This window comes from Emys orbicularis, chromosome 3 (assembly GCF_028017835.1).
Source record: "Emys orbicularis isolate rEmyOrb1 chromosome 3, rEmyOrb1.hap1, whole genome shotgun sequence".
Taxonomy (NCBI): Eukaryota; Metazoa; Chordata; order Testudines; family Emydidae; genus Emys; species Emys orbicularis.
In genome coordinates this window covers 213,980,366-214,048,924 of record NC_088685.1, presented here as the reverse complement: position 1 = coordinate 214,048,924, position 68,559 = coordinate 213,980,366, and the positions used below count along the sequence as shown (strand labels likewise).

Here is a 68,559-nt window from a genome sequence, read left to right as displayed (position 1 = left end):
CTGCTGCAGGACAAAGCACGAGAGAATGTGCCATGTTCTTTTGCTTCTCTGTGACAATTTCAGAGCCTGGAAGCCAGTCTGCTTTCTAAAAAGCTTTTCTTTATCTTCTGCCTTTACTTTAAAACTGTCCAAAGTGTCAGGTCTTGTTTTTCTGGAGTGTCCCTGGGGGCAGGGGCTCAGCTGTAGTCAAGGAGCTCTCTCACCACTTAATTAGAGGTGTGGGGAATTTTGTACAAAGAGACCTTTTATCCCAAGTGTTTGTGTTTTGATCGGTACTAACAAAAAATAATTTGAAATGGCTGGGAAAAGAAAATCCCTGCTTTAGATCAGTCAGATTCTGCTTCCCTAGTGTTGGTGATGTCATAACCCTACTGTTTAACTAGGTGGCCCTCAGGTAAATGAGTCCTAAATTATTATTATGAAAATAAACCCTTAAAGCCTCAGTTTATGTCTTAAAAAGGGCCCAAGTCTCTCCCTAGGATGAACATCCTAGGCCCCTTGTCACTTATTCTCAGCAGAGAATCCATTATTTTTCTCTTACATGGGGTATACAACTAAATTGACTTTCCTTTCCCCCATCACCTAATCATCTCGTCGTGTTACTTGTTCACTAGAATCCATGGCCTCTTTTATGTATAAATACAGTCCCAGTCCCACCCCCTCTGCTACCTCATCAAGGGCAGTTACCATTACAAAATTTTGCTACTTGCAGAGGCAACACTGTTAACACCTCCTACATACTGGGTACCAGAATATCTGGGAAGGCAGTAAAGTGAATGATTTACAAAGGTATTTGTAAATATGTTAAAGGTGACCACCATCTCTCTCTACATACTGTTATGTCTCCCCTCACCATAACATCTGAGCACTCAGGGGTCCCTGTATCCCATTGCTTTATCTAGTCCCACAGCCTCTGATACCATGTCCTGGAAGTTAAGGATGGAACAAACTATTAGGGCCTATCAAGTAGGAGAAAGTGGTTATATAACCACTGTATTTGCAGGGTGGATTGATTTAAATCACCCATTTTAATAATTATTTAAATTTTCAAGCAGGAAATCTTGAGTTAATTCATCAATTTTTTTTAACTTTATCTTGCATTTGTACTCTTTAATTATCTTCCTAAAGAGATGTTGATTCTTATTGGTTGGTAACCATTAAAATATGAACTAAATATAGTCTTTACACTAAATTTCTTTTTGCTAAGCAGGAGGAGAAGTAAATGTGTATAAATCTAGTGTAAGCAATTGTATGCTTACTTTACATTTATCAGATTCTTTAATTTTTACATGTTTTACTATGGTGTATGATGTATTTCTTATTTACTAGATTAATGTCTCATTTTGTGAATTGTCTCATGCTCTATTAGATGAAAATGTGAATTAAATAAAAAATGGACAAAAACACTTAAACATTTATTTTAGTTAAGTAAAACTACCTTAGTGTGCTGGATATATATGAATTTTTTCAAAGTGTATCATAACGTATTTTGTTGAAAACTAAGGAGGTGTTATTCGTAGATGGTTCATTGAATTGATTGTTTCTGGTCAACACTGTAGTAAGAAAAGAGCCCCGAGAATGAATAAAGGATTGAAAGACATGCCTTCTAATGGTAGACTCAAGGAGCTGAATCTCTTTAGCGTAATGAAGAGAAAGTAAAGGGGTGACTCGATCAGTTTAGAAGTACCTGCATGAAGAACAAAAGATTGATAATGGGCTCTTCAGTCTAGCAGACAAAGGTCTAACAAGATCCAATAGCTGGAAGTTAAAGCTAGACAAACTCCAAGTGGAAATATGATGCAAAATTGTAAGTGAGGGTAATTAACCATTCGAACAACTTACCTATGGTTGTAATGGATTCTCCATCACTGGTAATTTTAAAATCAAGATTGGCTGTTTTTTCTAAAAGCTGTGCTCTAATTCAAACACAAAAGAATTCAGGGAAGTCCTATGACCTGTATTATGCAGGAGGTCAGACTAGTCACTAGATAGTCATAATGGTCCCTTCTGGCCTTAGAATCTATGGATGTCATCTGTCCACCCTGACTGGGTGCTTTCTAGTGCAGTGGCTACTCTGGTTTCAAATGTCCAAGCAATGGGTTTCCCAGCTCTTTCCCCTTAGAAACTCGTACACAGCCTGACATACCTCAGGGCAGGAAAGTGATAAGCACATCTTCCAGCTTTCTCATTTTGGATGCTAAGGGTATGTCTGTACTGCAATTAGATGCCTGCCTGCAGCTGGCCTGTGCCAGCTGACTTAGGGTTGGGCTAAGGGGATATTTAATTGTGGTGTAGATGTTTGGGCTCGGGCTGAAGCCTGGGATCTAGGACCCCCTCCCACCTTACAGACTGCAATAAACTCCCCCAAAAACTAAGGACCAGCACAAACCTCACCGATTTCTGCTCCAAGTACAAGGCATGTTTCTTTGACCTGTCTCTTCTAATTTAAAAACACACACATAAATATATCTATTGCTAACAACCCTCTTCCCCTCCCCTTCCCCCTACACACTCTTCTCCCTCTGGAGAGAGGATGAGAGAACAAACCACACGTGACATGTAGTCACACTGGTTAACGCGCTATTGGAAGCGACTCAGTGAGATGGTGATGAGTGTGGTATGGGAACCTGTACTGAATGGGGAGAAGAGAAAATGGGATGGATTAGTGATTCCCTAGGTCCTGATGGAGAAACCCAGAGCGTGTGTTGGACAGCTTATTGAGAAAGTATCTTTTCCTCTTTGCCCTTTCCCTAGGGTACCTCGCTGCTAGCGGTGTCTGCTCCAAGCTCAGTGGCAGTGCATTCACTCCACCTCACAATGGAAAGTTGTCAAGCTGAATGCCTGAACCATAGCCCCCTGCTACTGGATAAGGCAATATTTTTCTCATCAGTTCTTCCTTCCTGGGTCCTCGCAGGCTTTTTGCTTCTCAGTGTGTAATGTAACTAATGGGGATAGGGAGAGGGATTCCTAAAGACCACCAGCCTGACTCCCTTCTGGCAAAGGGGTGACTGCTCTTGTTGTGGTGAGGAATGTGGTATAAGTATTCTAGAGGGATCCCCCACTCATGTCTGCCTGTCCCCAAGAGATGTCCTGCTTGAAGGACTTGAACACTTCTTCTCTGTACCGCCACCTCAGGGAGACCCTATAGTGCCCCAGCCCAGCTGATCTTGTGAGTGGTGCCAGGAGTAATTCAGAGAAGGCTATTGAAGGCCCTGGACTTTCTGCTAATCTCCGTTCAGCTGGGAGGCCCCTCTTTCTTCTTGTGGAGTTAGTATCAACGTGCACCACCCCAGGAGTTCCTCAGGGGCTGAGCAGTAGCAGATTTCAACAGACTCCTTTGTATGAAAACCTCCACCAAAGCACCCCCTGCCCTTACCCAGGAAGCAAGCCCATGTTTCTCTTCCTAGCAGAAGGGAAGCTGAGTCTCTAACTCGACCTCCTCAGCACATACTACAGGCACTGTGCTTGTGTCTGCACTAGGCTTCCTAGTTAGCAAGTGTTGGCTAAATTCTAGTCTAGGCAAGCCGAGGATTGTTCTGGAATCTCACACCTTAAACGCACTCTTCCCTGTCCCTCCCTCAGCCACTGGGGTGCCTCTGGTCCAAAGCTGCTCAGCTGGGGCTCCCTCATCTTGAAGGGTGAGCTCAGATGTCTGCCCTCCTCTTGGAAGCTGCTTTGCCCTCCAAAGGAACCTTGGAAAAGCTTTGCCTGCCCAGACAAGGAGCACACAATGCCCTTATCAGCAGTGGGGGTGCAGGGAAGGTTTTCTCTTGAGCTTGCATACAGCAGCTGCTCACAGCGAGCTTGACATTAGCACCCGTTGCCATAGAGCTCCCTTACTGTCTGGAAGGCTGTGTACCACATGTGGACCTGCCAACATTGGGAAAGCTGTAAGTGGGGGCTCTCCTGTAACTCCAGGGAAACCCATGGGGGTCATCATTTTCAAAGGATAATAAATGTCTATTGATGTGTGTGGGGCTTCTTCGGAGACAGGCTGCTCCTGTGCCCATAAGAGAGGGCACTCCTTGACTGTGACCTCCCATTCCTTGGCCCTGCCTCTCCCTGCTACGTAACACAGCTGAACTCAACAGGGACTAAGAGGAGGCAGCCAGAATGCTGCTCCCAGTCCTTGGGACCATGATTCAGGCTGGAGGATTCCCTTTCTTCCCCCTGCTTGAATAGCCAAATGGGGAGTTTGAATCCCCTTCTTAAGCAAAAGCCTCTTCCTGTTAGGCTAGGTGCTGAGCAGATCTCTGGCTAGGCTGTGGCCCCCAGTGTTCAGCATTGGTCTCCACCATCGAGTAGCTAAATGTGGTGCTGCTGAGAGCTCTCCTCCCCTCCAGCTGAGCCCCAGCATGCCACTGGTGTTCCCTTTGTATGTGCAACTGGAGTTGCTCAGCTAGACAAGCATCAAAGCTTGGCATGGATAGACACTTCTAAATAACCAGCACAGCAGCAGAGGTCTGTGTCTGTGTGTAATGGAGTAGCAGAGCTGTATGGAAGGAGGCCAGGTCTGGAATAGCAGGGGCTGCTATGCAGCTCAGTTGAGGAATAGCAGGAGTTATTGCAAGCCAGGATTGAGGTGCCTATACAGAGCTGGGGAGCTCAGGACTGGAAAAGCTTGAAGTGTTGCAGAGCTCTGTATGTTCAGCTCAGGGCTAGAATGCCCAGGGCGTGCTCTGGGTCAGGATTCCTTGGCTCTCTTCCCAGCTGTGCCCATGAGACACTTGCCTTGGACAAGTCTCTTCCCCTTCTGTGTCTTCTTTTCCCTCTATAAAATGGGGTCTGACATGCATTAAGATCCTGTGATGAAAAGGACGGTAGAAGGGAGAAGTGCTGTTTATGGAGAGGTTGGTGGGGAGGGGGTGGGGGAGGGCTCCCTTTGTGGATTTGGAAGTCGCCAAGTTTGGCTTTAAACAGTGGCTAAGCCTGGAAATTGACTATTCAGCTCAAGGGCTGGGGTGGGAGCAGGGAGAAAATCTGAAGTCATTGAACAAAAAGTGCCTGAGACTGAAAACTTTAGGCTGCTCTAAGTTGCAAAAGTCTTGCGACTCTTTTTGCCCACACCTAGGGGAAAAGGAGGTGCATGTGTCTCTGGCCACCCCTCACCGACCGAGCACAGGGTGCCAAGCAGCAGGCTAACAACTAGAAACACAAAGTTTGATTTGCCTTTTAAAACTTCAGGGAGATGGCAAGCTGCTAGCCATCCTGGCAGAGCTTCAGCTCCAGCTCCTCATTGGAGCCCATAGAGCTAGTTTTAGCATTTCTTTTATTCAGCAGTAACGCAGGGAACCTACAGGCCTGCCTCCTGTAAGACATGGGCTTCAGCAGTTCGCATAAGGCTTGAGGTCAATGAACTTTGGCACAGATAAAGGCCTAACGGTCACCCCTAAGTTTTGGGGAACTAGGAATAGACTGTTTAAGGGGAAAGTTTGTCCATAATGACACCAGCCAACCACAGGAACATGAGCTAACACCAGCTTTTCAATATTTTAGGATGGGAACATCTGCGGATGTCTGACCACAAGAGTGCCCTGGCAATGATGCATATGACAAGTTGAGATCATTAATATACTAAACTGTAGGAGAAGGGCACCCCAACATTAGTAGGATGATTAAATACAAATAAGAAAGAGGGGAGAAACTCCTACTGAATATACATTAGACATAGCGGTGTCAGCGTAACATATTACACAAGTTGTATCTCAGCCTGTAAGCAGGAGGAGTAAGAGATGTAGCCCTTGGGAGGTGCCAGAATGATGGTCACTGGTGATGAGGAAGATAATGGTTAACATTTCAGAACATTTTGTGCCCTGCCAGGGATGGTGAGTGTATGGATGTTCAGATGTACATTCTGTATTATCACTATCTACCTTGCTGGGTTAGAGTGTTTGTGTTTGTGATTTTGCTAAATGTACTAATAAACTAGGACCGCTTCTGTATTTGTAATAAAGTGTGAAGGTTGCAGCGTACATCAGGGTTCCCAAATAAATAGTAACTTTAATAATACTGGGCCTGATCTTGGGACAAGAACCTGTCAAACCTCAGACAGAAAACTGGGGATTGTTTCTTGACAGGGATGTGACCTCCCCCAGGACCTCCAGCCCCATGGCGTGGGAGGCTCCACCACCTGAGTTAAAGGAGTAATGATTTTACCTCGTAGCAGTAGTAGGTTCTTATGTGGGCCAGCCCCGACAGTGAAACATACAACATACACTTACTTACCCCAAGTATCATTCAGCCTGTGCCACAAATGAGGACAGCAGAGGACAGCTCAGCTTCTGGCTGAGCCAGGACTAGCACCTGTATTGCAGAACAATCACTAAGGCTTGGTCTACACTTACCCCCCAATTCGAACTAAGGTACGCAACTTCAGCTACGTGAATAACGTAGCTGAAGTTCGAAGTACCTTAGTTCGAACTTACCTCGGTCCACACGCGGCAGGCAGGCTCCCCCGTCGACGCCGCGGTTCCCCCGTCGACGCCGCGGTACTCCTCTCGTCTAGCTGGAGTACCGCAGTCGACGGCGATCACTTCCTGGTTCGATATATCGCGTCCAGACCAGATGCGATAAATCGAACCCAGAACTTCGATTCCCAGCCACCGAACTAGCGGCTGGGTGTAGACAAGGCCTAAGACATGCTGCCTCTCAGAAAGAGTAGGCCAAATCTCTGTGCTTGGCTGTGCAATAGGGGTGCTCTGCCACACCACTTCTACCCAACTGGACTAGCCTAGCAATTAGTTTGCATGTGGTAGACTTCCTGGGTAGAGGAGGAGGAAGGAAGCTGCAGGAAGAGAAGCAATGATCCTGTAGTTAGGGCACTAAACTGGGACCCAGGGAAGATGGGGTGTCTCTTGCTGTGACACAGACTTCCCATGCTATGGTGGGCAATACTGGGAGGTGGTCACTAACTTTATCCTTAACCTCTCTCTGCCTAAATTCCTTCTCTGTAAACTGGGATAATTGTAATCACTGGAGCTGGATAAGAAAAGTGAGGGGTTTGGAGGGGCATGGGGGCATAGCTTTCCCAGGTCTGTGTGGGAGGGAGTGCAGGGAACCCCTAGAACTGAGTTGGGGGCCTGGGTTAGTTGGGAGGGTTGGAACTGTGCTGGGAGTCAGAGGCAGGAGTCTTGCAGAGCAGAGGACTGTGGACAAAGTGGTGTGGGGAGCCTGGAGATAAGAATGCTCTGCCCTTATTTATAAGGTCTCTGTGGAGAGGCTCATTTAGGGTGTGAAGAGCCTTTGAAGGCTGGGAAGAGATTGCCCCTTCCCAGTAACTCCTGTTGCAACTCTGTGTGTGTGTGTGTGTGTGTGTAGGTCTGCTGGGTGTGCACTCACATTGTGGGCTTGTGTATGCTTTGTGTAACTGTTTTGGTTCTCAATTGAGCATAGGATCAATCAAATGGTGCCTGGAGCTGCCATCTCCCTGGGTCACAGCGCTGCCCTCCCTGAGCTGGCATCCCTTGCATTGCTCCCCATTCGCTTAGCACTGCACCCCAGGGGAGTGGGGTGTCTGGGTCCAGAGTGGTGCCTGGGATAACATACTAATGGTCAGCAGTGACCAGGCGCTTTTCTCTTGAGATGGTGGCTCCAATAGCCTGCGTATGCACAGGCCTTTGCAGTGGAGCACCGTGGGCAGGGACGATCCCTGGGCCAAGCTCTCTGAGACTCAGAGCAACATCCAATATTGTTGGCAAAGACTCGCTATCCCAGCCAGAGAGAGTAGAGCCGGATGGTGGCCGGGCTCCAGCCAGCCAGCGTCGCTCACATGCTGTAGAGCAGAAAACATTACTGGGCTGGACATTACTGGGAGGTTGCTGCGCTCAGAGCTGGAATTGCACGACCCCAGACGGGTGTCAGTTCTGGCTCAAGGCTCCTCCTGGTAGGAAACTAGGAAATGCTCAGTGCTGGACGGTATAGCCCTTTCAGGATCCAAAGAGGGGGACTCATTTTTGGTTCCCTTTGCCTCAGTTTATCTAGCAAAGACAGGCTGATCTGCTCATGCAAGGAGCAGGGGAAGCTTGGATCCAGAGACTCCTCTCAGAAGCTGCCCCCTTTAGTAGAGCCTGCAGTCCAGCAGCCAGTCTAGTAGTAGGGGTGGCTGTTCTTTGCTCTCCCAGGGGGGACTCTTTAAGGAACACGCAAATGGTCTGTTTTACTCCCTTGAGTTGTGAACTCCATTTGACTCACCAGCTGAGGCTCCCATTTAGCACTTAAAATCATAGAAATCCTGAGGGCATTCTGCACCAAAGAAATAAAAATTCTGTGCACAATATTTTAAAATTCTGCCCATTTTATTTGTCAAATAAATGTGGAGGCTCCAGCATGGCATTGGGGAGCACAGGCCATTGGCTGCACAGAGATGGGAGATCACTGTGCAGCTCCCCCGGGACATGGACTCAGCGGTGAGGCTGCACCCAACCCTGACACAGTGCAGGGACCAGGCCTGGCCCAGAAACACCCCAGGGCCCTGCCCCTCCACTCAGGTGTGGGTTGTGCAGGTTCTGTGTGGGGCGATCTGGGTGTGGGCAGCTCAGTGGGGAATCAGAGTGTGGGGGGCATCTGGATACACAGGGGCTTGTTGCAGGGGTTCTGGGTGCAATGGTAATGGGACTCTGCAGGGGGATCCAGGTGAAGGTGGCTGGGGCTCAGCGGGGGGAGGGGTCTGAGTGTGTGTGTGGGGGGGGACAGAGCTCGGTAGAGGGTGTGGGGGGGCTCAATGGGGGTCCAATGCTGGGGGAGTGGGGCTCATTGGGAGGGTGAGGCTCGGTGGGAAGGTCTGGGTATGAAGGGGTCTGGATGCATGGGAGTTGGGTGGATGGGGGAGCAGCTCCCTATACAGGGATCCCTCCCCCTGCAGCTGAGGAGTGATGAGTTCAGGAAGCAGGGGAGGGAGCTTGCAGAGCTTCCTGCAGGTGGGGCAGAAATCTGGAGGTGGGTCTGACTCTTCCCCGGATGCCGTGCAGAGAAAAAGGAAGTCCCGTCCTCCCCAGCCCAGCCGGGACTAGCAGCAGAGCCCGGCTCAGGGTAGGAGCCACCAGCGGGGTCTTCCCCAGTCCCACCCCTTGCCCTACAGTGATTTACCTCTCTGGTGGCTGCCCTGGGCACCCAGAACATATTGCTGGGGAAGGCCGCATGACTGCTCTTTTGGCTTCCCTTTGCTTCCCCATCAGAAAGTCATTTTTCTGTGGGGAAGCAAAGAAATCTGCGGGGGGCATAAATTCTGTGCATTTGCAGTGGCGCAGAATTCCCCAGGAGTAAAATGTAGGGTTGGAAGGGACCTTGAGAGGTCAAGTCCAGCCCTGTGAGAGCACTGAGGCAAGACCAAGTAAACCTAGACCCTCCCTGACATCTGTCCAACCTGTTCTTAAATAACTCCAATGGCCAGGGTTACACCACCACCCTGAGAAGCCTTTGGAGGAGGGGTTTCTTCTCCCTCACACATTGGGGGGTCTGTGATTCCCATTTCCTGCTTTCCCAGGGTCTGAGCCGTGGCTGAAGTCCTTCTGTTTTATGCCAGCAACTCTTAACTCCACCTTAGTGACTTAGTCGCAAGGCTGTGGCTAACATGGCTTTAGTGGAGACAGGGCCTGGGAGAGAATGGCCAAGCCATCTTCAGGTGGCACTGTCCTGCCATTGTTGTGTTTTGGGGTGCCCTTTTCTGGGGGTGCCTCCTTCAGATTGGCAGGGCTGGGGGGATGGACACTTCCCCCTCTGGGCTCCAGCAGCAGCAGGCCCATCTCTGCTTTATTCCTTCAGGCAGCCCATGTTTCATTGACTGTCTTTCCCCTGAGCTGGAAATCTCATCAGTGACTCTCCTGAGCTGCCTCCCAATCTGCAGAGTCTAAGGGCTGGTCTCCATTTAACATGCTACAGCTAAAGCGCTTCAGTATAGACCAGTGATCCCCAAACTATGGGGCATGTTCGGGGAAGAATTCACGGAGGAATATTCTGGGTGTGTGTGGTGGGACCTGGGCCAGCGCCCTGGGGCGGGGGGAGGCAGAGAGAGAGCACCACCCTGTCTGGCCCCACCCACAGCCCAACTCCTGGCCCCCCAACTCCTGGCCATGGCCCAGCCCCACTCCTGGGCCCAGCTCCCAACCACGACTCCTGGGGCAGGGGGCAGGCAGATTGTATTAGAGGCGGGGGGGGGGGGGGGCACGACTAAAAAAGTTTGGGGACTATTGGTGTAGACACTCGCTACAGCAACAGGAGGGGTCTCCTGTCGCTGTAGATAATCCACCTCCCCGCGAGGCAGTAGCTAGGTCCATGGAAGGTGGGGGTTAGGTCGGCTTAACTACGTCTCTCAGGGGTGTACACTTTTCACACTACAAGAGATGTAGCTATGCCAAGGTAACTTTTCAGTGTAGAGCAGCCCCAACTTCTTCCCCCTCCCAACCTGCTGGCATTCCTCGCTCCCTCTTCCAGGCCATTAACTCTTCTCCATTTCACCTGCCTCTCCCAGTTTGTCTGGCCAGAGATGAGGAATCTGCCGTTTCCTTCCATTGCACTCACTTACCTCACTCCTCCCCACCTAGTCTTCTTCCTTCTCCCTCTTCCCTTCTCCAGTCATTTCATTGCTGTCAGCTCATCTTTCTTTCCCCAAGCCCCAGCATCTGTGCCTGACCCATTTCCTAGCCTCCATGGTCTGCACATCCATCTGTCTCCTCCTTTCCCCGACCACTATGCCAGCCTGGCTGGGACCCTTCTCTCCCCATGACCATTGCTCTGTGGCCTCCCTGAGGCCCAGCTCTCCAACACATCCATGGTGCTGCTGCTGCCACCCGCACATCCACCTCTCATTCCTGGCCCCCTTCAAATCCCTCTCCGTGGATGTGCTCCAGCATCTTTGCAGGCCCAGCCCCCTCTGCCCCTTCAGCGTCTCCCAGTGCTCTTGGTGCAGGAGCCTTCTGCTCTGCAGCCTTCCTCTGTCTCCGCAGGGCAATGACTGCCAGTCTCCTCTCTCCCCTCCCACTTACTGTCTCACAGTGGGTGGGCAATCCTCTCCAAGTTCAGTGTGCAACTAGTGTCCCTGGGGCTGTGTCCCTGCAGCTGCACAGACCACCTCTCCTCTGGGGCGCCCCTCCCCACCACAAGGAACTGGAGGACTGGATGGTAGGGGCTATCTTGAGCAGCTGCCTCGCTGAGAGGGGGGTATGCCTGCTGGGGCGGGAGTTCTGTAGAGACTTGATTCGTTCTGCACCTGGAGCGGGATTTCTTGTTATGCTGTAAACACAGGCAGGAGACTGTTGCTGAGCAAAGAGCCCATAACACACAAAGGTGGGTCCTAACAGCAGAACAAAGGCAAATCTGCTGCCTTCACTCCTCCCTCTTCTGGCTGGCGTAATACACTGGCCACCTGCCACCTTCCTTCCAGTGGGTCATATGAGCCCAGGTTGCACTGCCTGCTTGGTATCTCTCCATGTCTGCAGAGGGCAATGCTGGTGGGCAGACTCCACCAGTTGCTGCTGCAGGCCCCAGCACTGGCACTAGGTCTATGCCCCTAATCCAGCCCTAGGTAGGGACACTGAGTGAGGTAAGAATTGGATGTGCCTGGGGCCAGGGCACTTGTCTGGCTTGGGGGAGGCAGTGGGGATGGTCAGGCTGGAGTGTGAAGGGGCTGATCTCTGGGGCGGTATGTTTCTACCTTGCACCTTGAAGAGGGGGAACCTGACACCACCTAAAGGAGTAGTGGGTGTGAGGGAGCCGGAGACCAGACCCTACAGGTCTGCCAGGGAGGGGCAGCCAGGGCACAGGAGTTCTGTTTGCACACTGTGCGTTGTTCTCTCTGGACTGCAGAGTGCATGCTATCCCCATTGTCCCAGGAACAGCACGGAAGGCTCCTGTGCAGGGCTCCAGCAGTAACAATGACACACTATAAACAGTAACGCTCACAGTTCCCCTGCAAAGGTTGGTGGGCTCTTCTTCTCCCATTGGCCATAGAGAGAGACAGGGGCATGGAGTGGCTTGTACCCAGGAGCCCTGTGCTGAGAACAGTCCCTTGGCTGGCAGCAAAGCAAATTACCCAGAAAAAAGGCTACTGTCGTTCCAGAGAAGAGTCTCCCTGGGGAGTTCGTCGGCGTAGCTGTTGTGGTACTGTGTTATAGTGCTGTTGGAATGCAGTACGTTTCCCTGTGTGTAACAGCCTTCAGTAACTTGTCGGTGTCTTCCCCCCGGCTTGTGCCGAATCCTGTCAGTCATGCTGTACTCCTTTCCCCTGGCTCAGACCAATGCATGTCTTTGGTCTGGGGGTGGTGAGCCTTTTAGGTTGGCCGAGGTCAGTGCCTCCCAGCCCTGCGGCAGGTGCTTTCTTAGGGGATTCACTTTGGGTTGGATTCTTTCTGTCTTCCCTTTGTCCTTTCTTCTTACCCAGCCAAGGTGCCTCGTGCCTCTTTGCACTGGTTCCCACTGGCTCCCTCTCGGTGACCTCTGGACTGGAGGTGTGTTCACCACAATCCCAGCTGCCAGTTACTTATCTCCGCTCTTAAAGGGCAGCTAAATCAGCTTTCTTAGCTGCCAAAGGTGTGGGGGCGTAGAGGAGAGCGTCAGTTCTGACGCTGGCTCTGTCTCCGGCCCACGCATGCTGTTCCTGCAGGTGACAGACAGCACTCCATGTCCCCCTCCTCTTACAAGGGGATAGGCCCCAAAAGCTCTCCCCTCCCTGAAGGAGACGGGATGAAGAGAGGAGAGGACTTGCAGAGAGGGGTAATCAAAAGCGTCTGAGGCCTGGTCCCTGGCATCCCCTCTGACTTGTCTGTGGGGGTGGGGCTCTAAGCAGCTTCTCGCCATTGTAGCTCCCCTGGGCCAGGCTGTGACACTCACCAAGGCTCTGCTCTTCTCTCGTTGCTAGGCGGGCGTTTGTAGGTGAAGGACTATGTCCACAATGGTGTACCCAAGGGAGGAGAAGCTGGACAAGCTGAGCCAGGAGGAGATCATTTGCAACACCAAGCTGGTGATGCAGGGGCTGGAGGCCCTGAAGAACGAGCACAACTCCATCCTGCACAGCCTGCTGGAGACCATCAAGTGTCTGAAGAAGGATGAGGAGGCCAACCTGGTGCATGAGAAATCCAATCTGCTCCGCAAGTCGGTGGAGATGATTGAGCTGGGGCTTGGGGAGGCTCAGGTGAGCGACCGGGAGGCATGGTAGCAAGCACATGGGTAGGGGTCACCCAGGGGTCTGGCATAGGAGGGCAGACACAGTACCGTGCCATCCCCAGGGGCTGCAGAATCCTCTGCCAGATCTGAGCCTGGCAATGACTAACCTCTGTCTGGAGAGGCAGATGAGGCCAGGGTGCAGCGTAGTGGGGCAGCCTTGGGGAGAGGCTGTGCTGGTTCTCCTGCTGGATTGATGATGTTGCCGTTGGCTCTCTTGGCCCAGGTGATGATGGCTCTGTCCAGCCACCTGAATGCAGTGGAGTCAGAGAAGCAGAAGCTGCGCGCCCAGGTGCGGCGACTGTGCCAGGAGAACCAGTGGCTGCGAGACGAGCTGGCCAACACCCAGCAGAAGCTGCAGCGCAGTGAGCAGACAGTGGCCCAGCTGGAGGAGGAGAAGAAGCACCTGGAGTTCATGAACCAGCTGAAGAAATACGATGAGGACGTCTCACCATCGGTAAAAGTCATTGCTGCAGGGGGCGCTAACTCCCAGAGCTATCCCACAGGGCTGAGCCGAGGGATGGACGGGCCTCCAGGAGTGCCCGGCCTCCGTGGCTTGTGCTCTGGACATCCGGCAGTGTGTGTCAGTCATGCCCCTCGGGACTCCTCAAGCCCCAAAAGGGGAGTGCGCTTTCACCTGCCTGAACCAGGGCCTGTCTGCTAAGGAGCCAGCTGTGATGTGGGACCCTGCTGCCAGGACTGGGAGTGAGACTCGGGGTGGGCTCACTGACCATGGGGCGACTGGGCCCATGGGGTGGGGGGAGCACCTGCCTGACCTCAGCGGGGACTGGACCCTGCACAGGGTGGGGTGGGGAGCTGTCTTACTAGGGTGCTGGCACTTTACACTGATGGTTCTTCCCCTCCCCCTGCCAGGAGGAGAAGGAAGGGGACTCCACAAAGGACTCTCTGGATGATCTGTTCCCGAACGAAGAAGAGGAACACGGCCCAGGAAGTAAGTGGTTCCAGTCCCCCCTACCCCATCCTCCCACCTTCTCCTGTGGTCTGTCTGCTAGGGCCTGTAATAAGAGCCCTGGCTGGTTTGAGGTGAGTGGGTAGCCCAGCCTGGCTGGTGCTGTGAGCCCAAGTGGCGTGCTGCCCTGCTCTGTGCCCACCACCGGCCTGGTTACTCGTGTGTGTGTGTTTGCAGTGCCCCACCAGCACAGCAGTGCGGCGGCAGCTGCCCAGCAGGGTGGCTATGAGATCCCAGCACGCCTGCGCACCCTCCACAACCTGGTGATCCAGTACGCCTCGCAGGGGCGCTACGAGGTAGCTGTGCCACTCTGCAAGCAGGCACTGGAGGACCTGGAAAAGACATCAGGCCACGACCACCCCGATGTGGCCACCATGCTCAACATTCTGGCACTGGTGTACAGGTGAGCGTTGGGGTGGGGAGCAGGGCCCTGCCACTTCTTCCCCATCTACCAGTGCAGGAGTCTGGCAAATGTGGGGCTCCTGCATCTGGCAGAGTCTCCCTTTGGAAACTGCTTGGGGTCAGGTGATGGCCATGAAGCCCAGGCCCCATTAGCCTGGGGTGGGCTTTGCAGAAAGCCATGGGAGGGCTGGGATTTGGGGAGAGCTGTAGGGCATGGGGAGGGATGGGAGAGGGCAGGCTGGAATGGGGTGAGAGCTGTGGTTGGTGAGGCTGATTGGGAATTGGAAAAAGCTGCAGGGTTGTCCCAGGCGCCGCGTGCTCAGAGTCCCAGCACTCTAGACCTGCACCGTGATACACTGACTTTGTGCTGCAGGGATCAGAATAAATACAAAGAGGCAGCCCATCTGCTGAACGACGCACTCTCCATTCGTGAGAAGACACTGGGGAAAGACCACCCTGCAGTGAGTATCTGCTGCCCTGGCCCTGGGGACACATGTCCCCTGCTGGCAGGGGAGTGGGGGCCAGGTGGGCAGGAGGCATGTCATGTCCCCCCCCCCCCCCCATTCTCTGTGATTCACATGGCTGGGCTGCTCACTGATTGCACAAGAGGCTGCCATGGAAAGCCCCGGGTGGCAAGGAATGGGGCTCAGGCACTGGCCATGGAGCACCCCTTGGCATTCTGCCCCTCTACACCGTGCCAGGGGATCAGATGAGGGCACATGCAGTCCCAGTCCTGACTCCAGCACTTCTGGGAGGAGTTTGGGTTTTACCCTGGGCATCCTGGATACCTCTGTGCTGCTTCCCTAACGCGCTGGGCAGCGTTGCTGTGTGCTGCCAAGCGGCTGCAATGGTGATTGCAAATGGCCTTGCTCCCCAGGCACATTCCTTCTGGTTCCTTCTCACTTCAGTGGGGTGGGGCTTGTTCCTGTAGGTGGCCGCGACCCTCAACAATCTGGCTGTTCTTTATGGCAAGAGAGGAAAGTACAAGGAGGCAGAGCCGCTGTGCAAGCGAGCCCTGGAGATCCGCGAGAAGGTACCAGCCTGAGCCCTCCATGTGTGTACATATACACCCTCACCCCTCTTGATGGGCTGCTCCCCATCCCTGAGATCTGGGAGAAGGTATCAGCATCGCCCTCCCGCGACTCCTCCTAGCAGTTGGCCCGGGGTGGGAGGGCGGGGAGATGAGTTCATGATTCGAGGACTTCAGTAACTCAGCCAGAGGCGAGGGGTCTATTATAGCAGGGGGTGGGTGAGGTTCTGTGGCCTGCAGTGTGCAGGAGGTCAGACTAGATGATCATGATGGTCCCTTCTGGCCTTAAAGTCTGAGTCCCCAATGCCCTGAAAAACATCCATCAGGTCCCTGTAGTTACCCCCTGCCCCCAGTGCGTTGACCTCTGCCACCTGCTCTCCTGCCTCCAGCTTTGTTTTGTAGTGCCAGAGTCTCCATCTCCATTCACTGCCTATGGACCTTTTCTTGAATCCCCCTGGTATTTGGCCACCACGTAGCTACAGGCCATGCCCCTGAGGGACCGGCTGGAGTCTACTTTTCCCCTGCCTTTTAGCTTCTGGGAGTGCTGGGAAAGGGCTGGCATGCTAGAGTTTCCCTCAGTAGAGTAGGGCATTCCCAGGAGTCCAAGGAGGGGCAGCCATGGTGTCCCCATGGGGCCTGCAGTGATCCTGAAGGGGTTGCTGTCTGAGGCCTCCCTTCTCTGGCTTCTCCAGGTTCTAGGCAAAGACCATCCAGATGTGGCCAAGCAGCTGAACAACCTGGCACTGCTGTGCCAGAACCAGGGCAAATACGAGGAGGTAGAGTACTACTACCGCCGAGCGCTGGAGATCTACGAGAGCCGCCTGGGCCACGACGACCCCAATGTGGCCAAGACCAAGAACAACTTGGTGCGTCTGCAGGGAGAGGGGGGCTGTCTGGGTGGCATCTGGGTCAGTGGGGGAGGAGCTGGGAGAGCTGACTGGGGCGGGGGGGTCCAGGGGGTATTCATGGTCCCATGTGGCCCAGTGGGGCTTGACAAACTCTCTCTGTTGGCTGCAGGCCTCCTGCTACCTGAAACAAGGCAAATACAAGGATGCTGAGGTGCTGTACAAGGAGATCCTCACCCGCGCCCATGTGAAGGAGTTTGGCTCTGTGGATGGTACGTACAGCTGGAAATGGTTGGGGGAAGTGGGGAGCCTGGCCATAGCTCTCATTCCAGCTGTGGGACTGGCTCTATGCAGTGTCCCCTCCGCTGGCAGGGCGAGTCCCTGCAAAGCCTGCTGCGCTCTGCACCCTGCCTGGGCTTGTCTCTGTGCAGTTCACCGCTCTCAGCCACCTGACTGGGAAGGGAGAGGGCCCCCGCTCCCCTGCAGGGCTGGCACCACGAGATCTAACCAAAGACCTTGCAGGGCACAGTGACACTGTACAGTGTGGCGAACAGCTGTCCTTGCGCTGCCATCCCTCGGCATGGCACCACCCTGCCCCTCTCCCTCAACCATACAGAGTGGCTGGAGGCTTTCCCTGGGCTAAGGGGAAGGTCATTTATGTGTGCAGAGCAGGTCAGTGACTATGAAACCAGCAAGGGATTAGCAGCCCACGAGCAGGGGATGCAGCCCCTACTGGGGTTGGGGAGAGCCCCACAGGCAGTGTCCCGTGGAGAGAGCCGGAGAGGTGCGTTCTGAAGCCAGTGCCCCAGGATCCTGGCTGGTTCTAGGTGGGGAGTGGGGCTGCAGCGTGTGCCAGGTGCATAGGTGGGTAGGGCGGAGCTCCGGAGCGAGGTTGTGAACAGCACTCTGTTGTGTTTTGCCCCACAGATGAGCACAAGCCGATCTGGATGCACGCGGAGGAGAGGGAGGAGATGAGCAAGGTGAGGGTAAGAGGTCAGATCAGCACAGCCTCTGACAGTGGAGACAGCCCAGTGGCTCAGCTTTTATGCTGGGGGTGGGGAGGGTCCTGTCCTGGGAGCTGGAGTCTCTTCTCTTCCCTAGGGACGGGAGGGGAGTCTCTGCTTTCTGTAACCCCTCTAGAGCAGCAGATGCTGCAGCTGGTCACAGCTAGCAGGGGAGGGGCAGCTGGGGCAGGGCGTAGGCATAGGGAGGGAGGCAGGGTGCTGCAGCTGGGCAGGGGCGTGGCAGAGGGGGAGGTGCTGCAATTGCTCTCTTGTGCCTGTGTGGGAAGGAGAGCTGTGCTCTGGCCGGGGGGAGGCCCGCTGTGTGTCTAGCTGTGCCTGCATGTTTTCTCTTTGCTTGTAGTGCTCTCCCTAGGACACGCTGGACAGCGGAAGATGGCAGAATGACAGCGTGTTTCTGTGCCAGAGACTTAGCTTCCAGCCCCAAAGGGCCTCGAAAATCCAGCTCACTCCTGGGTTAGCCCATAAGGCTGATCAGGAGAAAGGGAACCTGAGAGGAGAGGCAGACAGGCCTGGGAAGAGGCTGCAGTCTGCTGCCTCCATCATCTCCCCCAGAGAACCTTCTGCCGTGTGCTGCTGGAGCCAGAATGGGACCTAGAGTTCTCCCCGGCACCCTGGTCCTTCCAGCCCAGCTCTGAGTGAGGGCAACGCAAACCTTGCCGGCATCTAGAGCCCCAGAGAGCACAGGGCCTTCCTTGGGAGCCAGGCTGCCTTCCTCGGGGCAGTGGGCAGCAGCCCTGGCTCCCTGGCGAATGGGAATTGACCCCGGCAGTTGTGAGAGGCAGGTGCACTGCTGAGATGGACTGAGCTAAACAGACATACGGAGCAGGTGTCCCTTCTTATGCAGCAGGCAAGACGCAGGCGCCCCAGCACACCTCCCTTACCCCCTCTGTGCAAATGCAGCAGGGAGGCCTCTCGCCTGTGTGCACAGACCCTGTACCGGGAGCCGGCAGTCAGGATTGGCAGAGTCGTCATCTAGGTGGCCAGGCTGGAGTTTGAGGGCTTGAGTAACAAACTCTAAATGCTGCAGGTGCTGGGCCCCTCTGAGATCCCACCCTGTGTCTGGAAGCTGTCCCAGCTTCTATCCTGCACAGCGCAATCTAGTCTAGAGCCTCTGTGCTCCCCAAGCTGCAATCTCTTCACCTCCCAGTGTAGTCCCTGTAGGATGCTGAGGACCCCTTGAGAAGCAGAGCACCATGCGGGGCAGGACTGCAGAGACTAGCACACAAGCTGTAAAGAATCATGGTGGCAGTGCCATTGCTGCTCTAAGCCAGTTCGCCCCTTGGGTGCTCTGTGCTGCCTGCACCCACTGCTCCACCTAAGCAGGGTGGTGGCCCCTGGGCCATGCTGCCAAGAGCCTGCTGGGTTGATACCAGCATTTATTGTATCGATGGTCAGTTACAGGTCAGCTGGCTGTGCAGATAGCCTGGGCTAGACAAGGCCTCTGGGAAAGAGGAGGGATTGTCATGGCAAGATTTCTAGCACCCGATAGCATTTGCGGGGTCTCCTCCAGTGGGGGTGCCAGTTCTGAGCAGTGAGGAGTTAGCTGTGGAGGAGGGAGAGCCTTTTTGGCTCCAGCTGGGTTCTGTCGCTGAGGCCTTTTGTGGATGGCTAAATCCAAGCGTAGGGTTTGGAGCTATTGTTGGAGCTTGTTAATGTCTCCCGAAAGGAGGGCTGGTGCCAACTCTTGCCACTGGTGGCTGTGCTGAATGTCAGCCTGCCTGTAAGCAGACTTTGGGAGCTGGGCGATGGAAAAGGTGGTGGTGGCATTGCTTGGAGGCCTGCTGCAACTTTTCCATCCCTGCCCATCTGTCCTAGCGCTGTGCAGGGCTTCGAGATGATCCAGCCATGGATGAAGGTCAGTTGACCATGCTGAGCCCATTAGGTCTGTTAGCTGCCTTTGATGCCATTGCCCATACAGTTCTGTTGACTCCATTGTGGCCCCTGACTGGGGTGACTGCGCTTGCTCCTGAGAGTTTCTGCACCTGGCTGCTTTGTCACCTAGGCTGAGGCCACTGCTGTGCAGAGCTCCACAGGGTACTGTTGTGTCCCCCCTCCTCCATGTGTAGGTGAGGTTCTGGAGGTTGCAGTGCCACCTGCCCAGATGGTGCAGGGTCAGTGCTCTCCTAGGGCTGGCTGAGAGCTGGCTGGCTGGAGGCTCACCCAGAGAAGAGATGGTGCTGGTGGTGTTTAAGGGGCCGATCTCTAGAGATTGACAGATGACATGTGGCCACCTCTTGTCAGTGGAGCTTGCTGCTCGGCTGCTTTCAGGGTATGTTGCTACGCGGAGGCCTGCCTGCGCTGCTAGCCTTGGTGTGCGGGGTTGCTGATTGGAGCGGCTCCGTGTCCTGTGCATTCCGGGGCTCCATGGCCAGGTACACGGTGAGCCCTGGCTCGCTGGCTCAGAGATGAGGAGCCTGACAGGGTATGTAAGGGGGTCTGGCGAGCCTGCAGCCCCCTCCCTGTTTGCGTGTGCCAGGAGGCTCCAGGGAAGGCCCTTCCTTCGGGAAGGCAGCTCCCATGTCCTCCTGCTCTCCATGGGCCTTAGTGTTGCTCTGACAGATGGGAGCAGCTCCCTTACCAGGGGGACTTGAAGAGACAGCAGCTCAGGCTAATAGACCACTCAGGTCTTTAGTCACCAGCATCCCTGCCAGAGCCCTGAGGGCTCACATCTGCTTACCCACCTCTGGGCCCTGCCTCCCAGGCCTTGTGCATGCGCCATACGCACACAGTCCCAGAGCCGAACTTCTGGCCTGGGGCGTACACCTTTAGCTTCAAGCTAGAGAAATGAGCTGGCCCCATGGCTCTCCTGCTGCCACCTCAGGACAAGACTCTGCCACAAGGAGGTTCCACCGGGGTCCCTGAAACTGCCTTGGCCGGTACAGGGCACGGTGGCTTCTTATGCCTGTTCTGCCCCTTCCTGCTCCTAGCCCAGAGCAGCTCTGAGCTCCAGCTGGGAAGGAGTGGCTCCAGCAGCCGGCTTTTCTGGGAGCTGCATTTGAGTGGTGTGCTCTCTCCTCAGGGGCCAGGACTGGGCCTTCTCTCCCCTGTACAGGGCTGAGATGCTTTCCAGGCTACTGCTAAGCATGGGGGGGACACACACCTCTGTCTCCTGCTAGTGGAGGAGGCTTCATGTGTTGGGCATTCTGCAGTGCAGGGATGCTGGTGCCAGCCGTCCCCCAGGGCATACTGTGGCTCCCCCCACAAGCTAGCAGCAGTGGGCTGGGGGTAAGGAGAGAGCTGTGTTGTGGCCAGTGGGAGACGTGCATGCTAGCCTAACCCACAGGTGGTTCCTGTTCCCTTGAGCTGTGCTCTCTTGGTTCTACTTAGCACTAGCCCAGCCCCTGGGTTGAGGGGTGTTGCTCCCATTCCCTCCCACGCCTGGAGGCCCTCCCCTGCCAGACCTGGTTGCCTGTCTGTTTTCTCCTATTAAAAAGCATCATACCCATTTTGACAGAGCTTCACTTTCTTTCTCTGTACTTCCCATTTCACAGAACATCGCGATGGGGCTGAGTGCCTGGGTGGGGTGGATTTACTAGCATCCAGGCAGTGGCGGGGGCACATGCGGGGATTGGGCAGGGCCAAGGCAGGAGCTGTGCCCCCCTGGGGAGGGAGGGTGTTGGGCATGGCAGTGGCAGCTGGAATGCTCCTGGGCTCACGGTTTGGGAAATGCCCACTGGTAGGAATAGCCTCACTCTCCCCATGATGTGGGGGCTGGGAGGGAGCTCTGTGGTGATGCCAGTCCAGGGCGCTGCAGCAGATATCCTGGCAGGAGAATCAGTGGGTGTTTAAAGGCAGGGCTAGGAGATCTACAGAGTCTGTGTCCCGGGCCTTGTCTCACGCTGCATGAGCATGCTGTAACTGGGATGCTCCAGCCCAGTCCCGGACATTTACGCTGCAATTTCATAGTCCCTCAGCCTGAGTCAGCTGACATGGGCCAGCCCCAGGTGTTTTATTGTATGACATGCCTCAAGAAGCGGCAGGTAGACCAATAGCAGGCAGTCAGCAAGAGAAACTCAATTGCTGGGGTCTTGAAGCCTCCAAGCAAACAATCTGTGTTTCAATACAGCCAAGTGTAAATGTATACATCTAGGAACGAAGAATGTAGACCATGCTTCCGTGATGAGAGACTCTACCCTGGCAAGCAGTGACTGAAAAAGCTGTGAGGGTTGTGGTGGATGATTGGCTGAACACCAGCTCCCACTGCATCACTGTGGCCAAAAGGACTAATGTGATCCTGGGGTGCGTGAACGGGAATCTCGAGTAGGAGTAGAGAGGTTATTTTGCCTCTCTGTTTGGCACTGGCGTCAGTGCTGCTGGTGTCTGTCCAGTTCTGGTGCCCACAGTTCAAGAAAGCTGTTGATAAATTGGAGAGGGCTCAGAGAAGAGCCACAAGGATGATTAAAGCATTAGAAAACCTGCCCTAGAGTGATAGACTCAAGGAGCTCGATCTATTTAGCGTTATGAGGTGACTTGAGGACAGTCTATAAGTACCTACATTGGGAAGGAATATTTAACAATGGGCTCTTCAGTCTAGCAGACAAAGGTCTACCACAACCCAGGGCTGGAAGCTGAAGCAGTGTTTCCTCATTGCCAGGGGTGGGGTGGGGTGCTCCGGGCTGATGGTATGTGTGCAGGATTGGCTCCAGGCCCTATGGATGGGGTGAGGCCTGTACCCGCTAGGGTTATTTAGCCTCCTGCTGCTCACCCTCCCGCTCTCTGGCCGGAGCGGTCTAGCCGTTGACTTCATGGCTGTGTCATCCTGTGGCCGAGGTGGTCGTGCTGGGGGCTCTACCAGCCCCAGAGCCCATTATTCTGACTGGCTGTGCAGGAAGGAGGAACTGAAGCTAGAGGCACACCTGGGCTCACGTGCAGAGGGAGGGCTGGGCATGACCTGTCACTGTCTCCACATCTGACATGGCTGAGGTGGTTCCCCTTGTGGTCTTGGCAAGGCTGAGTTAGCTTGGGCCAATCCCCTGGCCAGGCAAGGAAAGCTAGCCCTGAGAGAAAGGGCGTGTCTGAGTGTCCCCACGCTGGCTGCCTGCCCTGGAGGTTGGAGTGACAGGCCCAGGGGTTGGAATTTCTCCAAAAGGAGCGGCTCTGCCCTGTGGGAAGGCTCCCTGGAGTCGCTCAGGCCAAAATGTTCTCACTGGGGCCTGGAGAAGCCGCCTAGACTGGAGTGAGACTCCGAAATGGGAGGGGCCTGATGTGCAGAGCTGCGAGCCCCGCTACCCTCCCTGGGCACTCCCCCCCTCTTACAGCCCCTGGGTGAGGATCTGGCCCTTTAAACCAGCCCAAGGACTGAGTTCTGAATGTTTGGGCTCTTGGCTGTCCCCTTTGTGCAGTGCTTAATTTGTAATGAGAGGTGCCGAGGCTCCAGCAATTTGTTTACATTCATAACTGGTGCAGCAAGCCCAGCGGCGCCGGGGCTCTGACCCGCAGGCCCAGCGGCGCAAGGGGCTCTGACCCGCCAAGCCCAGAGGTGCCGGGGCTCAGGCCTGGCACAAATTAAGCCCTGCCTTTGTGTCCTGGTGACTATGGGGTCAGGGGGCACTGCCCTCTCCCCCTGCCTGGAACATGTGCCCAGGGTGGTGCACATGGCATTGCTACTACCCCAGCCTTGGTTGTGGCACTGCCACCTGTGGTGCTCAGCGCCATCTGCCCTGGGCTTAGGTCTGTTTCAGCCCCAGCACTGCTGGCCCCGCTCAGGCTGGCATGGAAACCAGCCACTGTGCTTGTGAAAATCTCCAGGAGCAGTGGCTGGGCAGGCAGGTCTGGCCCCAGGGTGGGGCAGGAAAGTGCCAGGCCCCAGCGGGAGGATGGGCTCCAGGGATGGGGTCTAGGGTGGCTCAAGTCAGCTCTAGGGAGCTCAGGCTGGATGTAGAGCTCCTCTGGGGGCCCCCATAGAACTGGGGGGCAGGGATGGAAAGGGGGATGTTTAAATGCTGAGCTGCTGCTGGCCACAGCTATCAGGGTCGGGCTCAGTCCAGCATGGGATGGGGCTGTTCTGGGGGCCTGAGGCAGGCGCCGCTCTAGCTAACCTCTCCTCTCCTTCCCTTGCAGAGCAAACAGAGAGACGGTGACCCCTATGCAGAGTACGGCAGCTGGTACAAAGCCTGCAAAGTCAGCAGGTAAGGGGGGGCTTGGGGAGCCAGGGGGGCATGGCATCAGCATTGGCAACCAGCCCCTCTGGAGCCAAGGTGCTGCCCTGCCACAGCCTTCAGCGCAGTAATAGCCCCTGCAGTGCTTTCCTTGCCTCATGCTGGCTGCCCTGCCCTCTCCAGCACATGGCCAGGGGTTGGCCTCTTTAGCTTGATTACTTTATCTTGTATGTACATTTACTTTCGTTGTCCTCTGCCTGTAAGGATCCAAAGAGCCTGTCGTGTTGCTGCAAACCTTGGCTCTCTCACCAACAGAAGTTGATCCAGTAAAAGACATTCCCTCTGCCCCCTTGTGTCTCAGACAGGGGAATCCACGTGCCTCTCTCTAGGGCAGGCTGGACATAGGAGCTGCCTCTCAAACACACGGGAAGAACCTATTTCCAGCAGGGGTCCCTAACTCTGTGCCCACCCCATCCATAGGCACTCGATGATTTTCAGGGCCAGTGCCACCAGCTGACACATGCTATCTTCCCTGACACTTGAGAGACGGTCTGATGCCAGTGAGTAGGGTGACCAGATAGCAAGTGTGAAAAATCGGGACGGGGGTGGGGGGTAATAGGAGCCTATATAGGAAAAAGCCCCAAATATCGGGACTGTCCCTATAAAATCGGGACATCTGGTCACCCTAGCCAGTGAGTGTCAGGCTGAGCGGAGTTATGTATGGGGTGCCCTCTGCCAGTTGGTGCGGAGCGGCTGTTAGGGCCAGGGGCGTGCAGCGTCTGTGCGTGCACAATGCCTTCAGGGAGAGCTGATGGCTGGGCCCTCCTGTGCAGTGTGGCCCATCCCAGAAGGCCAGGCGCCTGGCGGCTCCATTCCCCTGCTTTCCCACTCCAGCCCAGCTGTGGCCCATCTGCTCTCCCCTGGAACGCTCCCAGGCACAGTCACACAGAGCTGAGTGTCCCCAGCCACTCCAGAGCAAGGGGTGCCAGGAGCTGCTGGGGGGATAGATGGCTGCTGCCTCAGCCTCCCATTTCCTCTCGCCCCCAGCCCCACAGTGACCACCACCCTGCGGAACCTCGGCGCTTTGTACAGGCGTCAGGGCAAGCTGGAAGCAGCAGAGACGCTGGAGGCGTGCGCAGTGCAGTCTCGGCGGCAGGTAACCCCTGGGATGCCCTGGGGACCTGGGCAGTGGGATGGAGCTGGGGGGGCGGGGGAGGGGTTGCTCACTGGCACATCCCCTCAGAGTAGCAACAGGATCTCTTGGGAGCGGGGCCCTGTGATGCCTACCCCCGCCCAGGCTCCCTAGGCTTGGTGGATTTAAATCCGTGCAGTCCCATTGGCTCCCCCGGGGCTGGGGCTTGGGAGGAGTCGTTCGGGGGTGTCTGCGGTACGGGGAAACACTCCTGCCACAGATCTGTTAGCCTGGCCGGTAGCTAGGGAGCCATTCATCTGCACCACAGAAGCAGCTGGGGAGACAGGCGTGAAGAGATCAGACTGACAGTTGGACACACGAGGTCCCAGGCCTGGCGGTGCAGCCGAGGGCTGGCTGAGCGGCTAACAAATGGGTGACTGAGGGGGGCTGGAAGGTAGCAGAGCGTGCCCCGCTCTGTGTAGAAGGGCTCCGGCGGAGATCCGGGAACTGCAGAGCTGGAAGCATTGCTCGGTACCAGGGGAGGGGCTTGGAGGGTTAATAACTAGAGTGCTGAAGCCCCTGGCTGAATGGGAGCTTCTGCAAAGGGCAGTAGTGCCCCTCGGAGCTGAACCAGCTGCTGAGCGGGAGCGGCTGGACCTCCCCACGAGGCCCCTCGCAAAGGGCTGCTCGGGACCCCAGGCTGCTAGCGGCAGAGGGGCATAGGCGATGGCCAGTGGGACTGTCAGCTGTCTGGTCACTCTGCTGGCCAGAGCCCTCCAGCCAGGCTCTGTCCAGCCTGCATGTAATGCTCTAGCCGGCCCATTCAGTGTGGTGAGCTAGGTGGTGGGGACGCCCTGCTCTCTCCTTTGCCCTGCTGCCCGCAGCAAGTCTCTCTTGGGCTCTCCCTTCCCTGCTGTGTGTGGTTGGGCCCGAAGGGGACAGCACAAAGCCCCCCCGAGCGTTCTGGTCCTGGGGATGGGGGCAGGGGGCTGGGCCGTGCCACGTCCTGGGGCAGATGGTGGCGCTGGCTCTCAGTAGCAGCGAGGGGCCAGCCCTGACTTGCATCCTCCTGTGCTGACCCCTCTGCAGGGCATTGACCCCATTAACCAGACCAAGGTGGTGGAGATTCTGAAGGAGGGAGCCGGCGCGGAGAGGAGGAGGGGCCGTGACAGCCTGGGGGGCAGTGTCAAGTATGAGAACACCACAGACGGTAGCGAGGAAGTGAGTATGGGCGTTCAGTGGAGCGGGGTAAGTACAAGTCCACCATCAAGAACTGCCTAGGCCAGCTGGGAGAGGCAGGGGGCAGCACTTGCCCAGGGGCCCCTGCTGGAGTGCTGCCCCCTGCAGTCTCAAGGAGCTGATGGCCTGTCGTGGCATCCCTGCCTGCCTCATTCATTCCCTGCACCCTGCCCTGCCCTCTCTCGCCATTAGCCAGCCGGGCCAGGGAGGGGAGCGCCCGGCACTCGCTCCGCGGGGTGACTCCTGCTCTGAGGGGCTGCTGAGTCTGGCGTTGGAAATGTCCAGAACAAATCAGCCCTGGCTTGCCCCTAACCCAGCCTTGGCATCCCCTTAACACCCCTCCTGGCTATGTCTGCATCGCACACCGACGGCCAGCCCTGAGTGGGATTCCTGAGGGAGCCTGGCGGACAGCTCCTGTGCCCTGCGGCGGGGTGGGAGGGGTGTGTGTGAGTGTGACTGGGGAGTGGGTTATAGCTGCAGGCAACTCCCTACCCTCACTGCTGTCCTGGGGGCTGAAAGCCATAGACCCCCTCCCAGCGTGACACGCTGCCCCCAGGAGCGTCAGTCTAAGGGCGGGGGCGGGAGCTAGTGCTCAGTGGGAGCACAGGCCAGGCAGGGTGGGCAGGAACATGTCTTCATCCCCCGGCCACCAGCCTTGCCTCCAAAGGAGACTGGGCTTGACCCTGGTTGTGGCATCCATCTGGCTCTGGAGGCCAGGGCAGGCTTGCTCCGAAAGGAGGCAGCTGTTCTGTTTCCAGTGCTAAAAGGGGCACCAGCCTCCTGGCCCAGAGGAGTGGGCACGTGAGTCTAGCTAGGGGGGCAGTGCCCAGGGGTCGGACTCGTGAAGGGCAGTGGGGAGAGTGTGGGGCACGTGGTGCTAGGGAGAGGGTGTGCGTTCTGGCTCGGGGGAGGGGGAGCTGTGGCACTGGGGGGCCTGGGAGCGGTGCACTGTAGCTAGTTTCTGGGCGCATCCGAGCTAGAGGAAGGGAGCATGGTGCACGGTGAGGGATGGGCTTGGCCTAGGATAGGCAACTCCTGACTGCTGTGACCCTGGCTACATTAACACCCCCCCCTCCATCAGCTCACTAACCCCACCCCACACGCACACCCTGCATGAGCCTCTCCTCCCTTGCCATGACGGCCAGGCAGCACCACGCCTCTCGCTCTCTTGATTGTGGATTGTACCCAAGAGGCAGCTGTGGCGTAACCTCTCCAGGCAGTGTGGGGAGCCCCGGGGCTGGGAGCAGAGCTGGCAGGGAGTCCCCCAGGGCTGCAAGTAGGACTGGCGAGGAGCCCACAGGCTGGGAGCAGGGGAAGGAGGACTATCCTCCAGGGGCAGCAGGGGTGGGGGTGGTCTCCTCTGTGGTGCAGCTCCCTCTCCCAGGGAATGCAGGCAGCCTGCTGCTCTATGGAGAGAGGAGGCCAGGACGGCTGTCTCCCTGCCTGCCAGCGGAGGGGCTGGAGGACTGCCCCACCTGGATGGGTCTCTGAAGGGGCCTGTCATCCCCCAGAGAGAGTGGATTGGGGGCTGCCAGGCACTGGGTCCAGAACTCCCCTACCACTGATCTCCTGGCTTGCCTTTCCCTGCGTGGTTCCTCCCATGCTGTGTCTGCACTGTGGTGCCCTTTGATCTGCTTTGTTCTGGTGGTGGGCTGGGAGCTCTTTCCCTGAGGGGCTGCCCTGGATCACACCCTTCCTAGGGGGCCAGGCTGTGCCACATCCCAGCCCAAGCTGCTGCCCTAGCTGGGGGAAGGCAGTGCCTGCTGTCGTGTCCTGAGCCGCGGAGGCCTAGCAGTACTTCTCTTGCCTGGCTTGGCAAGCCATGGACTGAGGCCCAATGTAGCTCCAGGGAGGGCTGCAGCTCACAGCTGCCCCAGTTGAGGCTGAACTCAGTGCACTTCCCGTTCCCCGCGGCTCTGCTGCCCGCTGGCCTGGCCGCCCGGCTGGCTCCCCCGCGGCTCTGCTGTGCAGTAGCTCTGCCCCTTGGCTACATGCCCTTCCCAGGGGGAGATGGATTCAGTTAACTTAGGATCTTGTCCCTCATGGGCAGTTGCTACCTGCTCTGATCTGGAGGGTTCAGAAGCTCCACTTGTGGCTCTGATCCTAGCTATCCATCCCCTAGTGCCAACCCCCAGTCCTGCCCTGGGGCCAAAGGTTGTGTAACTTCCAGTGATCAAGTCAGTGGGCAGAGAAGGCCCTCAAGTGCCAGACCTCTATCCATGAACTGCTATCCTGCCCTCCCCAGAGCAGCTCCCCCTGGCAGCAGGTTTGCCCTGCAGTGGTTTGGGCAGGAAGGTAGCACCTTCCCCTCCCCTGGAGCACCAAGACCTCCCAAGGGCCATGTTGCATGTGGGCCCTTTCTAACCAGCACTAGGGCTGAAGGGGCTCCGCAGGAGAGGGGGGCAGGGGGCTCTGCTGGTATTTTCATTAGCAACCCCAGCCCTGCCTGGCTACAGAGCCAGTGAAACTGTGGCCACATCCCAGCAAGCCAGACAGGCAGGGAGAGGAGGAGGATGGAATCGCTGCTTGTTGGCATCCATTCACTCCAGTGACTAAACACCTGGGAGAAAAGGTGTCTGCGCCCTCCCTCCATGTAGGGCATGAGAGCTGACTGGGCCCGCACTGGAGCTAGCTTCCGGGGCCTCCCAAACCTTCCCAGGCCTCCGTGTCTGCACACAGGGAACCTCCACGCATTTCAGGCTTCCTGCTCCCTTAGGAATGGCCGGTGCCCAGTTGCAGGGCATCTGTGTGTTCTGTCTCTGCCCGGGCTGGGGCATGGCCCACGCCTGTCCCCCAGGGTTACCTCCATCCTCACTATGGCCTTGTAAATGATGTCTTTCTCCTCTCTGTGCACTAGGCTTAAATGCCTCCTGAGACTCCCTCTTTCCCTTCCACTACAATCACCTGGATGTATGTGTTGTACCTTCCGACTTTTCCTCCGCACCATCCCTCCTTCCCATCGCTCCTGCTTTCCTCAGCAAGGACTTCACGCCAGTCCCCAGCCTACCTTCCCAGCGCGCGAGGGGCACCACAGCACCTGCAGAGGAGCGCCTGGCTGCAGGGGCTCAGCCGCTGTACTCTGTCAGCCAGCGAGAGAGCAGGAAGACTCTGCGTGGAGCTGTCCGCTCCCCCTGGCCAGGGCAGGGCCGCTGCAGGGATCCCTCTGGCCCCCGACCTCTGCTTCTGTCCTTGTGTCACTGGGGCCTGGCCTGCTGATGGAAAGTGTCCTCGCTTCCTGGGTGTGCACCACACGCCCACAGGAGCTCACACTCCCCCATCATCCCCCAGACTGCTCTGCACATGCACACCCCCTCCACCCCGAGCCTGCCAGCCTGCTCCCTGCTCTTTCCGTAGCTGCCAGGGCACAGGGAGGCTAGGGGGGTACAGTTTGGGGTGTGCAGGCCTGGGCCGCATGGGGATCTCTGCTGGGCTGTGTGTGGGCACTTTGTTCCCTGCAGCCTTGTATCACGTTAGAATGGGCCTGTGTCTGGCACCACAGAGGCCTGGGCGAGCAAGGGTGGCTCTGGTCTGTGGGCTCTGAGGCCCTGCTCTGACTCACAGGACGGTAGCTCTGGGCTCTGACTAGGCATGAGGACTGAAACAGGTGCCAAGGCTGAGGCGAGCAGGGGGCTGAGCAGCTGCAGGGGTTGTTGATCCAGATTCCCAGTCAGGGTTGGGGGCAGCAGCTGAAGGGGCTGGGGGAGACGGGGGCTGCGGGACGCAGACATGGGACAAGCGCTGCTGTGTGGCTTGTTCAGTCCTGGCCTCTCTGCTGATAGCGGAGGGCGGGCTGTCCAACTGGGCTCCATTCTGGCCCTGGGGTGACCGTGCTGAGAAAACGGTTCCACCCCAGCCTGCGTTTCCCCAGTAGCCCCGTTTGGGAGGGGACGGGGAGTGAGGGGTGAAGCAGCATGTGCACTGCTGCTCCTTTAAGAGGAAGGGAGCAGGGAATGAAGGAGCAGAGGCTGGAGCCATGTGAAGCCACCGTGGCAAGGGAAGGGAGCAGGCAGGCCCCAGCTGGAGCTCCCAGCCGCGAGGGACAGCAGGAGGCCCACACGGGATGGGGGCGCTCCCCCTGCGGCAGGGTGAATTGCTTTTGGGAGGAGCAGTAGGGAGGGCTGAGGGGACGCGGGGGGACGGAGGGAGAGATGGGATGAGTTCTGGGGGCTGGCTGTAGGGAGGGCTGAGGGGACGCGGGGGGACGGAGGGAGAGATGGGATGAGTTCTGGGGGCTGGCTGTAGGGAGGGCTGAGGGGACGCGGGGGGACGGAGGGAGAGATGGGATGAGTTCTGGGGGCTGGCTGTAGGGAGGGCTGAGGGGACGCGGGGGGACGGAGGGAGAGATGGGATGAGTTCTGGGGGCTGGCTGAGGGGACGCGGGGGGACGGAGGGAGAGATGGGATGAGTTCTGGGGGCTGGCTGTAGGGAGGGCTGAGGGGACGCGGGGGGACGGAGGGAGAGATGGGATGAGTTCTGGGGGCTGGCTGTAGGGAGGTAAGGGGGTGGTGGGGGAGGAGGCAGAGCAGGGCATGTTTGAGGCACAGGGTGGGACTTGGACTGGGGAGTCCCCACTTCCTTCTCCCAGCCCAGCTCATGCCCAGACAGCAGCTGAGCAGCCTCGACCCAGGCAGGCCTTAGGGACCTGGGCTGGGAGCTGCATTCAGACTCCCGGGTCACTGCCTTGCACTTAGGAGGAGGCTACCGAATGGGGGGGGAATGTATCCACACCTTGCCCCTCCCGATCGTGGCCCTGGAAAGGTTAGTTATCCCCCTGCTGCAGCCAGAGGGGCTGATGCTGAGACCACAGCTCCCTTCAGACAGGGCCCCAAGCAGCCAGCAGCAGGACTGGCTCCCAGCCCAACAGCAGGGGCGTAGAGAAGAGAGCTAGGCGCTGCCTGTCGCTGTCGCAGGGGCCATGGGAGCTGGCAGGGCTGCAGCAGCCTAGAAGCAGTCTCCTAGGACCCTCTGCACAAGAGGATGCAGTGTGGGGGGCTGCCTTGCAAGGGGGGCATTTGCCTGGCGGGGTTGCTTGCCCCAGGGCTCGGTGGCCCAGGATGGGTTGCCTTGCAAGGGGGGACGTTAGCCCTGGAGCTCTGTGCCCTAGTAGGGGTTGCAGGGCAGGGCTCTGAGAAAGCTGACCCTTGCTGCTGGCAGCCCCTCTAGGCCCTGGCATCCAGTGGAGGGGGGAGGGGAGTCTCTACTTCAGGGAGCCAGAGTCCTGTTAATGCCAGATGCCCAGCAGCTGCTCCCTTCCTGTCCTGAGTGCAGAGGTGCCCCTGCTGAGGGGTGCTGGGCTCCCAGCTCGCTCCCTGGTAGCCCGCAGGCCAGTGCCCACACGACTGTGCTCCAGCCCTATGCAAGGCCGGGGCCAGGACACTGTGAGGAAGCCTCTCGGTGGCTGCTCCCCCAGAGAGCCGTAAACCAGCCCCTGCTCCTGCATCTCCTCCAACCATACCTTGGGCCCCTGCATGGCTGTGCCCTCCACCTGCACCGGGTTATCCAGCGGCTTGCTTCTGGCACTGGGCGTGGGGAGCGCCTCTGCCGCGGCGCGTCTCTCTGACGTGAACTGGGGCTCCCCGGCAATGCTGTGAACTAACTTACCTCCAATTAAAGGCAGCCAGACCTGACCTGCTGCCCTGTGCTTCTTTCCATGCGACACACGCTAGGCCGCCCGGCTCTGCCGGTACTTGGACCGACGCTGGGTGAAGCAAGCCCCCTCCTTCCTTGGGCCCGGGGGTGCTGCAGCCGCCCAGCCATGGCCCACCCCAGCTTTCCCAACACATTTCCAGGAGTAGGGGTGTGTGTGGGGACAGTGTGTCTGTGTGGGGGAGGCGTCACGGTGTGGGATGGGAGATGCACCTGAGCACGGCAATACTTAGACGCAAAGTGGAATGAGTGAGCGAGCCCCTTGAACAGATGGAGGGCCGGAGGCTCGGACACCTCATGGTCATGTTTCCCAAAGCGGGGGCCCCCCCAGTAGGTGGCTCAGGGCAGGCTCTGGTTTCCAGGGGCGCTGAGCACTCCCATGCATGGGAGCACCTCTGGGCAAACAGGCCTGGGCTACCTCCGGCTGGGCACCCTGAGCATGGGGCCACTCGGAAACTGTTGCTCTAAAGGAGTTGTCCATGATCACACCAGGGAACAAACCCAAGCTCTCCTGACTCCCGGCCCTGGGGCCTAGCCGTGGCACTCGGCTGCCTCCCTCTGCCTGGTCGGAGTCACAGCCTGCAGGCCCCTCCCCAACCGGCCCTAGGAGACTGCGCAACAGGGCTGGGAATGAGCTCCCCCAGCAGATGCACAACTGGAGGCAGCTCCCAGAGGCTGGAGGGCTGAGTTCAGCCTTGGCCAAGCAATGACGCTGGGCTGATGAAAGCTACAAGCAGGACTGTTGTAGTGAGGTGGGGGGAGCTGGTGTGAGGGCACAGTGCCATTAACTTGGCAATTGCCAGCTCCGGGTGAGCCAGGGCCCACCTCCAATGAGAGCTAGTGCCGGCTGCCCCACAGCAGGCTGGAAGAAACCCTACAGGAGTAGCAGTGGGCTAACCAATGGCAGTTTCCTCCTGACCCCATTAGCTGGAGGCTGGCTCATGCCCTGAGGCAGGAGGGTGTATCCCTGCCCAATCCTTTCTTTAACTCCCCACTGCTGTATCTCTGAATCGCTCCGGAGCCAGAGAAATATCCAGTCCTTCGCTGAATACTGCTAAGCATTTGGCCTCAACTGACAAATTGGAGGGGGGTGGGGCAGAGAAGAGCCATAAATCGGATGAGGGCTGGTCTGTTGGAGAAAATGCCTCCCAGTGAGAGACTGGCAGAGCTCAGGCTGTTCAGTTTCTCATGAAAGAGACTGAGAGGGGACTCGAAACTGGCCCCTTGTTGTGTTACGGGAGTGGATGAATAACCAGGCCCACCCTGCCCTTCTGCACGGCGTGTCCCTTTGGCGTGTCCCCTCGGATTCATCTCCTCTCTGGAGTAAATATTATCTGTATTACTGTAGCAACTCGTGGTCCTACCAGCCTGGCCCCGTTGTGCTGGGGGCTGTGCAGACATGTAGGAAGAGTGTCCCTGTCCCAGAGCGCTTACAGTCTACGCAGGCCCAGGCTTTCCAGCCTCTCTCTAGAGGAGTTTTTCCAGGCCCTTGACCAGTCTCACTGCATGTCATTAACTCTCTATATTCTGCGCTCTCCTGTCTCAGGTGGGGGGAGCAGGGCCGCGCACTGTCTCCAGCTGAGGCTGAACAATGGATTTACCTGTCATTTTCAGCATTATTCTCCATCCCATTCCTTGGGCGCCTTAATATATTTTTTCTTGTTTGACCATTGACAGAGGTTTTCATTGAGCTTCCCACAGAGACACACAGTCCTGTTCCCTGAGAGGCTACAGTGACGTTAGAACTCTTTGAGGTATAGGAGTAGCTACAGTTATTCCTTCGAATAAGCAGGGAGTCCTGACTCCCCGATCGCTGCATCACCACCTGACCACCTGTTCCCTGTAGCAGAAGGAAGAGGGCTGGCTGTTGCTCCGTGACAGTAGAAGGGATTAAACAAGAAGACGTTTGACCTGTGCTAGAAAGCCGAGGTAGGCGCTGGGCACAGTAAACGGTTCGGTACAGAGCATTGGAAGTGCCAGGCTAAGACCAGGGCTTTCCTGTCGCCGGTTCCCTATGACTGTTTAGAACTGAGTACAGTGAGTGAGGCGCTCCCCTCCCAATGTGCGTTACCGTGCGTTTGTCACCAGGACTGTCGTCACCCGTCCTGCCCATTCCTAGAGCCAGGTCAGGTCCTTCTGTCTCCTCGGGTCTAGACACGCCTCAGTCAGTTTCATGTCATCGGCAAAGCTGCCACTTTGGTGTGACATGCAGTTTGTGTTCATACAGAGTGTGCTCTAGTCCTCTGCACTCAGCTGTCATCATCAGAGCCTGCAATCCCGCAGCCACAGTGCTGGGCTCCACCCCTGGGTGTGAGCTACTCCGCCTGTACCGTTTGTAACCAGCTGTGCTGCAGTGATTCTGGTAATGTCACACTTTGCATTATGCCGGCACCCGCCTGTCTGACCTGAGTGCTCCTCCAGCTCCTAGTTCAAATTATCCCCCCACCCGCATTCCTGTTAGTGCCGGCAGCACTTGGGCTGGGGGGACCCCCCCTCAGCCCTGCTGGAGAGGCTGTCTGTCCCATCCACACACAAAAATAACCCCCCTCTTCATACCATCTTCTCAGTGCACTGAGACACTGAAGCTCCCTCTGTGCATAGACCTGAAAGTTTTATTCCTAGCAATCTAAATGTACCTTCACTTCCTGCTGTCACTATGTGCCAAGACCGGACTCCTCCCCAGCACTAGCTACAAGTCTATCTAAATGCCTTACAACATCGTCTGTCCGGTAGGCAAGTCCCAGTCATCAGATACTCTGCCCTCGGCATTCCTAATGGCTGAATCCCTCACCGGAACAGCAGATGAGTCAGAGTCTGGAAAGCAAAGGCAGGCAAAGGCAGAACAAGATCCAGTGGCTGGAAACGGAGGCAAATTCAGAGTGGAAGTAAGGTGGACATTTTCAACATTGAGGGTAATTAACCACTGGACCAGTTCACCACGGGATGCAGTGGTTTCTTCACCACTGGGAGTCTTTCCATCGAGACTGGACGTTTTTCTGAAAGCTCCACTCTAGCCCAGCCAGAAGGCCGGGCTGGGTTCAGGCGTCACTGGGTGAGGTGCTGTGACCTGCGTTCTGCTGGAGGTCAGGAGAGATGATCACAGCGCTCCCTGCTGGCTGTGTGTGTGTGTGGCGTGATCACCTTGGCACATGAGGAACGTGAGCTGCTTCTGTCTCTGCTAGAGCAGGGGCCCCAGCAAAGAGTTTTCTCTCCAGCTCACCCATGTCCCCTCCCATCCCACGACTGGCTTCCCCAGTGGAATATCAGAGCAGCCACTCGGAGGTGGGCTTGCTCCACCCTCTTCCTAGTCAGCATCTCCTCAGCTCCAGCCTCCCTCGCTGCAGGATGCTGGGTAACATCTGGCAAAGGGGCTCGGCTAGGCTAGAGACAGGCTTTATTCTCTAGAGCGAGGGCACTGCAGGGTTCGTGAGCCCCCCACACTCAGCTGCCTCGTGGGACTTTCTGGAAGGGACTAATGGCACTTCCTGACGAGGGAGACCCCTGTATACAGCAGCCTCCATTTTACAAACCCTGACGCTTTACTCCAAGGGTTTATCTGCCCCCCTGTTATGGTGAAGGGCCTTTGGGGGTGAGCGCCACAGCGCTCTCCTGTGCAGCGTGGGGAAGGGTCTGCCCCAGCATCCAGAGCTGGCAATGCACCAGCAGCCGCTTCTCTCAGCTCCAGCCAGAGGGGCTGCCTGGCACCACAGCAAGTAGGACGTGGGTAGCCAGCCGTGGTTTTCCCTGCCACTGCCCCCGTGTGAGGGCAGAAAGCCAAGTGCTAGAGTGAGCATTGGGGGAGATGGTGCTGGGGGGCAGGCTGCTAGATTGGCTGTTAGTGAAGTACTCAAATATCCTGTGGATGAGATAGACCACTGAAATCCTGGCCTTCCACTTGAAGAAAGATAACCTGGCCCCCCGTCGGCTGCCAGGACACCCACCCCAGGATGGCTGGGCGTGGACATGTGGGGGGTCATTTGCATCCAATGCAAACAGCCCATGGACCTCAGAGCCCAGGTGAAGCATCTTGAGGCCAGAGCTGCTGAACTGGAGGAGCAGCGAGAGCTGAAACTATTCCAGAGGTGACAAAAAGGGCTGTTGCAGAGCGCGTCTGCCTTCCCCCATCCTCTCGGCACTGCAGTCAGTCCCGTGGCGGGAGGGGATGCAGGGCATATCCCCTTAGATAGAACCCACCTTCCAGCAGAGACAGTGGAGGCTGATCAATCCTCATGGACCGAGAAGGTCGCTCCAGGGACTGGGATTGGAGCTGGGAGCTTCCATAGGGGATTTTGATCACTGCATATGGGGAGACTGGGAGAACTGTTGGGTGTTTTGCCTAGGTAGCGTAGTGGGAGGAGGAGGGAGAGGTCCTGGAAGCTATATTTCAATCACTACGAAGAATGCCTGGACCAAGGGCCTCTGACAGAGCCTTCTTTGAAATGCTTTTAGCTCCACACACAGGGCTGGCTAAGCATCGGGGCAGGGGCAGGGTGAGGTCACAGAGGGAAATGGTGTTGTTATCAAACTGGCAGACCCAGGAGTTAAGAATAGGCATACAGTCAAAAGTAACGCCACCCCACCCCACCAGTGAGAAGCAAAGGACCAACCTAGGGAAATTAGAATTCCTAGCCCGGTGAGAGGAGCTTGATGGTATATTGGCACAGGGTGGAACGACCAACATCCATGGACAAGTGTGAGCAGGGTAGGACCCACCTCTGCAGGGAGGTGGAGGAGTAGTGCCAGAACTGAAGGGTTCAGTGGAACCTAATGGGTGGCATTTCTGAGTGCCAAGGACCACACAGCACAGCTGGTATACAGACATACTCCACATCTGAAGGATATAGATCTAACAGTACATCAAAGAGGCAACTCGGTGTAATGCAACAATAATCATGGGAGACTTCCCACATAGCACCTGGTCAGATGGCACCACAGGACCTCGATCAGAGAAGCAGTTCCTTTCAGTGATTGCTTCTGGGGAGGTAGCTCCAGATCACCCCAGGGGCGAGTCCCGAGTAGCACACAGCAGTTGGCTCAAGAAGGGAGAGTAGATGAGCTCTGTCATAGCGACCAAAATGCCACCACGCAGGGAAGGACAGTCACCAAAGCCTGGCACATTGAGACTACAAGTAAGATGGGCATTTAAAGAATGAGGAAGCTGCTCAAAGAGGCAGTAGAGTCAAAAATAAAGAAGCCAAGCCCCATAGATTTGGATTCTACTGAAGGAAGCAATGACAGAGTCTCGGAGGGAGAGCAGGAAGTAAACCCATCTGGCTAAATGGCTGGTTTAAGAGGTTACTCAAGCCAAAGAGACCCTTCAGAAATGAGTGAAGTCAGTAGGAAGGAGCATGCACCACAGTAGACAAAACTTGAGGAACCAACCAGGCTAAGAAGGAATCTGAAGAGCAAGTGCTCAAAAGTATTAAAAATAAACCAGGGGTATGTAAGCAGATCACAAGCAGGAATTGTGTGAGGGAAGTGGTGGGTCCGCTGGACCACCTCGAGTCAGAGGGAGCAAATACAGAAGAGGAGGATGTTGCTGAGACGCAAAAGGATTTCTTCACCCAAGTCTTCATGGCTGAGGATGTTGTGGAAGTTCCCACCCTGGACCTGCTGTATCAGGGATTGAGGGGTCAGAAGGAAAGATGCTGGATCATACCAATATTAAAGAGCAATGAGCCTCTGGTACCAGGTGGTACTGCCAAGAGCTCTAACCCAGGGGCCGTCTCAACCAGTGGCCAAGAATGGACAACAGTTCAGAGGAGAGTCCGTGAAATCCCCTAAAGGACAATTAGGGGGTAGCTTGTGCAGAGGAGTCTCCCTAAACCCAGGCCCTCAGTGGCTGGATTCCCAGCACCCGTTGAAATTAGCTACCTCACTGGAGGATAGGACATTTTCTATTTTCACAAAGGCTACAGGAATGATCCTGCAAATGACAGACCAGGGCCCGCACTTCAGGCTCAGCTGACTAGGTTGAAATTATAATTAAAAGTAGAATGAGCTAATTGCTCGATAACTGTTAGCTATATGGGACTAACCAGCATGGCTTTTGCACAGAACGTTCATCGAGTCCAAGGCCAGAAAGGACCACTGTGCTGATCTAGTCTGTCCTGGATAGCACAAGCCATAAGACTCCCCCAAAATAATTCCTAGAGCAGAGCTTTCAGAAAAACATTTGATCTTGATCTGAAAATTTCCAGTGATGGAGAATCCACCATGACCCTGGGTAAGTTGTTCTACTGGTTAATTACTCTCCCTGTTAAAAATGTACATCTTACTTCTGGTCTGAATTTGTCCAGCTTCAACTTCGAGCCATTGGATCGTGTTTAGCTTTGTCAAGACCAGAGAGAGAACTATGAGGGACCTCAGAGGGACCCAGCCAAGTTAGGAGAATGCGCTACACAGTGGTAACAATAGTCCATGCTGACAGATCCAAGGTAATACACTTGGAGAGAATCATCTGACCGACTCCTCCACCTGCCTGGGTTCTGAAATAACTGGAACCACCCAGGAAAGAGACCGGGGCGGCATTGTCAGCAGCTCTGTGAAATGCAGAATGGAATGGCAAGTCCTACTGCAAGCATTCTATTGGCAGTATAGAAATCCATGGTGTGCTGTCACCTGTGGTGCTGCGTGCAGTGTGGGGCACCCTGTTGAGAAAACACTAGAGCAGAAATAGCAGGGATTTGGAGATGGGCATTACAAATTATTAGAGGCCTGGAAAAACTTCTGTAAGTGGAGACTGCAAAGTTTGACTGATTAGCAAGACAGGGAATAGGACAGATTCTAGATCAGTGAATGGCACAGGGACGATCTCATGATACAGGGAGAAGTGAAAGTGGAAAGCAGCAATTGCCGCCCCGATCAAAGGAAAAAGCTGGTCTGCAGAGGAGTAACCTCCCATTCCTAGGGATGGGGCCATTCGGGTATAGGAGACAGGCTTGGAGTGGGATAGAAACCATAGTGCTTCAGGAAATGACTCTGCCCCGACTGCCCATTCCTCTGCACAGGTTATCCCCCTATTGTCCTTTATGGGGTTTCATGGACTCACCTCTGAATTGGCTGCTCCTGGCTGGTGTGAGAGACGGGACCCGGGGCTGGCTAGCTGGGCCCAGGCGCTGATCCGGCCCGGTGCTTCCATTTTGAACAGCTCACTGTTCCCAAGCCCTGGCACAGGAGAAATACATTATTATTACACCTGTCAAGCTCTTTGGAGCAGGGCCTTACCAAATGTTTCTTACCACATGTACAGCACCTAGCACAGTGGCAACTGGGGCATCTAGGTGCTGCCTTATACATATATTGTTTGCTCTAGAGAGGAGATAGATTAGAGGGGACGCGGCAAAGGGACAAAAAGTACTGAAGAGCAAAGAGAAGGGTGGGCAGGCGGGTGTGGCCGTTCACCAGCTCCTGTAGCACAAGAACAAGGGGACAGTCATTAAAACTGAAAGGTGGCAAATTCACAGCTGAGCAAAGGCAAGACTCACACAAAACACAGTTGGTGTGCGGAACTCACTGCCACAAGATAGTGGTGACGCTAGGAGCTTAGCAGGATTTGAAAAAGGATTGGACACTCAGCTGGCGTAGGATAACTAAGCTGGAGTCACACTCATAAGGATCTTTACAATCCAAAAGCTTTGGAAGAGATCTAGCCCCTGTTTAAGGGGGTCGGGTGGTCACACCGGCCTGTCCTGCCGCACAGCATTGTCCCATGTCCGAGCAGACGTGAGCAGAGGTGTTGGCTGCCATGACGCTGAACTCGGTTTGTGCTGCTCTCCATTGGTCTCTGCCCTGTGGTTAGCGTGGGGACAACTCTCCTGCCTGTTCACAGCAGGGCGCGGATGTGGTACCGCTGTGTGGTGCAGGCCAAGCTTAGCTGATGTGCCCTCTGCGCAGCTTATCCTGTCTTTGCCCCTGTGGGCTTCTTGCCTCTCCCTCGGAACCAGCTGGTTCTGGCAAGTGTCAGCAATGGGACCCTGCTCTGATCGGGCCTGACAATTGCCATGTTGTGTTCCCAGCTCTGGGGTTGACTTGCTGGGTGACCTGGGGCACTGCTTCTCTGTGGGCCTCAGTGCCAGCCTTGCCCTCTGCCAAGGGAGGGCAGAGCCCCTCCAGCACCGCCCCAGATACTGTCAGTGCTGCCGGGGGGTTGTGTGCCCTCCACCAGGCCACGCACCTGAGAAATGCTCTTGGCAGAGCAAAGCTGGGCACAAGGCAGCCCCCAGGTGAGCCCTGGCAAGGGACATGGGGGGTGTCGCTTCCAGTAGGGCGGGGGGAGGAGAGAGAGCTGGGGGGTTTCAGATGGGGGTGAAAAATGGACCAAAGGGTGTGACACTGGGCCCTTGACCCCAGCTCGTGGAGTCCTGAGCGACAACACAGGGCAGCCTTGGTATCACTGGTCCTGCTGGGACATGTCCCGGTCAGCTCCAGCAAGGGGATGAGGGAAGCCAGCCTGCCCTATGGGTGAAATGCAAAAAAATGGCACACACCCCATCACCACCACCGCCACATGGCAAGCCTGCTGCAACCCCACCCCCCAACCACAAGGCAACTCTGCAACCCCCTGCTTCAACAGCCACCTATAGTATCTAGAGGATAACACAGATAGATAAGATTGAGAACATCATTGTCTTACCTTGGTCGTGCTTCTCCAAGGTGCTTTGTTTGTGTCCGTCTTCACTGAGATTATTTTTTCCCAGACTGCAGTGATTCTATATTTTAACTAGAAACTTGAACGTGAACATTTTGGGATTTTATATATAAAGAAAATCCATTGAATCTATTTCTTGAATTGATATTTGCCATTTGATTTTGCCATTTCCAGCAATTTCTTATTATTAACAGCAACGTTGTAGCATCTTTAGCTGGACACATACACTTTTAATATTAGATATCCCTGTGTATGGTGATAATAATGCAAAACTTTAGACCCATGTAAAAAACCCCAAAAGATTAAATTATTTTTCTGGCAACTGGCAAATCCATAAAAAAACAGCCAGGCCGGTCAAATACCAGCCAGGTGATAACCCTACTAGCAGGCCTCCCGGGGCAGCTCTGCTGGGACCCGCAACTCCCTGTGGCCCCAGGGCAGCTATGGTGGTCCCACAACCCCTCAGGGTAGCTCTGCTGGGATCCTCAATTCCCTGTGGCCCCAGGGAGCTGAGCTGGGCCCATGGCCCCCTATGGCCCCAGGGTAGCTGAGCTGGGCCCCATGGTGGTCCTACACCCATGCTGAGCCTGTGGCCCCTTCTCTATTCTGCCCGATCTCAGTCCAACACAAACAGCCAAGGGCTGCGAGAGCCACAGGTCAGCAGGCTCCAAGAGGAGAAGCCATGGGCAGGCTGCAGAGCAGAGAGCCAAGAAACACCCCTTGAAGTGGAGATGCCAGCGGGAGTGATCTGTAGCAGGGCAAAGCCAGTGCCAAGCACACCCATTACTCAGAGAGGGAAAGCCCTCCTCGGGGCGGGCACTCCACGCTCCTCCCCTGAGCGCTGTCGGGTCCCTCAGACCAGACCCTCCTAACCCCTCGTCTGTTAGGAGCCGTCCTTTAGCGAGCCCAGGCAGAGCCAGAGGCTTTCAGTACAGCAATCTCCTGCCTGGTCCTGGGAGAGGGCGAAATGCCAGGGCAGGAGTCAGCCCAGGAGCAGGCGTGATCAAAGGGAAGAAGAGGGTGGGGAGGAGGGAGAGGAGCAGGCACCCCAGCCCCCCTAGGATGAACTGCAAAGCTCCCTTCAGCATACACCAACCCCAGCCCCAGCTCCGGCCAGCAGGCCCCGGCACGGCTCCGGCCAGCGTGCTCGTCAGAGAGCAACAGCCCGGCCGGAGGAGCTCACTGGGGTCCTCGCTGCCACCCGGGGTCAGTCCCACAGCCCCCCTCTGGGGACGTCTGGGGACTCTGGCTCCCCCTGCGTTTGATCCGCAAAGGGGTTCAGTCTCCACAGATGAATACATGGATTGTGGAGCAATCCGGGAGGGGCTCCCCTGCTAACTGCACGGGATGGCCGGTCACTTGGAATGCCAGAGGCAGGGGGGGTCTCTGTGGGCACGTGAGTGTGGGAATCACGCCACCAGCATCCCACTAACCTCCCGCCCCAGGTTAGAGGGCACCAGGGTGAGTTGGCGATTGGTCTATCGTGTTGATTTCCCTGTGCTGAGTGACACTGGTTGGCATCAGTGCCCGGCTTGTCCGAGGCTTTCCCTGCTCAGTACTGGCCGTGCTTGGCTCTGAGGGCGGAGTTTGGGGGGTGCCGATTCCGAGAGGCTCCGTTCTGTTTGTATTTAGATCTTAGTGAGCCTGCGGTGTTTGCACTGGGGTCCTGCTGCAGCCTTCCCTTGGCATGGGGTGCAGTCCCTGCGCTCGGCAGCCATCTCACTGCCTCTCTCTCTGCAGGATGGCAGTGGTGCCCTCCAGCGCAGCGGCTCCCTGGGGAAGATTCGGGACGTGCTCAGGAGGAGCAGTGAAATGCTAGTCAAGAAGCTGCAGGGGAACATCCCCCTGGAGCCCAGGGACACAAAGTACGTGTCTCCCAAGGGGCCTGCATGCTCTCACACCCATCGCTGCCTCTCAGGCCAGCCGGAAACGCCGGCTTCATATGCCGGGGCTGCCCTTTCCTGGGGCTTTGCCTCTTTGGGAGCAGGGTCCCTGCACAGAGGGGTTTCTGCAGAGCCCTCTGGCCTGGGCCCTGGCAGCAGTAGCATGGAGGCTGAGCCCAGAGAAAACGGGGGGAGCAAGAGGCTCTCTCGTCCTGCCCATGTGCGGAGATGGGGACCCACGAAGTTCTAGGAGGGGCTGCGGGGATGGGCCTGGAGGTGGGGCTGGGGCTCTCTGGCCCCAGGGGAGGCAGGGTCTGCCAGGGAAATAGTGTATGTCCAAGCTCCTTTCCTCCTGCCCCTGTGCTGTCCGGCGGAGATGCGGGTGGTTGCCAGGCCGAGGGGTGGGAGGCGGCACCCCACGGGCAGGGGCAGGGGCTGAGCTCGAGAACTCACCCTTTTCCTCTTTCTTTTTGTAGCATGAAACGAGCAGCATCATTAAATCACCTGAATACATCCAGTGACAATTCCTTCCAGGTGAGAGCTCGGCAGCAAGCAGTGCTCAGAGCCCGCGGGGCATGGGAAAGCTGCCTGGTTACGCAGCGATGCGCACGGGCCGGTTAGGGCTGCAAAGCCGCCTTTCTGAAATGAAATCCTACCCAGGCAGGATGAGGTGGGAACGCAACAGCCACCAGCTGTGCAGCATCAGGGGCAAAGGGAGACAAGGAGTAAGATGCTAATAAACCAGCACTGGGTAGTGCCAGGGCAGCTTGGCCTCACAAACTGAGCCGGGCCGGAGCAGCGGGGGGTACATGCTGGGGGGAGGCGGGGCTGGGGCAGAGGGGGTAAGTGCTGGGGGGAGGTGGGCCCGGGGCAGTGGGGGTACACGCTGGGGGGAGGCGGGGCTGGGGCGCCAGGGCAGTGGGGGGTACGTGCTGGGGGGAGGCGGGGCTGGGGCAGTGGGGGTAAGCGCTGGGGGGAGGCGGGGCAGTGGGGTACGTGCTGGGGGGAGGCGGGGCCAGGGCAGTGGGGTACGCGCTGGGGGGAGGCGGGGCCAGGGCAGTGGGGTACGTGCTGGGGGGAGGCGGGGCCAGGGCAGTGGGGTACGTGCTGGGGGGCGGCGCGGCCGGGGCAGTGGAGGTAAGTGCTGGGGGGAGGCGGGGCCGGGGCAGTGGGGTATGCGCTGGGGGGAGGCGGGGCTAGGGTAGTGGGGTACGTGCTGGGGGGAGGCGGGGCCGGGGCAGTGGAGGTAAGTGCTGGGGGGAGGCGGGGCCGGGGCAGTGGGGGGTACGTGCTGGGGGGAGGCGGGGCTAGGGCAGTGGGGTACGTGCTGGGGGGAGGCGGGGCTAGGGCAGTGGGGGTATGCGCTGGGGGGAGGCGGGGCTAGGGCAGTGGGGTATGCGCTGGGGGGAGGCGGGGCCGGGGCAGTGGGGTACGTGCTGGGGGGAGGCGGGGCAGGGGCAGTGGGGGTATGCGCTGGGGGGAAGCGGGGCCGAGGCAGTGGGGGTATGCGCTGGGGGGAGGTGGGGCTAGGGTAGTGGGGTACGTGCTGGGGGGAGGCGGGGCTAGGGCAGTGGGGTACGTGCTGGGGGGAGGCGGGGCTGGGGCAGTGAGGGGTACGTGCTGGGGGGAGGCGGGGCCGGGGCAGTGGGGTACGTCCTGAGGGGAGGCGGGGCCGAGGCACTGGGGGTATGCGCTGGGGGGAGGCGGGGCTAGGGCAGTGGGGTATGCGCTGGGGGGAGGCGGGGCTAGGGTAGTGGGGTAAGTGCTGGGGGGAGGCGGGGCTAGGGCAGTGGGGTACGTGCTGGGGGGAGGCGGGGCTGGGGCAGTGAGGGGTACGTGCTGGGGGGAGGCGGGGCCGGGGCAGTGGGGTACGTCCTGAGGGGAGGCGGGGCCGAGGCACTGGGGGTATGCGCTGGGGGGAGGCGGGGCTAGGGCAGTGGGGTATGCGCTGGGGGGAGGCGGGGCCGGGGCAGTGGGGTACGTGCTGGGGGGAGGCGGGGCAGGGGCAGTGGGGGTATGCGCTGGGGGGAAGCGGGGCCGAGGCAGTGGGGGTATGCGCTGGGGGGAGGTGGGGCCGGGGTAGTGGGGTACGTCCTGAGGGGAGGCGGGGCCGAGGCAATGGGGGTATGCGCTGGGGGGAAGCGGGGCCGGGGCAGTGGCAGCTGAAATTCCCCGGGGATGGGGGCTAGGGAAATGCTCATGGGCAGGAACAGCCTGAACTGCTCCTAGGTGCTGACCTGAGCCCTGGGGGGAAGCGGGGCCCTGACCTCACAGCTCTACAGTGGAGCTGTCTGCCCACGTGCAGCTGCCGTCCCGGCTGTGCTCCGGCCCATGACTGACTGCAATCGAGGGAACCAGCAGCGCAACAGCCCTGGTTCCTGCCGGTGCCAGGCCCTGGGCACAGTGTGCAGGGCGGCATTGCTCAGTAGCCCAGCCCTGTGCCCAGTTAGGGAGCAGCACGGACAGGCTCTGGGAGGAGCCCTGGGCCATGTACGCCAGCGTCTGGGATAATTCAGGCTGGACAGTGATGTTCCAAGCCCATGAGTGAATCCGGCCCCGGGCTGGATTGTATGATTCCCTGGATGGGAGATTTGCTGCACAACTGTTTGCCGGAGTCTGAGCGTTTATTACAAACAAAAAACAAGCCCGTGTTGTTGGAAGAAACTTTAAACGTGGCAGAAGCATGACCGCTGCGTGTGCCTGCCTGGGTGTGCAGACAGCCTGAAACAGTAGCTGGAGGGGGCTGAACTGACTCATTTCTGTTGATGAGCTCGTGACTCTGGAACCTAGTGATGACAGTCACATGTCAACAGTCATGTATTCACTGATGATAACTTTAACCCCGCCCCCGCTAATGTGCTAAATCCACACTGCCCCCCTCCCCTCTGAGCCTCTCCCCAGGTGCCAAAGCCTCCAGCTTCCCCCAACAGCTCCTGTGATATTGTCCATTGTCACTATGAAAATCAGGCGTGATGCCACTGAGATGGGGTTGGGGCATGAGCTAACCTGAATGGTCGCTGCTGCGGGCATCTGGCTGGGGGAGCTCAGAGGACATGGCCCCTTGGGCTCAGCTCAGAGCAGGGCAGGCATCGCATTCCCCCCCAGGAAGCTGTCCGGGCACGGGCCTGCATGCCGGGGACGTGGGATCCTGGACAGTGTGGTTTGTTTTTCAGGGTTCCCCGGGCCTCTGGGCAGAGAAGAGAGGCCTCAGTGCCAGCAGCGTGGATCTGTCCTCTCACAGCTCCCTGCTCACCTCCAACTGACCCGCCTCCGGGCTCCTCTCTGCACCCCTCCTGGCTCCATCTCAGATGCTCCTGCTGTTTGACTGCACTCTGTGGCTCCGGCACCGCCTCCAGGACCCCGCACTGCCTGACACTCCAGCTGCTCCCCCACAGCCCGGAGCTCCAGCCTGCCCTGTCTCAGACACTGCCCCTGGAAGAGGTGTGCCCTTGCATGGGGTGGGGAGCACCAGCCACGAGACAACAGAGCCTCCCTCTGCCTGCTGCCTGCCTGGGCCTGGTACTTGCCAGGGACTAGCGGCTTTGGGGGCAGCACTTACCTGTGGCTTTGGCTATCAGAGCTGAGGGGTGGAGACTCCCCACTCCCTGGGGCTGTCTGAGAGGAGCGCCAAAACAGACCTGCGGGATCCTTCACCATCCCCCCCGAGGCCTGTCCCTTCTGCATTGAAGGGCTCACCCCACCTCAGCACTGCCCTCTCCTTAGTTATCATCCGCTCCCCGACCTCAGCACCACCCAGTGCCCGGGACTGGGGTTCTTCCGATTCAGCTCCCTGGGAACCAGAGGACGAGGCTGGAAGGGTCATGGCAACCCTGCGACCTTCCCGGGGAGTTCACCGATGGGATTCAGCCCAGGCGCTGACCCCATCAGGAATGTGTCCAGATCCCTACACCCCCATCCCTAGGAGCTCTGCAAGTCCAGTTCCTGATCTCGCTGTGTGGCCTGTGTCTGCCTTAGCATGGCGAGAGCAGTGCCTGGGCACTGGGGAAGCTGTGGGGTCATTGTTATCCATGATTTCCCTCTGATTGTGGTACTTTATTTTATTAAATAAAAAATCGCCGAAAGGACTGTGGTGAGAGCCTCCAAGCCAGTGGGGAGGGAGGGCTGGCTGCACTCCGACAAATATGGACAGTGGCTCCTAGCTATAGAGCTCAGTGGCTGAACCAAAAGAAAAAGAGTGTTTCGGGTCAAACAAAACGTTTGGTTTTGGAGGGATTTTACCTTACAAAAATAATAGACGGGGAATAAAATTTGAAACAAAAAGTTGTTTTGAATCAAAAAATCAAACATTTTAACTGTTTCTGAATTTTTGGATGAAACAATTCGGCAAATTGGACACGAATTTGTGAAATGTTTTGGTCACTCCAAACATGCATTATTTGGTGAAAAAAGTTTTGTCTGAAAAATGTGGCCCAGCTCCACTCCTAACGCCCAGGCCTGGCTAGCCACAAGCGCTCGCATCCGCGTCTGTGCCGAGCCCCAGGTGCTGGAGATTGACACCTTACTAGGCCTGTCTGCAGACACAACCGGCAAGGGGAGAGGGAGGTTTGGTCTCACACCAGCCTCTGGCTACATGCAGATCCCTTGCTCTCAGCTGCTGTCTGCATTAAACACATGGGAGGCTGCTGGGGGTGAAATGCCTGGTGGTCTCTCCAGCTTTCCATCTTGAACGCCCCAGTTGCAGGCTGTAGAGTTACAAAATGCAATACTGGATCCAACTGGGGGTGGGGGATCCACCTAGTCCAGTACCCTGTCTCTGACAGGGGCGGTTGTGGAACACCCTGCCCCAGGGAAAGCTTCCTCCTAACCCTATTAGTTACAAGCTGGCTTCTGCCATGAAGCATTAGGGTTTATAGTCCTTCCCAAACTCCAGTTGTTGTTGGTATTTATTATTATAACTCTGCGTATTGTTGTTACCCAATGAATGCCCCTGCCTTTTATGAATGCTGCTAAATGGGATTTAACAACATCATGTGACAGTGAGTTCCACAGGCTAATTGTGCATTATGGGAAAGAATGTTTCCTCTTACCAGTTTTGAATTTGCTGTCTTTTTACATCACTGTCACCTTGTTCTTGTGTTAAGAGAAAAGGTGGATAGAAGCTCCTGATCTCCCCTCTCTGTCCCAGTCATTGTTTTATAGATTTTGATCATGTTCCCTCTTGTCTATTCTCTAACGTACACAATCCCAATCTTTTCAAACTGTCTCCATATGCGAGCTTGCCTGGGCCCTGATCATTCTCACTGCCCTTTTCTCAACCCCTCTAGTTCTGTAATATCCTGTATGAAACGGGGTGCCCTGTGCTGGTGAGACTGTCAGTAATTTATGGTATGGCATTATGACAGTCCATATTATTCTCCATCCCATGCCTTCTGCAGCCAAACACTGTTTGCTTATTTGAGCACAGCTGCACATTGAGCGGCTCGCGGTCATGCCTAGGTTTGTTTCCTGAATTGATACAGGTAATTTAGAATCCAGCAACATGTCTGAATAGTTCAAATGATTCCCTTCTGTGTTTATTATTTTGGATTTTTCAACACTGAATTTCATTTGCCATCTTGCTGCCCGTTCTCCTCGCTGGATTAGTTCCCTGTGACGCTCCTCACGGTTCTCTCTAGTTCTGACTAACCTCGCTGTGCTGCCAACTCTCCTGATTCTACTGCAAGTCTTACGGTGGTTTTTACAAAGCTCTGACTCCTGAATCATGGGCGCAGAGGAGCGGCTCAGCTTCCTTTGTTCAAAAGAGGAAGTCCGCTGGCCCTTGTGGCTGTGGAAAAGCTCGACAATGGGACCTAACGGCTCAAAACCTAAAGCCTGAATGTGACCTAAAGGCTCAGAGACCAGAAGGCAAATACAAAGAACCCCCATTGGTTACTTTCAAAATCTCATGATTTTTAAGCCGCTCTTGGGCCTGACTCATGAGTTTTGATCATTTGGGGCTGGCAACACTGGCTCAGCCACTCTCATGCTGACATCGTTACCCCAACGAGCACCACTGCCAGGCTCTAATTAGCATGGCCAGGCCACACCTTCGGGGAGGCTCACCCCAGGCCATGCTAGTGATGGGTCTGTCCCGTGGCCAGCCTTGCTCAGGGGTGCAGGTTAGATGAGGCTGGCCTCGACTCAGGTTTTCCCAGGAGCACCCGTTGCTGTGGTAGCTGCCCTGGGGCTCCGTTCATGCGCCAGCTGGAGGATGGGGGCGGGACAATGGGATGGGGGAGGGACAGGAGGATGGGGGAGGGACAGGAGGATGGGGCGGGACAATGGGATGGGGGAGGGACAGGAGGATGGGGGCGGGACAGGAGGATGGGGCGGGACAATGGGATGGGGGAGGGACAGGAGGATGGGGGCAGGACAGGAGGATGGGGCGGGACAATGGGATGGGGGCGGGACAGGAGGATGGGGCGGGACAGGAGGATGGGGGAGGGACAGGAGGATGGGGGGCGGGACAATGGGATGGGGGAGGGACAGGAGGATGGGGGAGGGACAGGAGGATGGGGGCGGGACAATGGGATGGGGCGGGACAGGAGGATGGGGTGGGACATGGGGATGGGGGCGGGACAATGGGATGGGGCGGGACAGGAGGATGGGGTGGGACATGGGGATGGGGGCGGGACAATGGGATGGGGGCGGGACAGGAGGATGGGGGAGGGACAGGAGGATGGGGCGGGACAATGGGATGGGGGCGGGACAGGAGGATGGGGCGGGACAATGGGATGGGGGTGGGACAGGAGGATGGGGGAGGGACAGGAGGATGGGGCGGGACAGGGGGATGGGGCGGGACAATGGGATGGGGGCGGGACAGGAGGATGGGGCGGGACAATGGGATGGGGGCGGGACAGGAGGATGGGGGAGGGACAGGAGGATGGGGGCGGGACAATGGGATGGGGGCGGGACAGGAGGATGGGGGCGGGACAATGGGATGGGGGCGGGACAGGAGGATGGGGGGGGAGAGGAGGATGGGGGCGGGACAATGGGATGGGGGCGGGACAGGAGGATGGGGGCGGGACAATGGGATGGGGGCGGGACAGGAGGATGGGGTGGGACATGGGGATGGGGGCGGGACAATGGGATGGGGTGGGACATGGGGATGGGGGCGGGACAGGAGGATGGGGCGGGACAGGGGGATGGGGTGGGACATGGGGATGGGGGCGGGACAATGGGATGGGGGCGGGACAGGAGGATGGGGGCGGGACAATGGGATGGGGGCGGGACAGGAGGATGGGGGGGGACAATGGGATGGGGGCGGGACAGGAGGATGGGGGCGGGACAATGGGATGGGGGCGGGACAGGAGGATGGGGGGGGACAGGAGGATGGGGGCGGGACAATGGGATGGGGGCGGGACAGGAGGATGGGGGCGGGACAATGGGATGGGGGCGGGACAGGAGGATGGGGTGGGACATGGGGATGGGGGCGGGACAATGGGATGGGGGCGGGACAGGAGGATGGGGGCGGGACAGGAGGATGGGGGCGGGACATGGGGATGGGGGCGGGACAATGGGATGGGGGCGGGACAGGAGGATGGGGGCGGGACAATGGGATGGGGCGGGACAATGGGATGGGGGCGGGACAGGAGGATGGGGGAGGGACAGGAGGATGGGGCGGGACAATGGGATGGGGGCGGGACAGGGGGATGGGGGCGGGACAATGGGATGGGGGCGGGACAGGAGGATGGGGGAGGGACAGGAGGATGGGGCGGGACAATGGGATGGGGGCGGGACAGGAGGATGGGGGAGGGACAGGAGGATGGGGCGGGACAATGGGATGGGGGAGGGACAGGAGGATGGGGCGGGACAGGGGGATGGGGGCGGGACAATGGGATGGGGGCGGGACAGGAGGATGGGGGAGGGACAGGAGGATGGGGCGGGACAATGGGATGGGGGCGGGACAGGGGGATGGGGGAGGGACAGGAGGATGGGGCGGGACAATGGGATGGGGGCGGGACAGGGGGATGGGGGCGGGACAATGGGATGGGGGCGGGACAGGAGGATGGGGGAGGGACAGGAGGATGGGGCGGGACAGGGGGATGGGGGCGGGACAATGGGATGGGGGTGGGACATGGGGATGGGGGCGGGACAATGGGATGGGGGCGGGACAGGGGGATGGGGGCGGGACAGGAGGATGGGGTGGGACATGGGGATGGGGGCGGGACAATGGGATGGGGGCGGGACATGGGGATGGGGGCGGGACAGGAGGATGGGGTGGGACATGGGGATGGGGGCGGGACAATGGGATGGGGGCGGGACAGGGGGATGGGGGCGGGACAATGGGATGGGGGCGGGACAGGGGGATGGGGGCGGGACAATGGGATGGGGTGGGACATGGGGATGGGGGCGGGACAATGGGATGGGGTGGGACATGGGGATGGGGGCGGGACAATGGGATGGGGTGGGACATGGGGATGGGGGCGGGACAGGAGGATGGGGCGGGACAGGGGGATGGGGAGCGGGCATCGACAGGGACATGGGCCAGGGGCTGGAGCCGCCTGACTAGCTGGATACAAATCCACTGTCCCCGCCCCAGCAGGAGACTTTAGTTTTGGGCCCCGCCCCTCAGTCCCTCCCCTGTCATAGGCCACGCCCCCTGTCACAGACCCCCCGCCCCTCTGATACACAGGCCCCATCCCTGCCAGAGGCCGCGCCTCTCGGCTATACAGCTCCTCCCTCTCCGTTGATGGCCCCGCCCACTGCCACACGCCCCGCCCCTCTGGCCCGCAGCCCCCCGTACCGATCCCGTCGGGTGTGGGCGGGGCCGGAAGTATCCGTTTCGCTTCCGGGTCACTGCGTCACAGGTCCACCTTCCCGTTATGAGGGTTACGTCAGGACGCAGGAATCGTCACCGGATTTCCGGGCCGGTGACCCCGGGTCGGAGAAGTTCCGGGCCGGGCGCGGAGCAGGAACTGCCAGGTAACGGCCCCCCCCAGCCGGGTCCTGCCCGGCCCTCCAGCCGTCCCTGGGACTCGTGACCTGTGACCCCTGACCTCAGCGCCCCGGACTCCTGGGTCCCCGGCGCCCAGCGCTGCCTGTGGGGCTGGGGGGCAGCGGGGGGAGAAGGGCTCAGATGCTCCCCTGCCCAGGCGGGATCGGCCTGCGGAACTCCCCGCTGCAGCGCGCCGCGGCCGGCAATAGGGAGTCCGGCGGCTGGGCCGTTTACACTGACAAGGCGCGAATCCGGAGTCCTCTCCCCCCCCCCCCCGTGCCGGGGCCTCTCCTGCCGTCGCCTTGTGAAGAACTTTCTCAGTCCTCGGAAGCCTCCGGGCCTGGCCGCTGCCCGGGGCTGGGGCTGAAGCCACCGAACGGAGCCGGGAGCCGGTTTCATCAACTGAAGCCGCCCGGCCGCGGCCACGTAATGCTACAAATACAGACAGACACAGACACACCGACACCCCACCCCCCCAGCATACAAATGCCTCCCAGGGAAGGTTTGACCAGTGTCATCCCGTCCCTAGGAGCCGGACTGCGGACTGACTGGCAGGCCCCTGGCTGGGAGAGTTGATCCCTGCGCTCAGACAGATGAGGAGGAAACCCACACAGCTGTGCAGTGCCCTTGGCTTGCCCGGTCGCTGCCCTGGGGGCATGGCAGCCTAGATGCTCTCCCCGGAGATGGCAGTTCTGTATCTGGAACCAAAAAAACGAGGAGTCCTTGTGGCACCCTAGAGACTAACAAATTTATTTGAGCATAAGCTTTCGTGGGCTAGAACCCACTTCATCAGATGCATGAAGTGAAAAATACAGGAGCAGGTATAAATACATGAAAGGATGTGGGTGCTTTACCCAGTGTTAGGTCAGTCTAATGAGATAAATCAATTAACAGCAGGATACCAAGGGAGGAGAAATACCTTTTGAAGTGGTTGGTGAGTGGCCCATTACAGACAGTTGACAAGAAGGTGTGAGTAACAGTAGGAGGAAATTTAGCATTGGGGAAATTAAGTTTAGGTTTTGTAATGACCCAATCACTCCCAGTCTTTATTCAGGCCTAATCTGATGGTATCTAGTTTGCAAATTAATTCCAGTTCTGCAGCTTCACATTGGAGTCTGTTTTTGAAGTTTTTTTGTTGAAGAATTGCCACTTTGAGGACTGTTACTGAGTGACCAGAGCGGTTGAAGTGTTCTCCTACTGGTTTTTGAAAGTTATGATTCCTGACGTCAGATTTGTGTCCATTTATTCTGTTGCAGAGGGACTGTCCGGTTTGGCCAATGTACATGGCAGAGGGGCATTGCTGGCACATGATGGCATATATCATGTTCAGTTCAGGATGGTCTCAGGTCATCTTACAGAGATGGTTGCTTAATACAAGTAATTCAGTGTTGCCTTGGGCTGTTTGTTTAAAAGGGGTTGGCCTTTAAAACCTGTTCCTATGATTTGATTAGGCCAAATGTCTAAATATTTACAGTTTGTTTCCGGATCAGCTGCATTGAGTCCCAATCCCAGCTCACTGAGGGGAGTGGGAGCCAGGAGATCAAGACTGCCTGTGTGAGCTTGGGCCAGCCACTCTGTCTCAGCGTCCCACCTGTTAAATGGGGCGCCAGCCTCTGCCCCACAGGAGAATGGGGAAGGTAAACCTAATGTTTGTGAAGCGCTCCGATACTTCTGTGCTGGAGATGCAGTAGTCGCTTGTTGGCAGCAACACTTTGCAAGAGCACCAACCGCTTACCTGCAACGTTTCCCCTGGGAATACTTTCCCTGCTGTGAATTGTCCACTCGGTAACAGCAACGTAGCCGCTGCATTAGAGCAACATTTATGACATTGTGATGTCACATCCTCCGCTTATTTGCATCATTTTTTTGGTGGCAAACCCAGACAAATGCCAAGCAATTTCTCACCGAAAGAAAAAGTACAGATTATCCACGACTGCGGCGCTCTGGGGGCTCCGCAAAGCCAAGTTGCAGCCAAGTGGGAGTTGCCCAGGTTGGCTGTATGTGGAATGTGGAAGCAGAAGGATAAGCACGAAGACGGACAGTCAAATAGCAGCTGGAAGCGTGGGCATGAAGGGAAACGCGGCTGCTGTCGACTACTCTCGTTATATGGTTCAAGGAGAAGATGGCGCAGGGAGGACTACCTGCTGGACCCGCAATCGAGGATAAACCCCTTCAGCTTGCTGCTTCCCTGGGGTTGAATGAGCTTAAGGCAAGTGACAGTCGGTTTACCAGATGGAAGAAATGCTTCAATGTTGCTTACAAAAACGGGCATGGTGAGAAACAGCCAGCGGACAAACCAGCAGGGCCAGTGTGAAAAACTTCCTCACATTTTCCAAGCTGATGTCTACAATGCTGACTAAACGGGACTTTATTTCAAAGGGCTCTGACAGAGGACAGGTTGAAAAAAACGAAAAGCTAGGAGGAGGGAAAGCTTTAAAGGACACAGGGGAACTGTGCTCGTCGGTGCCAACGTGGATGGGAGTGACCCCCCTGAACAATGTTCCCCTTCCAGTCAACATGGAAAAAGAGGACTTAGCAGCTGCGGGGGATGAGGATTTGCTCCCGTTCGGAGAGCTGCCCGATGAGGAATTACTGAGCTGCAGCTGCTGCCAGGCCAGAGATACAAGCTGATGTTGATGAAACATATTCTAATCCAGGGAGTGAGGACGAGCGATTTTGATGAAGTTCCACGTCCGACAAACGCCGAGCGGTTGAAGGCTTTGCACACGCTCTGGCACTTTTCCCGGGTAGCAGGACTTGGTGACAGGGTCTGCAGGACGTGGAGTCCCGTCTTCGAAACAAAACTGGGTTTGTTAATTTGCTTCTGCTTCTTCTCAATGTTCTTTCAGCCGAAGTGAGTGAATTTGTCCGTGCTTAATTAATGTACAAGTTGATCCTCACTGTATAAATAGAAAACACTGTGGTGTGGAATAATACTTTTAGGTTGGTTGGTTATTTATTTATTTGCTTAGCAGATGTCCTTATCAGTGACCTACAATGTGTACAAAGTATCCCAGTTAAGTGCGAGTACAAAAAATGTTTACAAGAGCAAAAGGCTGTTTGTCATGGTTGATGTTTGATCTTAAAACAAAAATAAAACTTGATACTTTTATAACATTAACTCAGTATTGCTTTCTTGATACACTATGATAGGCAACATGAAGGACAGGAGGTGTACTACAGTATTACTGTAGCAGCAATAATAAAAATACATCGCATTGTTACAATGATAGATGTAGTGTGTACTGTAGCTGTTTTACAGATCAGCAAAAGCAGGCTGCCTTTGGTCAGATGCCACTCCCCATAACAGCACCAGCTGCTTAGAAGCAACATAGCAAAAGGACACCAATAAGTTGCTGCTAACAAGTGTTTACTGTACAAGTATCTAAGCAGCTATAAGCTCAGGACTTCTGGGTTCTGATCACAGCTCCGGGGCTCTTAATAATCCCAAGGGCTGTGTCAATGTGGTGACCTTAGTTCACCCTCCTCCTGGTGTCCCTACCAGCCAGGAAGTCACTGGCGCTGTCTGCACCATTTCTACTCCCCCACCTGAGTCACACCTGTCTTTGCTGACTCTCCAATCTGGTCCTCAGTTTCTCAAGTGACTCTTCTTCAGGGACTGAATGGAGGGGGTAGGGAGGAGAACAGAGCAGTGTTTGAGCTTCATCCCTGGCTCTACCAGGCCCTGCCCCCTCGCTTCACCCCAGACTTGTTTGTATTGGCATGTACCACTCCAAGCCTGCAGGGCTGCCCCCCCTCTTCCTGTGGGCTCTCAGGGTTGCACTAAACGCTCTGCTTTTTTCTTTTCTCCCCCTGCAGCAGGAATTGTGGCGTTGGCATGGCTCGCATTACCCTGGAGGACCTCAATGGATTGGACGATGAGTCCCTTGATGAAGATGAGGAGCCAATGGATGGGGAAGAACAGAACAGGCTGTTCTCTCATTGGGAAACAGTGGCCAGCACCCATCAAGTGACTCTTCCTCAAGGTGAGAGCAAGGCTGGGTTCCTTCCCCACCCCCACAATTAGAAATTCCAACGCCTTGGCGGAGGTGGAGCCTTCTCCACCTGCAGCCTCTGTGTGGCCCATTCCTGGCTGCTCCACTGGGAGGAGCTGACCCTCCAAGGGCAGTGCTCCAAGCCCAGTGGCCCAGGAAGTATGACACTAGCAGTTCCTTTATCGGGCTTAGCAACGTTGACAGGGTTTCTATGGCCCGAGAGACTAGCATGCATGCAAGGAGCTGAGTCAGGTCCTTCGTTTCAGCAGGTCTAGAACCTGGGGCTCTGGGAGCCCTAAGTCTCGGATGCTCCCTTGTCACCACCAAGGGAGACAGATGAAGCAGTACCTCCCTAATCTTGGCAGGTCAGGCCCCCCAGGAAGTCCTATCGGATGCCCAAGGCCTGGGTCGCCCAGTTGGCTTGCACCCATTATTTCAGCCAGGAAGTGACCCGGGGTGGGTTGTCCAAGCAGCTGTTACGAACCGGGATGTGGGCGGTCTTGGCTCATGGTCTGAGCATGAGTCAAGCCAAGAGTCAGCATTGGAGTCGGCTCAGAGCTGGAGCCAGTGGTCAGGAGTGATGGTGTAGGGACAGGAACCAGAGAAGAGGCGAGGTTCGGGCATAGAGCAGCACGAAGGCAGGACCTGGGAGCAGGGACGGAGGCGAGACAGGGAGCAGAGCAGGCACAGGGCTGGATGCAGATTGAAGGAGACAGGTAAGGAGCGGGGTCCGAGCAACTGTGTAAAGTCTCTCTTGCTGGTGCAGCGGATCCCGTTCCTTGCCTGTCTCCTGCGATCGGCATCCGTCCTGCTCCCATCCTGTTCCAGGTTCCTGCCTCACTCTAGCTTCGTTCCTGATCCTTGTGCCATCTCTGGTCCTGCCCCTACACCTTGCTTCTGTCCCTTGGCCTGACTCTGCGTTGGTGACGTCGACTGTTACTGGCTTCCAGGCGCCGTCCCACAATGCCCCACACTGACAGGCCAATCGCCGCAAGCGCTCCGGGTGAGGGTGCACACCACTGACACAAGGAGCGAAGTGTAGACCTGCATGAGCACTGTAATTACTGTGGCGGCTGTATGTCCATGGAAGTTAGGTCGACTTAATTTTGTAGCATAGATATACCCTGAGGGTGAGTCAGAGCTGAGCGTGCGGCGTCTCCCACAAGAGCCCCTCAAGGAAATGATTCAGTCCTCTGCCTTCCACGCAGTGGGGAGAGCAGGGGCCGGAGCAGACCTGTTCAGCTGATTCCTATTAAACCACTGGCTCCTTGGAGAAAGAAGTGACACAGCCTGCCCAGTAACCCCTCAGCAAACAGACGCTTGGGGCCCAATTCAGAGGGGCCCATGTCCGTCACTCACATATGGAGGGGACGGCAGGGCCAATAGAGTGTGAAGGCACCCTGCCCACATGTGCTTTATCAACCTGCCTTCCCGCCAGGTAACTCTCTGCTTGCTGAGCATGTGCCCACTGACCTCTGGCTTTGACCGTTGAGCTCTGGTTAGTACAGCCAGTGTAACAGCCGTTCTAAGACGTAAGAATAAAGGCAAAACCAGCTGTCGGACTCTTGATCTGAAACGCGCTTCTGTGCCACGGAGCATGGTCGTGGACCATGGAGGGGAGCACTCTGCTAATGCTGTGCCTGGCTACAGCTACGATACGCAGAGCAGTGATAGCTGGGCCCTGTTGGCCCAACGGTCTCGCATTACAGTGGCAGATCGTGCTGACTGTGCTAGGCGCTCTGCAGACCGATCTGGAGCCAGGATTCCTTCCCCAAAGGGCTGCCAGTCTAAACAGCCCAGGGGGGCGCATGCCCCAGGAGCAGCTGCAGCAGGCTAGTCCTGTATGTCGGCGATAGTCATTCCTCCGGGTACGCCCTTCTCGGGGCGGGAGAGCCCTAGGAAGCACCTCTGAGCAGGTGTGTTTTTCAGAAGCGCCTGGATCCAGCATGGGGTTACCACAGAACGGTGCGAGGGGGCGAGCAAGCTGCGCTGCTACGGGAACAGGCCGGCCCGTTTCCTGGGCTGGGGATGTCCCCAGTCGCAGCCAGGGTGCAGCACGGGGACACTTCCCAGTATTTGGTATTTGGGCTGCGTGGTCCCTGATGCTCTGAACTGTGCGTTTCTCCCTGCCCTGCTCGCCGTCCGGGCCCGTTTTCTCCTGTCTGTTTGGTTTTGCAGAGATGGCGGGTCCCATCGTGCAGATGACGCAGCACAGCCAGGTGCGTGAGCCGGTGCCCTATGTCACCCTGCTGCAGCATGAGAAGGTGAGGACCCTTCTTCTGGGCACAGGCAGATTTCACACCCGCAGCCCGTGTCCTGGGAAGTGTGCGGGGCCCTGTGTCTCTGTACAGTGGGTCCCCGGCCTTGCAAACAAGCACAGCCCAGATCTTGTCCCTGCCCTGGTCCTGCGCCCTCGTCTCCAGCCCAGGCCCCCCAGGATTCATAATGCCCCACTAGTGCTTTGCTTCAATCCAATTGGGGGATCTCACCCCGAGCGACGTCAGCGATCCCCACCCAGGCGCTGGTGTGGACAGCTCTCGCCTCTTGCAGAGGTGGAGTTACCATGGCGACGGCAGAGCTCTCTTCACCAGACGTGCACAGCCCTGCCCGTCTGTCATGTAGCCCTGCCCGTCGTGTACCCTAACGATGCCCGATCACAGAGTGAGAGAAGGTTCCTGCTCTGCAGAGCTCCAGGTCTAACGGAAGCCAAGACGTAGCAAGTGTGCGAACAGACAGGAAGAGGGGGAGGGAGATGCTGCGAACGGGGTAAGATCATCCTGTAACCTAGGCTGCTGGGGCGGGACTGGAGGAGCCCAGCTCAGGTAAGGGCACCTTGGCATTCACTCCCTGGCCCATTGGGTCACCTGGTGTTTTAGCCTCTGCCTCTTCCTGTCTCTCTCTGGTGTATGCGAGGGGTGTGTTCTTCACACGTTCCCCCTGCTCCGGGTAGAGTCTCTCCAGTCCTGCGGCGCCTGGTGTCCCGCTGGCCTGAGTCCCCTGAGCACGGCTGCAGGAATTCTCTTCCTTTCCATGCCCCAGCTCCGGCCGTCTGGCACATGCCCAGGGTCACTTCATTCCTGTTACTCCTGCCCAAAGACGACAGGCCCACCCTCCTCCTCCCCCCATCCTCTTATTGTTCACTAGCATCGTATGGGGAGTGTTGGGCAAGCCACCCAGCCCTGTTCTAGCCCCAGTAGGTGCTCACTCTGCTCCCCTCGTCCTCAGAGACCCCTCCAGCAACCTGCTGACCTCCAGCATTGCCTCTATGCCCGCCTGGGCTTCTCTTTCCGGCTCCTCCCCTCTGCTCCACGCAGGAGAGTGCTGCGTAGTCTCTAGAAGTCAGTGTCGCTTCTGGGGCTTTCCTGTGTGGGTTGCTTGCTAGCTTCCTGACTCCCGCGGAGAGCCCTGGCCTTCAGGCCAGCCAGCCTGCCCTCCCTCCCCCCAGAGCAGGGCTCTGCAAGGGGAGCAGTGGCCCCAGCCACCCTCCAGCTCCTTATGACCACTGAGGGCGCAGCAGGCTTGACCACTGAGGGCGCAGCAGGCTGGGATCATGCTCTGTCCTTGGTGCTTCCCTGCTGGTGTCCTGTTGGGCTGGCCTGATTTGGGGTCCGTCAGCTTCTCCAGCCCTGCAGAGGTGGGAAGGCTGCCTAAGCCCTTGCTGATCAGGGGGGCTGTTTAGGCCTAGTAACTAGGTCCTAGCTTGTGTAAGTCCAGCAGCACGTGTAGAGCCACTAGCCCCAGCGGCTCCATGCCTTGCAAGTGTGCACCAAGGCCCCCAGACTTGCCGGGGTCACGAGTCAGTGCCAGGGGTCTGGCACCATGGAGAACCCCTAGTTAGAGTGGCCCTGGGCTCGACCCACGGGGCACTGAGGACCTGCAGAGGAGCCAGCACTGCTGACTGCTTCAGTTAACCCCCCCCCCTCAGCCGTACTCTCCTGGACAGAGTTCTGATCTCTTCCTCGCCCCTGGGTGGGGAGCCTCTTCCAGGCCCCGCAGCTCGCAGCCAGGCATGCTCCATCGATAACCGAGGCGAGGGGGAACATCTGCTGGCCTGCAGTGTGACAGTAACCATCGCAAGTGTAAAGAGAACACCAAGAGCTTCACCCTACAGACACATCCGTGCCCTACTGCCCTTCTCTGGCTTCATTCCGGAGCCCTCACACCCCGTCAGGTGTCACCATGGCTGTTGGCAGGGTCCTCCCGAGCACCCTCCCGTGGCCTGAGGTCACTCTTCAGTGGCCTGGCTCAGTTACTTCTTAAAGAAACTCCACCCAGGCTTTTCTATCCACTAATGCCCCTTCACTGAGGTCTCGTGAGGTGACATTAACAAGTAAACGCCAAGTCTTCCTCCTCCCCCCCCCCCCCCCCCCCAGCCTTACGCTAGGCACAGCGCCTCTGCCCTGGGTGCTGTCTGCTGCTGGAGAAGATGCCAGGCCTGGCCTGCCTGCTTGGCCTCCTCCCCAACAGAAAACCTCAGCTGGAAGGGTTCTTCTATGAGCCACATGCCCAAGCTTGCCAGCTGGGGGTTCTCCCTTCCCCCTGCTCTTTATAGGGGGAATCGGCTGATCCTCGCTCACCTGTGCCACCTAGAGTTGGCTGACTCCAGGCCTCTGCCTCTGAATGGGGCAAGGCCCCCTCTTCCAGCAGTCCTGCCTCAGTGCCCCTGCCCATAGGCCCAAGGGAACCCAGCAGGAGTTAACCCTTTCAAGAGTTCCATTGGCATAAGTGGCACTGTGACCCCAGAACCCCTCTGGCCTGACCGAGTCAGGGGCCAAGGGCCTGGCACTGTTAAGTCTGGAGATCCAAACGCCAAGGTGATTCTGTGCCCAGTGTAAGTAGCGTTAAAGTCTGTCCACATCAACCAAGTGCGGTGCCAATGGCCATGCCCCATCAGCTGGCAGAAGTTGCTAACCAGAGTGGCACAGTGCCCACCATGAGCAGCACTGGGATCTCTAGGGCACTGGCGCCCAAAGCTGACCTAGAGCGCTCCTCGTTCCAGCAGGTCTCTCTAGTCCTCGTGCAGGCCAGCTGCACGGTCGAGCCCTTGCTGGTCGCCGAGTGCCCCACACAGCTGACAGACCCTGCACTGCCTCCTCACACAAGGTGGAATCCTGCCGTTCTCCCACACTGAGTCCGGGCCCAGGGTTCCAGGCCTGACTGGGTTCGGGTCCTGCCAGCCTTCCCGGGGCGGGGCTGTGACCAGCAGTGTGTGTTCCCCACAGCAGGACCGGAGCCTCCCCAGGGAAAAGGGCCATCACCCAATGAGTGTCTGTGTGCAGATCTCCTTACCTGCCTTATCCCCGAGGTTCACTCTGCCCCCCAGCAGCCCCTGCTTCCCTCCCCTGGTCTGTTCTTTGACCACCCCAAAGCTCTTTGGTTCAGTTTCTATTACTTGTGCAGAAGCCCTAGCCAGAGTGGGCGTGGGCCCCTGGCCCCTCCAGGCCGGCTAGCTGCCAAGGAGCCAGCACTGCTGAGCTTTAAGTGCCCGGCTCTGCGTGGTTCGGCTGAGCCCAGTGCTGTTGAGTGCTAATTGATTCTCGCCATTCTGGCTGTATAGCGGGATGGGCTTTGAGTTCTCTACCGCGTTTCCTAGTGACCGTACTGACCCTCAGCCTAGCGCTTCTGAGGCAGGTTTTACCCTCGACCAGGATCTGCTCCACCTGGGTCCTGTTCTGGAAGGTCCATCTGACTCCTGTAGCTCTCTGCGCTCCTGACCTCCTGCTGCAGCTAGCATCTGTTTCTGAGCCAGGAAGGGGGTGCCAGTGGCTCTGGCTTGGGGTGGGCAGCTTGTCACAGTGCCCAGGCTAGCTGCACCTCTCCCAGCACCTGGTCTCTCCAGGTGGCGGCCGGCTGCCCTCTCCCTCTGGTCGGGGAAACGTTGGTTTCTCTCTCACACGGGGCTGACACCCAGCACTGAATCAACGGTGGGCACCGTAGCAGGTCTGACTGAGCATGGTCCTGCAGGTCATTCCCTCCAGTGGGAACTAGTGAGCAGCAGCTCCCTGAAAGCACTTCCGAGCAAACTGATCCTAAACACTGAAGCATGTGGCCTGCAGCACTGGTTCTTCCCAGCCCTGCCAGGCCCAGCCTGCTGCCTGCTCACCACAGCCTTCCCTCCACAAGGGGGGCTCCTCTGGCGCTCGGTTCCCTGCCGGGCAAGTCGATGTTTGCAGCACCTTGGAGATGAGACCAGGATCTGTGAAGCTGCCAGCTGCCCCATTGGCTTTCCAGTGTGTGCCTTGGCAGTGTGAGCTGGGAAGCCATTGAGTGGGGTCACCTCTTCCTGGCCCCTGGCGTGAAGGCCAGCAGTGGGCTTGACCGGTGTTGTGTCCCCCCCGCAGTGCAGCCAGGGGGAAGCTGAGGCTGCAGTGTATCTAGGAAAAGCTGCTGGAGGCAGCTGAATGCCAAGGGTGTCCTGTATCACAGGGTCCCTCCTATAGCTTCTCCTGTCTGTATGGACCAGGGACTGGAAATGGGGAGGAAGCCCAGTGCAGCATGCAGAGCGTGTGTCCAGGTAACTTTTACACCCCAGATTACCCCCTAGCCTGACCCCTGACAAGCCCCGTGTCCTCCAGCAGCGGGACTTCTCAGCTTTAAGGGCCATGCTCCTGGGTGTGCCACTCCGTTGCTTGCATTTGGCCACACGCGGCTGGGATGTGTCCCCCATCTTTTTGCCAACAGTACTAGCGGCCAGAGGAGCTTTCTGCCCCTGCCTGGCAACTGGCCGTGGGGGGTGGGCAGTGACCGTAGGGGTGGGGTGTTGTCAGCAGGCAGCCTCGTGCCCTGTTCTGGGCTCTGACCGGCTTGTCTCCCTGCCTGTCTCAGTGTGAGGAGCGGCTGTACCCAGCGGGGAAATGGGCCTGCGTCACCAAGGGGGAGCCGATGTACGAACAGAGCATCTCCATGGGCTTCATGAAACTCATGCGCTACATCTGCAAGGAGAACTCCACAGGTGTGTGCTGGCAGGTGAGGGGCGGGGGACTGGCTCCGCCCCTCGGGCGCCCTCTCACTGCCCGCCTGTGCCTGCCTCCCTGCAGGCCGCTACCTGGGCATGACAGTGCCTGTGGTGAATGAGATCCGCCTGAGTGAGGAGGGCACCGAGTTGCTGCGGGACGTCACCACTACCTATTACCTCCCAGGGGAGTTCCAGCCCGACCCCCCTCTCCCCACGGACCCCGACATCCGCATTGTGGAGAGACAGCCGCTCCGCGTCCTGACCAGGTGAGCCCCTGCCATTGCTGCCGGCCGGGGGAACAGCCCCAAGGGGGGAGGAAACGTCTCGGAGGGGAGGTGGCGCACTGGGGGCAGGGGAGCTTGCCAGCTGACTGTTCTCCGCTGGCTGTGGCCACTCCCTTTGTTCCAGGGTTTTCTACGGGGTGACGACGGAGGAGACGATCCTCCGGGAGATCCGCCTTCTCTGGGAGCTGCTGGGCTCCACAGACACCGTGCTGCGGGAAAGCTACATGGTGGCTGCCTACGAGAACCCCAGCGTCCCTCAGCGGCGCAATGAGCTGTGGTTCATCCGGCGGGCAGAATGAGTGCAGCGCAGCCCCGTGCTGGCCCCGCTTTCGATGGCAGTTCTGGCTGAAGGAGATGAATGCACAGCCTGATGCACTGGGCGCCGTAGAGCTGCGCTGGACCCGAAGAGGAGACCTGCTCCACGCCCAGCCCCGGGAAAACCAGCATGTGCCAAATGGCTGGCTGGGGTCCATCTCACGCCTGCAGGGGGCAGTGTGCCATTGTGCACTGAGTGTGGCTGGGCACATGGGGGCGGGCTGGCCAGGCCGGGTGCTTGTGCCAGGGTGCCGGCCTGGGCTCGAGGTGTCAGGCCTGACTTGAGTTTGCAGTGCTGGGCCAGGCACCTGTGTGTGGCTGTGGTTGAAAGAGGTCTCTTGGGCGATGGCTGGGGTGGCACTTCCTGGGGCACTGAGCATTCCTCCGTGTCTTGCCTGCTGAAGGAGGGTGTGTGCTGCAGCCGGTGGGGGGCCCTTGCCCTGCTCAGAGCAGGGCTCTGTGTGTGCATGCCCAGGAACAGAGACTGGTGGTGCCCGCAAGCAAAGCTGGGATCCTGTAGGACTCTCCTTCGTATCTGCCCAGCCGCGTGCCCGTGGCGGGCAGCCCCTTCGTGTTGGTCAGCGCCCGCCGCGCTGCTGCTGAGCCGGTGGCCACCAGGTGTTAGTCCGGCCCTCGGCCCTGGGCTGAGCAGAGAGGGGCAGCAGCGGGGTCACTGTGTGTTGTGTTGTGCATTGATTGGTTGGTTTCACACTCATACGTGCTGCTGGGGGAGGCTGGCAGCGCGAACCTGAAATAAATCCAGCTCAAACCACTGTGTGTGGCAGCTGATTGGCTGGGGGCGGCCACGCTGGGCCCAGACAAGGGCCTGGGCAGCTTCTTGACCCCTCGTGGACACAGTGCACCTGACGCTGGGCTCCATGGCCCTGTTAGCTGGGCCCTGCCCAGGTTCTGATCCCACGCCCCCGCCGGAGCCAGCTGCTAGTACTGACGCCAGCCTGGCACAGCCTGCCGCTTGCTCCTGAGCGCAGGGGGTCACCGTAGCTGTTGCTAAGGATGGGCCTGGCTGGTCCCACCAGCTTCAGAGACCTCCTGGACTATGGCTGGAGGGACTGGGTGGACCCCACAGCCTTCAGCCAGTGTGTGGGGCTGTCCAGCCCATGCGTCCCCTGCCCTGTGCTCCAAGAGGTGAGGTCAGCCTGAGCTCTTGCTTGCCTTGAGCAGGCTTGGTGGGAGGGTGCTCGCTGCCTGCTCCTTGTCCTTGGCGTCCCTGCCCCAGGAGCCTCCCCGCTAACCCTGACACACCACCTGAGCTGGCCACATGACATCCAGCTGTACGGCACATGCAGCAGGGGCTTAGTGGGAGTCAAAATCGGGACTTACTGCCAGGATGAGTTGGCTGAATTCAGCGGAAGGGCTAGATGCACGGGAAACCAGCCAGTGCCCCACGGCGCCCGGGGGGCCCGGACAGGACATGAGGAGCTCAGTCTGTTGGCTAACCGAAGAGACGGTTACGGGTGACTTGATCACAGTCTGTAAGTACCTGCATCGGGACCAGAGCGCTGAGCAGGGTTTATATGAGTTGAAGCTAGGCCCATTCAGATGTTTGAGAGCAGGGAAGAACTTCCCACCGGGATCCGTTGGGGGGCGGGAGGATTCACCATCAGCCTGGGCTGTTTCTCTAAAACTCTGCTCTAGTTCAGGCAGGAGTTCAGCTCGGGAAGGCCGATGGCGGACCCCAGTGGGCCCGTCTGGCCCTGGGATCCATGAGCCTGGTCCGGAGCCAATGCGGAGAATCTCGTGGGGTGGAGCCTCCCTGCTCCCACAGGCACTGGAAGGGGGCCCCAGCTCTTGCGAGGCTGAGATAGGCAAGCACATGGTCAATATGTCAGTCTGGAATGACTTCTCCCTGCAGCCGGTAGCTGTCCAAGTGTCACGCCAAAGGCTCTCCGTACTAGTCTGCCTGCATTGTGCTGTACGCTGGCCGTGTATCGTATGTACAGACTCACTCGGTTTGCAAGTCAAGCACTCAGAAGTGAGGAAATGCCAGTATTAAGTTCCCTGTGCACCCTTAACTCGGCCCCTTTGGGCACCTGCATGACAGTCTTTACTTGCATGCTCATGTGCTGTCTTTTCCACAGGGCTTTGTCCCCTTCAGTGCACAGGATGGATGGGTGGCACTCACCTAACGAGCAGCCAGTCTCATTGTGCCCTGTGTGACCCGGCCACTATTCAACCCCTGCGCTGAAGCCAGAATGATTCATTTCCTTATGAGCTTTTCTAGGATGCTCATCACTGAAACACAGCAATTCCATTCTGTGGAATCGTACTGACCCCCCATGGGTCACCAGCAGGGCTTGGACCCTTTAGATCCACCCCACTGACCTCGGCCACTTGAGCTAACAGTCACTGCTAGCAGTAGTAGGTTGTCATCCTCCATGCGGACCAGCACTAGGGGGGGATTAGACCACTTTTTTGCTGGTGGGTTTCACAGACACTTGCTGACAGCAGAGGACTGGTGAGACTCAAGGATTAGGAGGGGAGTGGTCTCTAGTGAGCACAGCTTGTACCTGTTCCACCCACCCTCACCCCAAAGCCTGGCTCCTGCCCCATCCCCTTCCTGCTCTTCCTTCTTCCACAGCCTAAGTTCATTGGCCCAGCTGGTCCTAGTCTCCCTCTCCTGGCTTGCTGGCCAGTTCCCAGTTGCCCCCGTAAGAGGCTGGCTCACCCCTTATAGGCTGGAGGGCTGGGGCTAGCCTACTAGGATTACAGACAAAGGTCGCCTGCGTTGAATCAGGGACTGCCCTTCAACAGGCGGCAGGTGGCTGCAATGGAGGGGGCTGGGGCAGATGAGGAAGGGCTCTTGCAGGGTGGACCCTGGGATCAGGGGAGTTGTCCCAGGCCAAGCAGGGGCGAGACTGCAAAGGCCCCAGGCATGAAGGACCAGGAAGGGGAAGAGAAACCATGTGCGGACTTAGGACCTGATACTGGTATTTTGAGGGCTATTGGCAGTGTGGCTTGTATTACTAAATCCACGCCCGAAGGAGGAGTATTTTTGACCAAGAAAAAATCCAGAGTGAAATTTTATTTTAACACTCCAAGAAGGGAAATTGAGGCAGGCTACTTGGACCATAATCCTAGGCTACGAGGTGGGCATGGGAGGGGGCTGGCGCACTACACCCACCCTCACAGTCTCCCCCCCTCTCCACACCTAGTCCCAATGGCCTTGTGCGGCCAGTCACAGTCCCCCCTCCCACTCTTTGGCTGATCTACCTAGCCTCTTTGCCTGCCCCACACTGGCTTCCAACCCTCATATCCATCCCCGGGATCCTCCTCCAATCTCAGTCTCTCTCCACCACCTCCCAGCCAGTCCCAGTTCTCCTGCACCCTAGCTGCTTGTCAGATCTGTCTCTCCCTGCTCGTTTCTAGTCCCAGTCTCCGTGTGCAGCCAAGTCTCCCCCACAACTCCCTGTCTGATCTCAGTATCAGCTCCCAGTATTCCTCCCCACCCTCACCCCGTTTTCCTCATTGGCTCCCAGCCTCCCTCCCCTCTCCTCCCCTCCCAGTCTCCCTCCTTCCCCTCCCCCTGGTCTGGCTTTTGTCCCCACTGCATTGGAATCAGGTGCCTTCCTGCTCCCCGCTACCTGGGTGCAGGGCCGGCTCCAGGCACCAGCGTAGCAAACAGGTGCCTGGGGCGGCCAATGAAGAGGGGGGTGGCACGTCAGGACATTCAGCGGCAATTCAGCAGTGGGGCCGTCACTCCCTCTCGGAGCGAAGGACCTGCCGCCGAATTGCCGCCGATCGCGATCGCGGCTTTTTTTTTTTTTTTCCCCCTGCTTGGGGCGGCAAAAACGCTAGAGCCGGCCCTGCCTGGGTGCCAGCAGGGGAGGGCACAGAGTGCACAGGAGAGACAGGCTCGCTGCTCTCAGATCCTGCCAGGGCCTGGCCCCCCTCCAGCTCAGAGCAGCCACTACAGGGACAGTCCTGCTGAGTGGCCCATAGCTATGGGTTACAGCACGGCCAGGTGCTGTCTGGGCAGCATTAGGAGCTGTGAGAGGATGGAGCATGAATCCTTGATGAGTTTAGCTGCTAAACTCTAGCGAGTTCCTAAGGAGCATATGCGAACTGGGCTGGTTCAAAGCCTTAGAGCTTGGCCAGATTTTCATAAGGATGGCAAAAGCCTCTCCCCCCCCCCCCCCCCGCCAACTTTCAATCCTTGCTCCAAAGCAGAGGGACACGACAGCTGGTCAAAAAGCCCATTTCCCCCCTCGCCTCATGCTTGGAAATGCCTGAACCATTTTGGCTCGTTTGCCAAAAAGAAAAAGGGCAGCAGGAGGCAGGTACCTAGCATGCAAAGTTCATCCCACGTAGTTACCTAGCAATGTGATCAGCACCTGGAACGAGGGGCTTAGAATGGGAAGGGGCAGGCAGCCTTCAGGGGCGGTGGCCCTGCCAGCAATGAATATTTCAGAGGGGAGCTCAGGACCCCATTCTGCTGGGCAGAGTACATACACGTAGTAAGGGAGAGAGCTTGCAGCCTATTCGACAAGGGGTGGGAGGGTAAACTGAGGCACGTGCTGGGGAAGTGACTTGGCCAAGGCCCACAGCAGCTCTGTGCAGAGCTGGGCTCAGACCACAGGTCTCCTGAGTCCCAGCCCAGTGTGCTCTACCCATGGGTGCTGCTGCCTCTCCTGAGCCCTGCCCTTTCCCTGGGCGTGAGGCGCTCCTCTGGCTCTCATCCACGGAGCAGCCTGGGTTTGTTTTTCCAGCTGTCTGAAGGGCTGAGCCTACCAAAGCTGCTCTGAACCCAAGTCTGTGTCTGGCATGGGGCCTCGGGCGCAGTGCTGGGTGTGGTGAGAGGGTTTGAGCTCTCACCAGCTCTGCTCTCAAAGGACTAGGCCTTATTTGAACCTTCCCTCGACGGGGGTGGGGACGGACGGTCCCTGACCTGTTTTCTAGCACCCGGCAGAGCCAGCGGCTGTGTACCGCGTGGGCAAGGTGTGAGCTTGTCTCCTGGCCCCGTCTGGTTACGAATGCCTGACGCCATTGGGAAAGGCTCTCCCTTCTGCCAGGGTGCTCGGGGGACCCGGCTCCCTGCTCTGGCCAGCATGCAGAAATGGACCCTGCTCCCAGGAAGTGCCCTGGCACTGGCTGTGGTTCTTTGGTCCAGGGCTTTCCAAAGCCAGCCCTCCTCCCTGCCATGGCCTGTCTGAACTGTGTTTCAACTGGGCGGTGCAGGAGTAGAGAAAATGGGGGTTTACTGTTCAAAACTGTTCAAACACTGTCAAATGCAGAGTTAAGGTGATGCTTCCCACCCCACCACCTTAACTCGGTCCCTACCCTCAGGTGTCCCCTGGGGGCTGGCAGGACCTTACCCCTCCCTGGGTGTTCTGTGCCAAGCAGCGGCAAGCCCTGCCCAGAGCACAGCAAGGGGCCGGTGGGCTGTGTGGATGGGGTGCTGAGCTGGAGCTGTGCTGGGCACAGAGAGGGTGGGAGGTCTGTTTAGGGGTGGGCATGGTGTTGTGTTGTCCCCAGTTCCTATTGCCATCCCCACAGGGGCACAGTTAAGGAGGTGCGGTTGCATTGTGCGGAGAGGGTTGAGAAGCTGCCCTTTTCCCGGCCCAGTGCTCCCCCATCGGGGTAAAACTCGGGGGGAGCACAGCTACTGCATCTGCTATTGGAATTAGATTCATAGACTTTAAGGCCAGAAGGGACCATCATGATCATCTAGTCTGACCTCCTGCACGTTGCAGGCCACCGACCCTCACCTGCCCAGTCCTGTAACAGACCCCTCACCTCTGGCTGAGTTACTGAAGTTCTCAAATCAAGACTTCAAGTTACAGAGAATCCTCCAGTTACACTGCTCCCCTTGGGAGGCTGTTCCAGAACTTCACTCTGATGGTTAGAAACGTTTGCCTAATTTCAGGCCTAAACTTGTTGATGGCCAATTTATAGCCATTTGGTTTTGTGTCCACATTCGCACTTAACTGAAATAACTCCTCTCCTTCCCTGGTATTTATCCCTCTGATGTATTTATAGAGA

The 68,559-nt window shown here is 57.5% G+C and overlaps 2 protein-coding genes across 5 annotated transcripts; both read left to right on the top strand.

The window, feature by feature from the left end:
- The first annotated feature begins 12,874 nt into the window (after positions 1-12,874).
- KLC4 (kinesin light chain 4) lies at positions 12,875-46,117 on the top strand. Of its 3 annotated transcripts, XM_065401948.1 has the most exons (16): positions 12,875-13,123; positions 13,379-13,609; positions 14,026-14,108; positions 14,316-14,525; positions 14,898-14,985; positions 15,456-15,557; positions 16,247-16,420; positions 16,572-16,671; positions 17,327-17,385; positions 18,614-18,619; positions 23,494-23,552; positions 24,570-24,678; positions 25,744-25,902; positions 41,930-42,054; positions 42,549-42,612; positions 45,273-46,117. In XM_065401948.1, exons 1-16 carry the CDS (start codon positions 12,875-12,877, stop codon positions 45,333-45,335), a joined length of 1,881 nt encoding a protein of 626 aa, XP_065258020.1. In that variant the 3' UTR covers positions 45,336-46,117. The 3 variants fall into 3 exon arrangements, with proteins under 3 accessions (XP_065258020.1, XP_065258019.1, XP_065258018.1); XM_065401947.1 differs by lacking the exon at positions 18,614-18,619 and having other exon boundaries at positions 14,026-14,104; positions 14,300-14,525; positions 17,327-17,379; ... (2 more) ...; positions 42,549-42,606; positions 45,246-46,117; XM_065401946.1 differs by lacking the exon at positions 18,614-18,619 and having other exon boundaries at positions 14,026-14,104; positions 14,300-14,525; positions 17,327-17,379; ... (1 more) ...; positions 42,549-42,606; positions 45,246-46,117.
- Positions 46,118-50,938: 4,821 nt separating this feature from the next.
- Positions 50,939-63,331, top strand: LOC135875893 (heme-binding protein 1-like). 2 transcript variants are annotated; one of them, XM_065400964.1, is made up of 6 exons: positions 50,939-50,997; positions 54,830-54,996; positions 57,184-57,269; positions 61,831-61,957; positions 62,064-62,226; positions 62,369-63,331. In XM_065400964.1, the coding sequence occupies exons 2-6, from the start codon at positions 54,849-54,851 to the stop codon at positions 62,541-62,543; spliced, it is 699 nt and encodes a 232-aa protein (XP_065257036.1). In that variant the 5' UTR covers positions 50,939-50,997; positions 54,830-54,848; the 3' UTR covers positions 62,544-63,331. The 2 variants fall into 2 exon arrangements, with proteins under 2 accessions (XP_065257036.1, XP_065257035.1); XM_065400963.1 differs by having other exon boundaries at positions 62,043-62,226.
- The last annotated feature ends 5,228 nt before the right edge of the window (positions 63,332-68,559 follow it).

Coding starts and splice junctions, on each gene's coding strand:
- KLC4 (XM_065401946.1), top strand. CDS start 12,875: ATGTCCACAATGGTGTACCCAAGGGAGGAGAAGCTGGACAAGCTGAGC. Junction 13,610..14,025: donor ATGAGGACGTCTCACCATCG/GTAAAAGTCATT, acceptor TCCCCCTGCCAG/GAGGAGAAGGAAGGGGACTC. Junction 42,055..42,548: donor CTGGAGCCCAGGGACACAAA/GTACGTGTCTCC, acceptor TTCTTTTTGTAG/CATGAAACGAGCAGCATCAT.
- LOC135875893 (XM_065400963.1), top strand. CDS start 54,849: ATGGCTCGCATTACCCTGGAGGACCTCAATGGATTGGACGATGAGTCC. Junction 54,997..57,183: donor TCAAGTGACTCTTCCTCAAG/GTGAGAGCAAGG, acceptor TTGGTTTTGCAG/AGATGGCGGGTCCCATCGTG. Junction 57,270..61,830: donor CCCTGCTGCAGCATGAGAAG/GTGAGGACCCTT, acceptor TGCCTGTCTCAG/TGTGAGGAGCGGCTGTACCC.